At 44.0% G+C, this 72089-nt stretch overlaps 3 protein-coding genes across 9 annotated transcripts in view; all 3 read right to left on the bottom strand.

Annotated features, from left to right (window-relative positions):
* Positions 1 to 21805: 21805 nt before the first annotated feature.
* On the bottom strand, positions 21806 to 28267 carry tmem170a (transmembrane protein 170A). 2 transcript variants are annotated; one of them, XM_034535182.1, is made up of 3 exons: positions 28015 to 28267; positions 26608 to 26778; positions 21806 to 24855 (listed from the first exon to the last, which is right to left on the bottom strand). In XM_034535182.1, exons 1-3 carry the CDS (start codon positions 28127 to 28129, stop codon positions 24725 to 24727), a joined length of 417 nt encoding a protein of 138 aa, XP_034391073.1. In that variant the 5' UTR covers positions 28130 to 28267; the 3' UTR covers positions 21806 to 24724. The 2 variants fall into 2 exon arrangements, with proteins under 2 accessions (XP_034391073.1, XP_034391074.1); XM_034535183.1 differs by lacking the exon at positions 21806 to 24855 and adding an exon at positions 26184 to 26383.
* A 2272-nt stretch (positions 28268 to 30539) lies between these two features.
* plcg2 (phospholipase C, gamma 2) lies at positions 30540 to 56564 on the bottom strand. Its single transcript, XM_034534457.1, has 33 exons — positions 56223 to 56564; positions 49590 to 49781; positions 48135 to 48284; positions 46931 to 47024; positions 46798 to 46845; positions 46541 to 46625; positions 46352 to 46432; positions 46220 to 46263; positions 46032 to 46104; positions 45100 to 45201; positions 44201 to 44319; positions 43140 to 43225; positions 42931 to 43048; positions 42463 to 42631; positions 42261 to 42356; positions 41671 to 41757; positions 41139 to 41296; positions 40801 to 41001; positions 39934 to 40056; positions 39663 to 39843; positions 38776 to 38844; positions 38590 to 38699; positions 38331 to 38427; positions 38173 to 38245; positions 37276 to 37448; positions 36854 to 36956; positions 33674 to 33877; positions 32569 to 32708; positions 32282 to 32390; positions 32003 to 32170; positions 31292 to 31380; positions 31032 to 31195; positions 30540 to 30930 (listed from the first exon to the last, which is right to left on the bottom strand). The coding sequence occupies exons 2-33, from the start codon at positions 49771 to 49773 to the stop codon at positions 30888 to 30890; spliced, it is 3741 nt and encodes a 1246-aa protein (XP_034390348.1). The 5' UTR covers positions 49774 to 49781; positions 56223 to 56564; the 3' UTR covers positions 30540 to 30887.
* A 7805-nt stretch (positions 56565 to 64369) lies between these two features.
* The window catches only part of meak7 (MTOR associated protein, eak-7 homolog), a 9694-nt gene continuing 1974 nt past the window's right edge, over positions 64370 to 72089 (bottom strand). For 4 of the 6 annotated variants that reach the window (XM_034535850.1, XM_034535852.1, XM_034535853.1 and 1 more), the window contains 8 exons: positions 70796 to 70957; positions 70441 to 70695; positions 70070 to 70214; positions 69685 to 69899; positions 68971 to 69157; positions 67866 to 67984; positions 66810 to 66989; positions 64370 to 66378 (listed from right to left, as the gene is read on the bottom strand). In XM_034535850.1, the coding sequence (XP_034391741.1) occupies positions 66250 to 66378; positions 66810 to 66989; positions 67866 to 67984; positions 68971 to 69157; positions 69685 to 69899; positions 70070 to 70214; positions 70441 to 70695; positions 70796 to 70957 (1392 nt within the window). In that variant the 3' untranslated portion in view covers positions 64370 to 66249. The other 2 variants (XM_034535855.1, XM_034535851.1) reach the window with 2 other exon arrangements.

Genomic DNA, 72089 nt, shown 5'->3' with positions numbered 1-72089 from the left:
GAGAACACCAGGACACACATGAGAACATGAGAACACCAGGGTTCACATGAGAACACCAGGACACACATGAGAACATGAAAACACCAGGGTTCACATGAGAACACCAGGACACACATGAGAACATGAAAACACCAGGACACACATGAAAACACCAGGACACACATGAGAACATGAGAACACCAGGGTTCACATGAGAACACCAGGACACACATGAGAACATGAGAACACCAGGGTTCACATGAGAACACCAGGACACACATGAGAACATGAAAACACCAGGACACACATGAGAAAACCAGGACACACATGAGAACATGAGAACACCAGGACACACATGAGAACACCATGACACACATGAGAACATGAGAACACCAGGGTTCACATGAGAACACCAGGACACACATGAGAACATGAGAACACCAGGACACACATGAGAACACCATGACACACATGAGAACATGAGAACACCAGGGTTCACATGAGAACACCAGGACACACATGAGAACATGAGAAAACCAGGGTTCACATGAGAACACCAGGACACACATGAGAACACCAGGACAAACATGAGAACATGAGAACACCAGGGTTCACATGAGAACACCAGGACACACATGAGAACATGAAAACACCAGGACACACATGAGAACACCAGGACACACGTGAGAACATGAGAACACCAGGACACACATGAGAACATGAGAACACCAGGACACACATGAGAACATGAGAACACCAGGACTCAGATGAGAACATGAGAACACCAGGACACACATGAGAACACCAGGACACACATGAGAACATGAGAACACCAGGACACACATGAGAACACCAGGGTTTACATGAGAACACCGGGACACACATGAGAACATGAGAACACCAGGACACACATGAGAACACCAGGGTTCACATGAGAACACCGGGACACACATGAGAACATGAGAACACCAGGACACACATGAGAAAATGAGAGCACCAGGACACACATGAGAACATGAGAGCACCAGGACAAACATGAGAACACCAGGACACACATGAGAACATGAGAACACCAGGACACACATGAGAACACCATGACACACATGAGAACATGAGAACACCAGGGTTCACATGAGAACACCAGGACACACATGAGAACATAAGAACACCAGGACACACATGAGAACACCATGACACACATGAGAACATGAGAACACCAGGACACACATGAGAACATGAGAACACCAGGACACACATGAGAACACCATGACACACATGAGAACATGAGAACACCAGGGTTCACATGAGAACACCAGGACACACATGAGAACATGAGAACACCAGGGTTCACATGAGAACACCAGGACACACATGAGAACATGAGAACACCAGGACACACATGAGAACACCAGGGTTCACATGAGAACACCAGGACACACATGAGAACATGAAAACACCAGGACACACATGAGAACATGAAAACACCAGGGTTCACATGAGAACACCAGGACACACATGAGAACATGAGAACACCAGGACACACATGAGAACACCATGACACACATGAGAACATGAGAACACCAGGGTTCACATGAGAACACCAGGACACACATGAGAACATGAGAACACCAGGGTTCACATGAGAACACCAGGACACACATGAGAACATGAAAACACCAGGACACACATGAGAACACCAGGACACACATGAGAACATGAGAACACCAGGGTTCACATGAGAACACCAGGACACACATGAGAACATGAAAACACCAGGACACACATGAGAACACCAAGACACACGTGAGAACATGAGAACACCAGGACACACATGAGAACACCAGAGTTCACATGAGAACACCAGGACACACATGAGAACATGAGAACACCAGGACACACATGAGAACACCAGAGTTCACATGAGAACACCAGGACACACATGAGAACATGAGAACACCAGGACACACATGAGAACACCAGAGTTCACATGAGAACACCAGGACACACATGAGAACATGAGAACACCACGACACACATGAGAACACCAGGGTTCACATGAGAACACCAGGACACACATGAGAACATGAGAACACCAGGACACACATGAGAACATGAGAATACCAGGACACACATGAGAACACCAGAGTTCACATAAGAACACCAGGACACACATGAGAACATGAAAACACCAGGACACACATGAGAACACCAAGACACACGTGAGAACATGAGAACACCAGGACACACATGAGAACATGAGAACACCAGGACACACATGAGAACATGAGAACACCAGGACACACATGAGAACACCAGAGTTCACATGAGAACACCAGGACACACATGAGAACACCAGGGTTCACATGAGAACACCAGGACACACATGAGAACATGAGAACACCAGGGTTCACATGAGAACACCAGGACACACATGAGAACATGAAAACACCAGGGTTTACATTAGAACACCAGGACACACATGAGAACATGAAAACACCAGGACACACATGAAAACACCAGGACACACATGAGAACATGAGAACACCAGGACACACATGAGAACACCAGGACACACATGAGAACATGAGAACACCAGGGTTCACATGAGAACACCAGGACACACATGAGAACATGAAAACACCAGGACACACATGAGAACACCAGGACACACATGAGATCATGAGAAAACCAGGACACACATGAGAACACCATGACACACATGAGAACATGAGAACACCAGGGTTCACATGAGAACACCAGGACACACATGAGAACATAAGAACACCAGGACACACATGAGAACACCATGACACACATGAGAACATGAGAACACCAGGACACACATGAGAACATGAGAACACCAGGACACACATGAGAAAATGAGAGCACCAGGACACACATGAGAACATGAGAGCACCAGGACAAACATGAGAACACCAGGACACACATGAGAACATGAGAACACCAGGACACACATGAGAACACCATGACACACATGAGAACATGAGAACACCAGGGTTCACATGAGAACACCAGGACACACATGAGAACATAAGAACACCAGGACACACATGAGAACACCATGACACACATGAGAACATGAGAACACCAGGACACACATGAGAACATGAGAACACCAGGACACACATGAGAACACCATGACACACATGAGAACATGAGAACACCAGGGTTCACATGAGAACACCAGGACACACATGAGAACATGAGAACACCAGGGTTCACATGAGAACACCAGGACACACATGAGAACATGAGAACACCAGGACACACATGAGAACACCAGGGTTCACATGAGAACACCAGGACACACATGAGAACATGAAAACACCAGGACACACATGAGAACATGAAAACACCAGGGTTCACATGAGAACACCAGGACACACATGAGAACATGAGAACACCAGGACACACATGAGAACACCATGACACACATGAGAACATGAGAACACCAGGGTTCACATGAGAACACCAGGACACACATGAGAACATGAGAACACCAGGGTTCACATGAGAACACCAGGACACACATGAGAACATGAAAACACCAGGACACACATGAGAACACCAGGACACACATGAGAACATGAGAACACCAGGGTTCACATGAGAACACCAGGACACACATGAGAACATGAAAACACCAGGACACACATGAGAACACCAAGACACACGTGAGAACATGAGAACACCAGGACACACATGAGAACACCAGAGTTCACATGAGAACACCAGGACACACATGAGAACATGAGAACACCAGGACACACATGAGAACACCAGAGTTCACATGAGAACACCAGGACACACATGAGAACATGAGAACACCAGGACACACATGAGAACACCAGAGTTCACATGAGAACACCAGGACACACATGAGAACATGAGAACACCACGACACACATGAGAACACCAGGGTTCACATGAGAACACCAGGACACACATGAGAACATGAGAACACCAGGACACACATGAGAACATGAGAATACCAGGACACACATGAGAACACCAGAGTTCACATGAGAACACCAGGACACACATGAGAACATGAAAACACCAGGACACACATGAGAACACCAAGACACACGTGAGAACATGAGAACACCAGGACACACATGAGAACATGAGAACACCAGGACACACATGAGAACATGAGAACACCAGGACACACATGAGAACACCAGAGTTCACATGAGAACACCAGGACACACATGAGAACACCAGGGTTCACATGAGAACACCAGGACACACATGAGAACATGAGAACACCAGGGTTCACATGAGAACACCAGGACACACATGAGAACATGAAAACACCAGGGTTTACATTAGAACACCAGGACACACATGAGAACATGAAAACACCAGGACACACATGAAAACACCAGGACACACATGAGAACATGAGAACACCAGGACACACATGAGAACACCAGGACACACATGAGAACATGAGAACACCAGGGTTCACATGAGAACACCAGGACACACATGAGAACATGAAAACACCAGGACACACATGAGAACACCAGGACACACATGAGATCATGAGAAAACCAGGACACACATGAGAACACCATGACACACATGAGAACATGAGAACACCAGGGTTCACATGAGAACACCAGGACACACATGAGAACATGAGAAAACCAGGGTTCACATGAGAACACCAGGACAAACATGAGAACATGAGAACACCAGGGTTCACATGAGAACACCAGGACACACATGAGAACATGAAAACACCAGGACACACATGAGAACACCAAGACACACGTGAGAACATGAGAACACCAGGACACACATGAGAACATGAGAACACCAGGACACACATGAGAACATGAGAACACCACGACACACATGAGAACACCAGGGTTCACATGAGAACACCTGGAAACACATGAGAACATGAGATCACCAGGACACACATGAGAACATGAGAGCACCAGGACACACATGAGAACATGAGAACACCAGGACACACATGAGAACATGAGAACACCACGACACACATGAGAACACCAGGGTTCACATGAGAACACCAGGAAACACATGAGAACATGAGAACACCAGGACACACATGAGAACACTAGGACACACATGAGAACATGAGAACACCAGGACACACATGAGAACACCAGGGTTCACATGAGAACACCGGGACACACATGAGAACATGAGAACACCAGGACACACATGAGAAAATGAGAGCACCAGGACACACATGAGAACATGAGAGCACCAGGACACACATGAGAACATGAGAGCACCAGGACTCAGATGAGAACATGAGAACACCAGGACAAACATGAGAACACCGGGACACACATGAGAACATGAGAGCACCAGGACACACATGAGAACATGAGAGCACCAGGACTCAGATGAGAACATGAGAACACCAGGACAAACATGAGAACACCAGGACACACATGAGAACACCATGACACACATGAGAACATGAGAACACCAGGGTTCACATGAGAACACCAGGACACACATGAGAACATAAGAACACCAGGACACACATGAGAACACCATGACACACATGAGAACATGAGAACACCAGGACACACATGAGAACACCATGACACACATGAGAACATGAGAACACCAGGGTTCACATGAGAACACCAGGACACACATGAGAACATGAGAACACCAGGGTTCACATGAGAACACCAGGACACACATGAGAACATGAGAACACCAGGACACACATGAGAACACCAGGGTTCACATGAGAACACCAGGGTTCACATGAGAACACCAGGACACACATGAGAACATGAAAACACCAGGACACACATGAGAACATGAAAACACCAGGACACACATGAGAACATGAGAACACCAGGGTTCACATGAGAACACCAGGACACACATGAGAACATGAGAACACCAGGACACACATGACAACACCAGAGTTCACATGAGAACACCAGGACACACATGAGAACATGAGAACACCAGGACACACAAGATAACATGACAACACCAGGGTTCACATGAGAACACCAGGACACACATGAGAACATGAGAACACCAGGACACACATGACAACACCAGAGTTCACATGAGAACACCAGGACACACATGAGAACATGAAAACACCAGGACACACATGAGAACACCAGGACACACGTGAGAACATGAGAACACCAGGACACACATGAGAACATGAGAACACCAGGACACACATGAGAACATGAGAACACCAGGACTCAGATGAGAACATGAGAACACCAGGACACACATGAGAACACCAGGACACACATGAGAACATGAGAACACCAGGACACACATGAGAACACCAGGGTTTACATGAGAACACCGGGACACACATGAGAACATGAGAACACCAGGACACACATGAGAACACCAGGGTTCACATGAGAACACCGGGACACACATGAGAACATGAGAACACCAGGACACACATGAGAAAATGAGAGCACCAGGACACACATGAGAACATGAGAGCACCAGGACAAACATGAGAACACCAGGACACACATGAGAACATGAGAACACCAGGACACACATGAGAACACCATGACACACATGAGAACATGAGAACACCAGGGTTCACATGAGAACACCAGGACACACATGAGAACATAAGAACACCAGGACACACATGAGAACACCATGACACACATGAGAACATGAGAACACCAGGACACACATGAGAACATGAGAACACCAGGACACACATGAGAACACCATGACACACATGAGAACATGAGAACACCAGGGTTCACATGAGAACACCAGGACACACATGAGAACATGAGAACACCAGGGTTCACATGAGAACACCAGGACACACATGAGAACATGAAAACACCAGGACACACATGAGAACATGAAAACACCAGGGTTCACATGAGAACACCAGGACACACATGAGAACATGAGAACACCAGGACACACATGAGAACACCATGACACACATGAGAACATGAGAACACCAGGGTTCACATGAGAACACCAGGACACACATGAGAACATGAGAACACCAGGGTTCACATGAGAACACCAGGACACACATGAGAACATGAAAACACCAGGACACACATGAGAACACCAGGACACACATGAGAACATGAGAACACCAGGGTTCACATGAGAACACCAGGACACACATGAGAACATGAAAACACCAGGACACACATGAGAACACCAAGACACACGTGAGAACATGAGAACACCAGGACACACATGAGAACACCAGAGTTCACATGAGAACACCAGGACACACATGAGAACATGAGAACACCAGGACACACATGAGAACATGAGAACACCAGGACACACATGAGAACACCAGAGTTCACATGAGAACACCAGGACACACATGAGAACATGAGAACACCAGGACACACATGAGAACACCAGAGTTCACATGAGAACACCAGGACACACATGAGAACATGAGAACACCACGACACACATGAGAACACCAGGGTTCACATGAGAACACCAGGACACACATGAGAACATGAGAACACCAGGACACACATGAGAACATGAGAATACCAGGACACACATGAGAACACCAGAGTTCACATGAGAACACCAGGACACACATGAGAACATGAAAACACCAGGACACACATGAGAACACCAAGACACACGTGAGAACATGAGAACACCAGGACACACATGAGAACATGAGAACACCAGGACACACATGAGAACATGAGAACACCAGGACACACATGAGAACACCAGAGTTCACATGAGAACACCAGGACACACATGAGAACACCAGGGTTCACATGAGAACACCAGGACACACATGAGAACATGAGAACACCAGGGTTAACATGAGAACACCAGGACACACATGAGAACATGAAAACACCAGGGTTTACATTAGAACACCAGGACACACATGAGAACATGAAAACACCAGGACACACATGAAAACACCAGGACACACATGAGAACATGAGAACACCAGGACACACATGAGAACACCAGGACACACATGAGAACATGAGAACACCAGGGTTCACATGAGAACACCAGGACACACATGAGAACATGAAAACACCAGGACACACATGAGAACACCAGGACACACATGAGATCATGAGAAAACCAGGACACACATGAGAACACCATGACACACATGAGAACATGAGAACACCAGGGTTCACATGAGAACACCAGGACACACATGAGAACATGAGAAAACCAGGGTTCACATGAGAACACCAGGACAAACATGAGAACATGAGAACACCAGGGTTCACATGAGAACACCAGGACACACATGAGAACATGAAAACACCAGGACACACATGAGAACACCAAGACACACGTGAGAACATGAGAACACCAGGACACACATGAGAACATGAGAACACCAGGACACACATGAGAACATGAGAACACCACGACACACATGAGAACACCAGGGTTCACATGAGAACACCTGGAAACACATGAGAACATGAGATCACCAGGACACACATGAGAACATGAGAGCACCAGGACACACATGAGAACATGAGAACACCAGGACACACATGAGAACATGAGAACACCACGACACACATGAGAACACCAGGGTTCACATGAGAACACCAGGAAACACATGAGAACATGAGAACACCAGGACACACATGAGAACACTAGGACACACATGAGAACATGAGAACACCAGGACACACATGAAAACACCAGGGTTCACATGAGAACACCGGGACACACATGAGAACATGAGAACACCAGGACACACATGAGAAAATGAGAGCACCAGGACACACATGAGAACATGAGAGCACCAGGACACACATGAGAACATGAGAGCACCAGGACTCAGATGAGAACATGAGAACACCAGGACAAACATGAGAACACCGGGACACACATGAGAACATGAGAGCACCAGGACACACATGAGAACATGAGAGCACCAGGACTCAGATGAGAACATGAGAACACCAGGACAAACATGAGAACACCAGGACACACATGAGAACACCATGACACACATGAGAACATGAGAACACCAGGGTTCACATGAGAACACCAGGACACACATGAGAACATAAGAACACCAGGACACACATGAGAACACCATGACACACATGAGAACATGAGAACACCAGGACACACATGAGAACACCATGACACACATGAGAACATGAGAACACCAGGGTTCACATGAGAACACCAGGACACACATGAGAACATGAGAACACCAGGGTTCACATGAGAACACCAGGACACACATGAGAACATGAGAACACCAGGACACACATGAGAACACCAGGGTTCACATGAGAACACCAGGGTTCACATGAGAACACCAGGACACACATGAGAACATGAAAACACCAGGACACACATGAGAACATGAAAACACCAGGGTTCACATGAGAACACCAGGACACACATGAGAACATAAGAACACCAGGACACACATGAGAACACCATGACACACATGAGAACATGAGAACACCAGGGTTCACATGAGAACACCAGGACACACATGAGAACATGAGAACACCAGGGTTCACATGAGAACACCAGGACACACATGAGAACATGAAAACACCAGGACACACATGAGAACACCAGGACACACATGAGAACATGAGAACACCAGGGTTCACATGAGAACACCAGGACACACATGAGAACATGAGAACACCAGGACACACATGAGAACACCAGGGTTCACATGAGAACACCAGGACACACATGAGAACATGAGAACACCAGGACACACATGAGAACACCATGACACACATGAGAACATGAGAACACCAGTGTTCACATGAGAACACCAGTGTTCACATGAGAACACCAGGGTTCACATGAGAACACCAGGATACACATGAGAACACCATGACACACATGAGAATATGAGAACACCAGGACACACATGAGAACACCATGACACACATGAGAACATGAGAACACCAAGGTTCACATGAGAACACCAGGACACACATGAGAACATGAGAACACCAGGACACACATGAGAACATGAGAACACCAGGGTTCACATGAGAACACCAGGACACACATGAGAACATGAGAACACCAGGACACACATGACAACACCAGAGTTCACATGAGAACACCAGGACACACATGAGAACATGAGAACACCAGGACACACAAGATAACATGACAACACCAGGACACACATGAGAACACCAGGACACACAAGATAACATGAGAACACCAGGACACACAAGATAACATGAGAACACCAGGACACACATGAGAACATAAGAACACCAGGACACACATGAGAACACCATGACACACATGAGAACATGAGAACACCAGGGTTCACATGAGAACACCAGGACACACATGAGAACATGAGAACACCAGGGTTCACATGAGAACAACAGGACACACATGAGAACATGAAAACACCAGGACACACATGAGAACACCAGGACACACATGAGAACATGAGAACACCAGGGTTCACATGAGAACACCAGGACACACATGAGAACATGAGAACACCAGGACACACATGAGAACACCAGGGTTCACATGAGAACACCAGGACACACATGAGAACATGAGAACACCAGGACACACATGAGAACACCATGACACACATGAGAACATGAGAACACCAGTGTTCACATGAGAACACCAGTGTTCACATGAAAAAACCAGGGTTCACATGAGAACACCAGGATACACATGAGAACACCATGACACACATGAGAACATGAGAACACCAGGACACACATGAGAACACCATGACACACATGAGAACATGAGAACACCAAGGTTCACATGAGAACACCAGGACACACATGAGAACATGAGAACACCAGGACACACATGAGAACATGAGAACACCAGGGTTCACATGAGAACACCAGGACACACATGAGAACATGAGAACACCAGGACACACATGACAACACCAGAGTTCACATGAGAACACCAGGACACACATGAGAACATGAGAACACCAGGACACACAAGATAACATGACAACACCAGGACACACATGAGAACACCAGGACACACAAGATAACATGAGAACACCAGGACACACAAGATAACATGAGAACACCAGGACAGACATTATAACATGACAACACCAGGACACACATGAGAACACCAGGACACACAAGATAACATGAGAACACCAGGACACACATGAGAACATGAGAACACCAGGACACACAAGAGAACATGAGAACACCAGGACACACATGAGAACATGAGAACACCAGGACACACATGAGAACATGAGAACACCAGGACACACATGAGAACATGAGAACACCAGGACACACATGAGAACATGAGAACACCAGGACACACATGAGAACATGAGAACACCAGGACACACATGAGAACATGAGAACACCAGGACACACATGAGAACTCCTCAAGCAGCCATATTGGGCAAAGTGAACATCTCTACCAGCTGGACCACAGACTCAGGATGGAGGTGAATAAACACATTGAGGAGGTGGATCAAAACAGGCTCACTTTAACCCTACAAGGTTCATAGGGGCATCTTAATATGTACACATGTTCTATTAGATTATATATATATATATATATATATATATATATATATATATATATATATATGTGATTCATAGTATACATTATTTATATTTTATTAGAATATACAGTGGGGCAAAAAAGTATTTAGTCAGCCACCAATTGTGCAAGTTCTCCCACTTAAAAAGATGAGAGAGGCCTGTCATTTTCATCATAGGTATACCTCAACTATGAGAGACAAAATGAGGAGAAAAAATCCCCAAAATCCCATTGTCTGATTTTTAAAGAATTTATTAGCAAATTATAATTAATAATTATGGTGGAAAATAAGTATTTGGTCAATAACAAAAGTTCCTCTCAATACTTTGTTATATTCCATTTGTTGGCAATGACGGAGGTCAAATGTTTTCTGTAAGTCTTCACAAGCTTTTCTTCACACACTGTTGCTGGTATTTTGGCCCATTCCTCCATGCAGATCTCCTCTAGAGCAGTGATGTTTTGGGGCTGTCGCTGGGCAACACAGACTTTCAACTCCCTCCACAGATTTTCTATGGGGTTGAGATCTGGAGACTGGCTAGGCCACTCCAGGACCTTGAAATGCTTCTTACGAAGCCACTCCCTTCGTTACCCGGGCGGTGTGTTTGGGATCATTGTCATGTTGAAAGACCCAGCCACGTTTCATCTTCAATGCCCTTGCTGATGGAAGGAGGTTTTCACTCAAAATCTCACGATACATGGCCCCATTCATTCTGTCCTTTACACGGATCAGTCGTCCTGGTCCCCTTGCAGAAAAACAGCCCCAAAGCATGATGTTTCCACCCCCATGCTTCACAGTAGGTAACCGGTGTTCTTTGGATGCAACTCTGCATTCTTTCTCCTCCAAACACGACGAGTTGAGTTTTTACCAAAAAGTTATATTTTGGTTTCATCTGACCATATGACATTCTCCCAATCCTCTTCTGGATCATCCAAATGCTCTAGCAAACTTCAGATGGGCCTGGACATGTACTGGCTTAAGCAGGGGGACACGTCTGGCACTGCAGGATTTGAGTCCCTGGCGGCGTAGTGTGTTACTGATGGTAGCCTTTGTTACTTTGGTCCCAGCTCTCTGCAGGTCATCCACTAGGTCCCCCCGTGTAGTTCTGGGATTTTTGTTCACTGTTCTTGTGATCATTTTGACCCCACGGGGTGAGATCTTGCGTGGAGCCCCAGATCGAGGGAGACTATCAGTGGTCTTGTATGTCTTCCATTTTCTAATAATTGCTCCCACAGTTGATTTCTTCACACCAAGCTGCTTACCTATTGCAGATTCAGTCTTCCCAACCTGGTGCAGGTCTACAATCATGTTTCTGGTGTCCTTTGACAGCTCTTTGGTCTTGGCCATAGTGGAGTTTGGAGTGTGACTGTTTGAGGGTGTGGATAGGTGTCCTTTATACTGATAACAAGTTCAAACAGGTGCCATTAATACAGGTAACAAGTGGAGGACAGAGGGGCCTCTTAAAGAAGAAGTTACAGGTCTGTGAGAGACAGAAATCTTGCTTGTTTGTAGTTGACCAAATACTTATTTACCGAGGAATTTACCAATTAATTCATTAAAAATCCTACAATGTGATTTCCTGGATTCTGTCTCTCATAGTTGAAGTGTACCTATGATGAAAATTACAGGCATCTCTCATCTTTTTAAGTGGGAGAACTTGCACAATTGGTGGCTGACTAAATACTTTTTTGCCCGACTGTATGTATGTGATTTATATTGTATATTACATTAGATGGTATTTATATGTCATATTATACTGAATATATATATATATTAATATACTGAATTGTATGAATAAGATGTCCTTATTATGTCAATGTTGAAATGTTAAATATTTAACTACAAAGTAGAAATGCGTGTTTGATACTTTTTTGCATTGAATCATTCTGGGATGTTTGCTGAGATTGATTGGATGGCTACCAGAACAAATTCCACCTGCCGCCACTGAACAGTTGCCTGATGATCCTAATGACTTTGAGTCATTAATGCCGGTTAATGGATAAAACCCAGTTTTGCCACCTGGACTTTTTTGGGATTTGTATATGAAGGAGAGATGGAGACCAACTCCGGATTTGTCTGATCTCTTTTGGAAAAGATGGACACACAAGTACATATCATTGCTGCAATAAAGGCAAAGATGGAATGAGGAACAAATGTTTTTTTACCTGGAGATATAATTGTTGATTCAACAGAGCCTTGTTGATCCTGGATACTTGGACGGATACTACATCCTGATAGGGAAGCACTACAAATTAAGGCCAGCATAATCAAAAGACCAGTGACAAAGACGTGTCTTCTTTGGGAAGGAACTGACTCGTATTTAGAACCAAAATGTACATTTCATCGATAATCTCTATAGAGATTAATGATGAAATGTACATTTTGGTTCTAAATGTAATGGCACCTTATAACAATGTAATTAGGAGGGTTACTGGATGCAGGTGTTGCTGACTGGACAGAAGTAAACAGTTGTTGATAATGAATAAAAATGAATGTTTATGATTTTGGAAATAGACTTATAACACAGATATTTGCTGTGATCTGTTGGTTTTGTAAATGCAGCTATTGTAAGAAATACGTTTTATGTTTGAAACTGCACATTTTGTTATTTATTGCAATCGTCAACCTTGGTGAGCTTAATTGTTTGATAGGCACCGGGTCTCTACGTATATATCAAGTTTTATAGAGATGAACTGCTATTGCAATGGAGGGTTTTTCATGTTGCAAGGTGTCTGTGTGTGCGTGTGTGTGCGTGTGTGTGTGTGTGTGTGTGTGTGTGTGTGTGTGTGTGGCATCTCTATAAAGTGGTACACCGTCTAAACAGACCCATCAATCACATGCTTCAGCAGGTGTGTGTGTGTGTGTGTGTGTGTGTGTGTGTGTGTGTGTGTGTGCTTATGCAGACATCCACTTACACCACTGATTTGATTGAGTATCACATCCCATTGTTCCCGAGTTGTTTTGGGGTGTATCGCCTAATTTATAATAAATGACCTTATTGTTTGGATTAAATCTTCTCCTCCCTCTCTTTTGTCATGGTTTTAGAGCCAGGTCGTGACTGTGTGTGTGGTATTATTAATTTGTAGAAGACATATATAGAATATATGATAACTTGAAACTAGTCCCAAAGCCCGCATGCACATAACAACTATGCGCGTGACACGAGCGCACAGAACACTATCCATGAGTGGAAAAGGATCCTCTTAGGGAGCGTTTATGCTCCGCGTGCACGAAATGCCGTCCCGCGAGCCCGGGGCTGTATCGAGCACGAGCGCGACCCCGAACCACCCTCTGTGGTCCGCTCTCCTCATACACGCATGGCTGGTCCAGGTGACTTTAGAGACTTGAGTAGCCCGGATGGACAGACAGGCGGCGGATGCCCTGTTCCTTTGATGGCACTGGGCAGTAGGTGCACATGTATATATTCACTTCACGCTTCACCAGCATGAGCACGTGCTCGAGCCCTCTATCAATAGTAACATTTAAGATGTAACTAAATGTGCCCGCATTTGATTGAACCGTAAATAGTTTCTATGAACAAACCACCAGGTTGCCCCGATCCACGACAGCGGCCCGTCACGAGCGCTCCGGAGCAGCGCGCGCCCCACGGGTATCAGGGTGACATGAGGACACGTCGCGCGCTCCTCGGTCACGGTGTCAGATAACCGGAGGGGCGACGGCCAATTACATTCCGACGCCGCCCGAGGCTGTCAACGTGACGGCCTGCCTCCCCACACACACGCGCACTCACGCACACACTGCGACTAGGCACTTGGAGGAAAAACAGCAAGTGAGGCCAGCGAGTATCGGCCGTGACGTCCCCGGTAGACCCGCTTGTCCCTTGTGTTGGGCCCGCAGCACCGAACCCCGTCGCCATGTCTCTGCCCGCCGCGTCCCGCCTGTGGAGGAGCGCCCTGAGGACTCCGCTCGTCCCTGCGGCCAACTTGTCGTCCAAGCCGGCCAAACACCACATCTCTGTGGGGGTGAGTTCACGGCCGCGTCTCCACGAACCAACTCGAACTGACTCTGACACCGTTTGAATAGCCGCTGATACGCCGGACACTGACCCCCAGCCTGCGGGGCTTTACGCGTCACGTTTCACTAATAGCTCACTTAAATGGAATGTTCACTATCCTGTTCATTTATCCTGCGTGTTGCACATTTGATCTGATCACATTGAATACTTTAAAAACTCTCTTGACAAGTGCGTCAGCACCTCGCCATTGTTGCGCCTAAATCCAACACGTAGGTCTCTGCCTGCTCAGGCATAAACGGAAAGATAACGACAGTAGAGATATGGTCGTATATCATAAAGCCCGTCATGGAAAACTTTTATTTGTTTTGTACATTTCGTTTCCACAACGCTTTAGTCAGCGTTTACTTTACTTTGAATGTTGAGCAAGTGCCAAGTGGGTGACCTTGATGTTGATCACGTGACCTTATGAACTACAGTATGTGTTGTTCAGCGCCATTAAATGTTCGGTTACATGATGGGAATGGCTTAATAATAACGTTATTATTATTATTATAGAGCATTTTTAAAACGATATATTGATAAGGCTACAGATTGGCATTAGTGTGAGAACTAGGGGAGACTGGAACATGTCTGTTTCCCCCAAGTTACAACTAGGAAACTTAAACAAATGAAGCAGAAACCTCAGCTCACAAAGAGTGTGGAAATGGTTACAGAGGAATTACCAAACCAGTCTATGGTCCCAAAATGGCTTAAACGTCTAATTTAGTTTATCCGTCTAATTATCAGAGTTGAATGGCCAGACATGGTCATAAGTCTGCTCAGAATGATCTGGGGACTTTGAGTCGGGAAAAGAGGTGGTGTTGTTTTTGGATTGAAGCCAAACAGAGTACAGAATGTAAGAGCAACAGCTCTCTACAGTATGTAGCAGGTTATATAGAGACGCACTGCTATTGCAATGGAGGGGTTTTCATGTTTCAAGATGTGTGAGTGTGTGTATGCATTGTGTTTACCACCCTTACCCATTTCTCTAAATCCAATCTCCGTGAGGCAAAAGTCTGGGCGAAGATTGTGTGTGTGTGTGTGTGTGTGTGTGTGTGTGTGTGTGTGTGTCTTTGCCTGTCTGTCCACGGTTAATCTTATACGACTGTACCCATCTGACAAATATTTGTATGCCTCCACACCTGCAACAGCGGTGGCCAGAGGCACAATGATATTACGTTTATGTATGAGGTGGTAATTCTAATGATTTACACATTGCGGTGATTCACACTTTTTGAACACAATATTTAATGAGGTGGGCCGCAAATGCTGCAGTATTCGTATTCCTGATCTATTTTTCTGTCCACACTGATGCACAATCACAGCAGTGGTCGTTGCAGACGCTCCTGGTGGTGATCGGCACGCTACCTTTTCTAGTTTCCTATTATTCTAAGGGGCCATTGGAGAACTCCAAGCATTCTCATGCTGCTAAAATCCATCCTTCTGTCTGTGTGTTCCTCAGGAGCAGGCAGTGGCTATGACAGCCCTGTTCGTGGCCATCCTGGGTCCTTCCGGCTGGATACTGGCTCACCTGGAGGACTACAAGAAGAGATAGTAGAGGAGGAGGAGAGGAGAAGATCATTCCGGTCCAATGAAGATGCAGATCAGCCAGCCGGCCGGTCAGCCACCCCCCCTCCGGCACCTTCTCCTCACTTCAGCTGACGAGACCAAGTCCAAGTAGTTTGGGCTCATCTGACCTGTGATAACGTGCACAAGCTCTTACCAATAAATACCTGTTCAATACATAGAAGAGTGGGCTCAGTGTGTGTGTGTGTGTGCGCGCGCGCTGTCGTGATTGTAGTAATAATTGAAATATCACTGAAGAGACTCACAGGGGCCGCAACTGAAAGAGAATTTTCATGATGGATTCTTCTGTCAATTTTGTCCCTCTCCCCAGATGGACAGAATAATAGATGTCATGTGTACAGAATGAACAGCGTTACAGAGTTACATAAACACATTACATGAATATGACAGAAATGTATGATTAATGAGTAGTAGACATGGACCACGATCCAGATAACCACGATCCATGTAAACAGAAGGAGGTAGAGAGGAGGGGGGCATCAGCAGGGCCATGGCAGGATGCATGAGGCCAGATCAGGGCCAAGGGTTTCAGTGTTTATGATGGACTAACCAGTAAACTGGCATCCAACACCACTGTAAAGTTTATTTTTTAAATTTATTTTCCTCTCCTTTCCCTCAAGAGGTTTTCGCCTCTTGTCAGGCCACAGTTGAAAATAAGAATTTGTTCTTAATCTGTTTCGCTGGCTAAATAAAAGTTAAATAAAAAAATAAAATAAAGAATTTCTAGTTATCTTTGTTTATCAGATCAATCTCAATTTGTATTTGTAAACGATGAAGCCTCAATGACCACCAACGTTAATCACGGAGTTCCACAAGGTTCTGTGCTTGGACCAATTTTATTTACCTTATATATGCTTCCTTTGGGCAATATTATCAGGAAACATTGCATAAACTTTCATTGCTATGCAGACGATACTCAATTATATCTATCGATCAAACCAGAGGAGACCAACCAGCTCGCTAAAATTCAAGAATGTCTTAAAGACATAAAAACATGGATGACCTGCAACTTCCTGATGTTAAACGCAGACAAAACTGAAGTTATTTTACTGGCCCTGAACACCTCAGAGATCAATTATCTGGTGATGTGGTTTCTGTAGATGGCATTGCCCTGGCATCCAACACCACTGTAAAGAATCTCTAGTTATCTTTGATCAGGACTTGTCCTTTAACTCCCACGTTAAGCAAATCTCAAGGATTGCATTTTTTCATCTACGTAACATTTCAAAAATCAGGCACATCTTGTCTCAAAAAGATGCAGAAAAGCTGATTCACGCGTTTGTTACTTCCAGACTAGATTACTGCAACTCCTTATTATCAGGCTGCTCTAATAAGTCTCTTAAATCCCTCCAGTTGATCCAGAATGCTGCAGCTCGTGTACTCGTGTAAAGAGATCACATTACTCCTGTATTAGCTGCTCTGCACTGTCTCCCTGTAAAATCAAGAATCACATTTAAAATTCTTCTCCTCACCTACAAAGCCTTGATTGGTGATGCACCATCATATCTTAAGGAGCTTGTAGTACCATGTTGCCCCACTAGAGAGCTGCGCTCACTAAATGCGGGGCTACTTATGGTTCCTAGAGTCCTAAAAAGTAGGATGGGAGCCAGAGCCTTCAGTTATCAAGCTCCTCTTTTATGGAACCAGCTTCCACTTTCAGTCCGGGAGGCAGACACAGTCACCTCATTCAAGAATAGACTTAAGACTTTCCTGTTTGATAGTGCTTATAGTTAGGGCTGAATCAGGTTTGCCCTGGTCCAGCCCCTAGATATGCTGCTATAGGCTTATAGGCTGCTGGGGGATGTTTTAGGATACACTGAGCACCTATCCTCTCTCTTCCCAATGGCCCTGCCTCCTTCTCTGTGCTTCCTGCCTTAAAGGCCGACCTCATTGGTCCGACTTCTTTCGCAATGCCTCCTGCCATGGCCCTGCTGATGCCCCCCCACCCCCACCCCCCCCTCCTCTCTTCCTCCTTCTGTTTCATGGGTTGTGGAGGTCTGGATCGTGGTCCATGCCTACTACTAATTATTCATACATTTCTGTCATATTCATGTAATGTTTATGTAACTCTGTAATGCTGTTCATCTGGTCACATGACATCTATTGCATCTGTCCATCTGGGGAGAGGGATCCTCCTCTGTTGCTCTCCTGAAGGGTTCTTCACTTTTTTCCCTGTGAAAGGTTTTTTCTTTTTTTGGGGGGAGTTGTTCCTGATCCGATGTGAGGTCAAAGGTCAGGGATGTCGTATGTGTACAGATTGTATAGCCCTCTGAGGCAAATTTGTAATTTGTGATTTTGGGCTATACAAAATAAACTGAATTGAATTTTCAATTCAGTTTATTTTAAAAAGCCCAATATTGCCCCGAAGCGAATTGAATAAACCCTTTCAGCGGTTCATCTGCAGGTCACGTTTCTAATCCAGACAGTTTCGAGCTGCCAGACACAACACGACTTAAAGTTTCATCCACCGCCCTCTCGCCCGTCTCTCCTCCTCCACAACTCCGTATTCTCACTGGAGTTTTCTCTGCGTTTCCTTTTTCTTATCTCCTGGCCTAACATGTGCCACCCTGCAAGAAAACCAGTGTTTCTTGACCAGTTTAGCCAGTGTACGAAGTGTGGGATTGACGTTGGAACATTAAACCCTAAAATTAAGCAAACGCACTTTTCCTGATTTAATTATTCTGCAAATCTTTGCATTATTTTTTATTTTGTGATTGCCGTTAGCTCCTGCTCTCCACTGCTGCGATCTGGTCAACTGGCGTTGGCTGGCTGGCCGACGGTCTCTGGCTGGCCGACGGTCTCTTGCTGGCTGGCCGACGGTCTCTTGCTGGCTGGCCGACGGTCTCTGGCTGGCCGATGGTCTCTTGCTGGCTGGCCGACGGTCTCTTGCTGGCTGGCCGACGGTCTCTGGCTGGCTGGCCGACGGTCTCTTGCTGGCTGGCGTTGGCTGGCTGGCGTTGGCTGGCCGACGGTCTCTTGCTGGCCAGCGGCTAAAACGAGCCAGCCGACTCCCTGCTGGATGCTCTACGCCGCTGGTGTGCCCCACAAAGCACACCCGTTCGGACCGGTCCGCTGTCACCCTGCCGGCTCTCCTGGACGCTCACCTGCGCCCACGGACTGCTGTCGACGCGGAGGACGCCGCCTCTATACCCATACCCACCAGTGTCCAACTGCCTACTGGCTAGCCTGCTGCTAATCTCCGGCGCCATCCAACTGGTTTCCCCGTCTCCAGCGAAGCTACTACCGGCACGCTCCACTCCTCTGCCCCAGCTGCACTGGCTCTGTGGCTTCACCTTTATCACCTGGACCATCTGCCGTTGGATTGCGTCACTCCCCATCTCACATCATGTGGAGTTTTAATCTGCTGCTTTGGATGGCGCTATGTTCGACTCTCACGAGCGCATCTGTATTATTCATGTATCATCCTGTATTATTTTATTGTAAGGTGACCTTGGGTGAAAGGCACCTCCAAATAAAATGTATTATTATTATTATTATTATTATAAAACCCAGGCTACAACACAGCTTTGTTTTGTACAGATCATTTGCTCAGCATTTCCCTTTATAAACTGTTCAAAGTCCATCTCTTGTGTTTATGTGAACTGGAACAAAAAATGTCCCTATTAATATCCCGTATAATTCTCAGCATGTTTGGTTGCATCGGAGGTAAACATCTAAGTCTGAAATGTTTCCTCCAACAATCAGTTCCTGGTTCTCGACTCCTTAAAGTTGACTGTAAACATACAGACTTATGTCCTGATTTATTCCTCCTTGTGGGCAAAATATAAAAACACGGTTTGTTATTTTGTGCAAACAGAACCTTTTCAATGGGAACAGCCGCCCTCACCACTAGAGGGGGATGAAGCACGGAAAGATGAAGCACAACGTGATAGTTGAAACATTTTTATTCCATGAAAATATCAACCATTGGCACTTAATTTACTCTAATAAAATCAACTTTTAAAATCCTTTGCAATCTGGTTAAAAATGGAACAAAACCAGTCCAGGAATGTGGACCAAAGCATGTGGTTCTATTACAGCAGACACCAATCTGACACTGAAAAAGTAATTTGAAGGATATCCCAGAAGTCGTGGAGCTTGACGACACTTTCAAAAACTAATCGTTAGTACGGACCAATCACTGCCCGAAGAATAAAAACATGTTGAAACGCAAACATTTAATTAAATTATGCAATTAATTGATCCAAATCAAGAATATCTAAATTATGATCTCTCAAATTTGACATATCAGTTTAGATAATATATTTGGTGCATCTAGCTAAAACCAATGCCGTCTCCGGACTGTTACCGTGGTAATAAGAATAAGAATGGAGACATGACAGACTACAAGACCAATCAAAGTCTTTCACGACTATGTAGCTATGTTCCACGCACAAATGTGACGTTATCTTACCCGATGTGTTTTATCCAGCGACTCTTTATCAGCCAAAACACACACAGAGAGACGTCACTGAGGCCACTTTTGGGTTGTTAAATTATGCTGTAAAATAAATATATATATATATATATATATATATATATATATATATATATATATATATATATATATATACGTGTATTTTATGGCACAATTCAAACGCAATTGAAAAAAGTTGTTACAACAGTACTTTGTTTTTCCCAAATCGGGTTGATGGAGGCCTGAAGAGGCGGGACTTCGCCTCTCTATTGGTCAATGTCACAGACATGAGGGGAACAAGAACACGATCTGAAAACGCTAGTCTTTCTGCGGGGACGTAAACTGCCACAGATGCGGCGTCGGGGTCGTCCGCTATGACACCCACTGGTTTATGGACCGCCGTTTAAAGCTTTGAATTTGGTGATTACATCTTGGATTACAGATGTTGCCATGTTTTCGTCACAACCAGTGAACGGAAGTGTATTTGGAATGCGCAGTGACGTAGAGACGCTGTATACGGCTCTGGTACAGTAAGCCCACCCTGAAGCGCACTCTGCTTTATGGTCTATTTTATGTTAAATGGACCATCATTTACTAAATGAACATGGTCAGTAGAGAGTTTTAAGAAGCGGAGGTTGCCTCCTGGACACACTACACGGGAAAAAACCAGTTTATAGCCCGTCTGCGTCTGGCAGGCGGGCTATAAACAAACTGACACGTCTGAATCCGACAGGATGTAGTAAAACACAGCAAACGTGCAATGAACCGTCCTTCATGAAGGTTATCATGGTGTTGATTCCACCTTACGCTAACGGGCAGCTACTTTCAATGGTGTTACGGGACTCACTGGTCTTCTAGTGTTGGCTTAACTCGGTTTGTGGAACTGCATTTTCTTGTCTGGTTTATCCTCCTGCGTTAAGTAGCTTCAAGCACATATGAACAGGGACTTTAACCATCTGGGAGTCCAGCACAAAGGACTCGGAGACGGCCGGTCTGTACGCATGCACATTTACTGCAGGCCGCCGACAGTGCACATAAAAGCATCTGCTTTTGACCTCTGATGCCTCGGGCAGATATGGTAAGGGACAAGGCTTCCTTTAAATGCCAATATGTGCTGCTGTAAAAGAACCAGAGTGTACACGTACACACACACATGCTCAAAGAGCTAAATTACACGAACCATAAAAAAATAAACATTCTCCAAAATGTACAGCGTAAAAGAAAGGCCACTTCCAAAAATATGTAAAGAGCAATGCCACACACACACACACACATCGAGCTTCTCACAGTTGAACAAAATAAAATTAAAAAAACTCAAATTTGTCCCATTGTTGGTCCCATGGGTGCTGAACGTTTGTAGTCTTGTCCTTACAATCTTCAGTGTGTTGACAGCATTATTTTATGATCTCCTTAGTTTTATAGATTTGACTTCCCAGATAAAACACACACTTTATTTGTTGAACGGATTGCAGCTCAAGGAAATATTCAAGGGTATTGTATGAACATCGTGTGTTTGCTCTCTCTTCACGTCTGCCTGAGCTAAAGGGGCCACTGGGATCAACACGACTATGAAGGCATGAGAAGCGAGACGTGGGGAAACAATGTATCCAGGTGGAATGTGCAACAGAATAATAAAAAAACGGAAGAAACAGGGGAAAGATGTATCAAACTCTGATCCACAGATTCCACCTGTGGCCAGATGTTTAACGGAAAAAAAAGAAGTGGCTCCTGAATTAAATCCAATTTTAAAGACCCATCTTGTAGAGAGACTCTTTGTCATATTTAGAAATAAAACTAAGTTGGGGAACCTGAGGGGCCCCACAGCTCATTTGTTGCCCGGGGCCCTCTGAACAGACTCAACGATCCCTGTTTTATAGTCAAGAGAATACATATTCATGAAGTCCAATAGGAACAACATATCTGTGTGGCTGATGCCGTTAGTTGATTTGTAAAAATGACCCAACGCAGGCAGGAGCAGCTTTGCAATCAAGACTAAAAATGTAATATCAAACGTAAAATCACTGACTCCCATCATACCTGGCCAACAATAAATACTTCTATTTCTGGTAGTAGCTAGTTTTTATTCATTACTAAGTATTTCCATTGTTTGTTCTTTTACATTAAAAAGTAACACATGGAGAGTTGACCGCCGTCTGGAAGCTCAGGACTGTGGGAATAAAAACTACAAGGGGGTCTTTTGTTCAGTGTAGTGCAAGAAAAATAAAACCAGCACAACACATTTGGTCGTGAAGATTAAAAAGCTATAAAAGACCTTGAAATAATTTAAAATATGTACAAATCAGTTCAGTGTGGCAAAATGACACAGCTGTAAAATCATTCAATGAGAGACGAGAAAAGCTCTCGTTTTGTGGTGGTCCTGGAGGCCCCGTGATGGAACCTCCGGTCTATTCGGAACCAACAAACACAACAACAAGAAGAGCAGACGAACCGGAGACATTCTCTACGCTGCATTGTGGGGCAGAAGAAAAGAAGAAAAAAGTCCTGGAGCATAAAAACAGATCTATTAAACTAACTAACAATAACACACAGGCAGTTAGGTTTCAATTAGTTTGAACAAAAAAAATAATGAAATATGAGGAAGAACAAAAAGGAGCAGCAAGAGTGTTAAAGAACAGACCGTCCTGAAGAGAAAACACCACTTTGGAGGTTAGAAAGTAGAAGTTAAGGCCTCGAGGGAAAAAGCCAGAATCTTTGCATATTACCATTGTGTTCCCGTCTCCCCACACACACACACACACACACACACACACACACACACACACACACACACACACCTGAGAAAGGTTACCCTGCTGCTAACCTGTAACCCCCGGCAACAGGTAAAACAGCATCCTGAGCTGCGTTCACATCATACTGGAATGATTAGAATGTCATGTGACGTGAACGCAGCATTGTGCCGTCCCATGGTGGAGACAAGCAAGTCGGGAGTTTGAATAAAATCCGCTCTGGTCTCTGGTCCGCTGGGAGGGAATTACATCACGTCCCGGGTCAGAGCGGTTTTCCTGCGTCCCCGGGGGAATCTAGTCCTGCGGCGTGTTAAACTCGAGTCCCATCGAGAGAAGGAGCGACTGGTGTCAGACTCACCCGGCGGCATCCGGTGCCGGCCAGGCGGGCCTTGGTGCTGCTAGAGGGTGGCGAGGACCCGGAGGAAGGAGATGATGAGGATACAGAATGACTGTCCCACGCCGAACACGAGAGCCTCCAAAGAGATCATCCTCTTCCCTGCTGCCTTGAACACACCTGCTATGGCTGCACCTTGAAAACATTATCAGAAAAATGTAATTGAGTAATGAATGGATCATTTAAATAACCTTTCCCAATTACAAAATGACCTATTACTTATACAGTATATCATATCGTAGAGACACCTGAGTCTAGGGTCACAAGAACCAATACTTCGGTGCTAAAAACTCTTCAAAACGTCCGTCCACAAAGCAATGGGGGACGTCACCACGACGACGTCCCCCATTGCTTTGTGGACGGACGTTTTGAAGCCTTGAGTTCGGCAATTTGTCCGTCCAGTCCTGCGGAGCTAATGCTAACAGAGGTTTTATTGAGTTTAATTATGTGCGTTTAAGCTCTAATCAGTAAAGTGAGTATTAGGTGAAGGTATATTACTTATATTATTATTAGGGTTGCAAAGGGGCGGAAAGTAGTTTCCGAAAGTTTCCACGGGAATTTTGGCTCGGGAATTTTGGAAAAAAAAATGTGCCTACGTTTTTTTGCAAAAACATATAACAGGTAACTTAAGTGTAGTTGAGAACAAGACTATGCACGCCGAGCTCAGCTGGACCCTGAATGCAGCTGGTTGGGAACATTGTCTGACAGAAACATAAACATAAAACGTTCTGTTGTTGTTGAACGTCTTTGTCATCAGTGTTGTCTGAACGTTTCAGCCCTTTGTCTGGCAAGTGTGAGAGCGCCGAGTGGCGTAGAGGCCAAGAGCGGTATTGCAGACAGATAAAGATTTAAATTATAGCTGCAACATATTGAAAAGATTAACTGAACTAGCTCATTTTTTGGAGCTGTGAACTTAGTTCAAAATGTTGAATTATGAACTGAACTAGTTCATTTTAAAATATGTGAACTATGAACTGAACTAGTTCATGTAAAAAGTGAACTTTCCCAACACTGTTTGTCATTAGCATATTGATTACTTGGTAAACTGAAGCCATGTTCATTTTAATACCAAGTTTATTTATATACAGTAGACTTTACAGCAGTGAGGAGGACGTTGATGAGGTCCAGGAAGAAAACATTTAGACCTGAAAGGATTCAGGGAAAAACACAACAAAAAATGTGTGTTGGGGGGTGGTGATCATAGGGAATACACCTTTTTTATTCAACGTTCATGTTTTTGTTGTTCGATGAAAGAATAAAGTTCTACTCACAAAATGTCATTTTAAAAATATTATAAATGTTTGCATGCACGTCTGCTTATGACAAGGTACATACAGTTAAATTACCCCAACATTTCCAGTTTATTCCCGTTAATTCCCGTATATTTCCATTTATTCCCGTAGAAAGTTTCCAACTTTGAATATTCCCGGAATTTTGCAACCCTGTATATATATATATATATATATATATATATATATATTACATCATAATGTGTTCAAATGTAATCTTATCAAATCGAGTTTCTGGCGAGAAACATGAATAATACAACAAACATTAACGTTAGCTGTCAGCGTGTGTTGAAGTTACGAGGGTCACACAGAGGGGGCGATGTCTGCTCTGCAGTGGGTTTGGGAATTAAGGAATTTCCTCAAACTGACAAGCCCTGAAAAAAAAGGGAGCAGTGAGGACAGTTTATGTGAGCTGTTGAACAGAACACAGTGTTTATTGTTTTGTTGTTTACTGTGGTATCGAATTGGGAATCGATATCAAGGAATTTCACTAGTGTTGGTATGGACTATCTCATTTCTGGTATTGTGACATCCCTAATCGAGCCAAATCAATCTAATCTAATATAGGAGCAAGTCACAGGATCGAGTATCGGCTTACTGGTGAGGACCCCCCCGAAAACTGGTCCCACGATGCCCATGAGGAGGATGGCGATGGGCATGAATCGGGCCATCTTGTGCTGCCGCAGCGTGGCGATGGCCAGCAGAGCCGCGGGTAGGTGGAAGATCAGCGAGGAGACCGCTGCCCACAGGAACACCCCGTACCACATCTCTGCAAACACATGCAGCCACGCATCACTAAGTGCCAATCAAAGTACAAGTTGTGTATAGTTGCACAGTGTGCAGAGGCATTTCAACTAGATCATTGGTTAATGTGAGCTCCACGCCCGTTAACCCCTCCCTGGAGAAGAGACACTAAGGCGAGAGACTCGGATCCCCGGTGACAACAGCTGGCTCCCAAATGTTGGCCTATTAAGTCCTAAAAAAGTTAGACGTTCTTCATCACATTGAATGGACATTTCAAAATGCACACAACAACAACAACAACAACAAAAACAACAACATAGCAGCAGTTAGCGCATACAATCAGTACTGATCATGAAAGCTCTGTGATATCTGTTTCTAACTTTCCGAAAGTGACTCTATGGTATTACATGGTCGGCCTTGACACTTAAGTACACAGCTGAAGTTAAGGACAGGTAGTCCATGCCCGGTTACGATGCCACTGGGTTGGACCTCTACCGGATATGTTATATGATAAACAATGTATTAAGAATGCGTTCTTAAAACAGCAGTCAGCTGGAGAGCTGAGCATGGTGGGAACTGTCACTGCAATGTAGTGCATCCTTTAAGACGGGGCGAGGCCAGAGCTCCTGTACCTCAGCACTGCACCATCCCAGGAGCCCAACATGTAATTACGCGTGAGAGCCACGTAAACACGGTGGCATTACAGGAGCTGAGCGGAGCATGGCTGCTGCAGCCTCCACTAAGACGCCGGGCTGTGCAGGCTCTCCCCCCGCGGCGCTGCGGTGTCCACTGCCCCAGGAACCAAACACCTGGACAGGTGCTCTCTCCCACCGGCTCCGCTGCTGCGCATTTGTAGACTACACAAAAGAGAGGCTCACACAAAGGGCTAGAATAGCAATTCATAAGCAGTTCCCATATTATGTATTACTTTAAATTCCTTTAAGTAAACGGGACACTCGTTAACCTCCACGCCTGCAACAGCGAGGCACAATGCAGATGCACAATAAGGAATACGAGCGTGGGGATGAAGCAGGAAGTTAGAGCTAGCTTCGATGCTACACAGCGCCTTGACAATGCTAACGCGCACAAACAAACCCGGAGGGATACACCTTATATCGGGAAGCTAGCGCCTTCAACCGGGTCCCCTGTTCGTCAACAGGACCACACGAGAGGCGCCTTCGTGCCGTAGCCGTCCTCAGACCGCGTTACGGCGTTACACGGCCGGTGTAACGTCAGCTAGCGCCACCAAACACCAGCCCACCTGAGAAGTCGTCGAGAGATGTGTCGTTTCCTCGGTTCGTGCCATTCTTCCTCGGCACTAGATTGAAACCGAGTATTTGCTGGACGAAGCCTATCTCGCTGTACCTATCCTGCATGTCTCAACCCGATACGCGACGCTGCGGGGACGGAAGACGGCCAGCGGACTTCTAAAACCATGAGAGTCGGCGAGGGACCCGACGCACGACGACGAGCTAGCATCAGGCTAGTTGGGGCTAGCTGTCAACACAACTTGTTTGACGTCACGCAACTGCCGGTGCTCGGCCCCGCCCCCCGGCCCCGCCCCCCGGCCCCGCCCCCGAGCGGTGTCTGTCAGGTGGCTGCGAACCACAGCAGTGGTCATAAAACACTGTTGCTATGGGGAGTAAATATGAATGTTATGAGTTCCCCCTTAATATGGAACATTGGGGGAGCTGCTGGATTTGGATGTCGCTTGAAGTGACTTCAATCAGTCATATTTATTTAGGGTTTTCTCCTGGTGCTCAAGTTTATCCCACTATCCAATAACATTAAGAAAACATTCAATTAAACATCTAATGAAGGTTTTAATTGTCTGCCTCGGAGAAAGAACATATGCAGTATAACTGCTGTGATATTTATGTGGTTATAAAGTATAAAGTACTGATATCTTGTCAATACCAACCTTTTTACATGAGTGCAACTAAAACAAAAAAGGGCAAATAAGTGCAAAAAAGTTGGGTATTTTACCGTTTCAATAATAATTAAATAACATAAGTATGAATAGTATATGAATTAAAATAGTAACAATAAGAACCATGCGGACATACAACATTTTCAGGGTACCCAATTTAGAATGTTTATTATACAAACGCATGACTTACAACATCATAACAGCAGCAATTTACAGACCACCATCATGTATCATGTCTTTGTTTAAAGAACATTTAGGCAAGTTACTTGATCGACTCGATGCAAGAAGCAAAACAACTGCTGTCATGAGAGATTTCAATTATGACTTTGAAACCATCAACACTGTATTACAAACAAAGGGTATGTGCAGGTGGTCACACAACCCACAACAGAGAGATGCACATTAATCCATCATCCATCCATCATCCATCCATCCATTTTCAATACCGCTTATCCTCATTAGGGTCGCGGGGGCGCTGGAGCCTATCCCAGCTGACATAGGGCGAAGGCAGGGGACACCCTGGACAGGCCGCCAGTCCATCGAGGGCACATGTAGGGACATACAACCATTCACTCTCACATTCACACCTATGGGACATTTAGAGATCAATTAACCTGCAGCATGTCTTTGGACTGTGGGAGGAAGCCGGAGAGCCCGGAGAGAACCCACGCTGCCACGGGGAGAACATGCAGACTCCACACAGAAGGACCGCTCCGACCGGGAATTGAACCCGCGGCCCTCTTGCTGTGAGGCGACAGTGCTAGCCACTACACCACCGTGCAGCCCCATGCCCCATTAATCCATCATTTGCATATTAAAACAGCACGTTACCATGTAGAATCAATAGTGGTGCCAACATAGTGATCATGAAGGGATTGTATGTTCTTTTAAATGTACAGCTGATACCTTCAGACTTGTGACAGTTGTAGGTTTAATGTGTTCAACAGAGGTGAAGCGGTTTCATGGCACCGTATTAACGAGGTGTGTGTGGTTGCGGTCAGAATAGAGGCTTAGTTCCAAGGTGGGTGTGGTAATGTGTTTTGTTGTTCATGGATTTTGGTGAGACTCCTACTCCACCCTCTGCAAATAATATAGTTTGAATTTTTTTTACGTGTGGCAAAATGGTACCACAGACAGCATTTGTTGCATAACCCTGTTGCACGGGGACAATTAATGAACCTTGTAACTGCTCTTGCACCTTGAGCCTGTATGTATGCAGAGGACACAGTTGGTCCGAGAGGTGTGACCCTTGTGCTTTGGGTCATGTTGCAATATTGGGTAGGCACTTTCAAGGAGATTTCAGTCCAGAGATTTATGTTTTTTTTGTGTTTTTCTTACTCCCTTAAGTAAACGGGACATATCTACAGCCAAAGTCAAATTTATCATGAGAATATATCATCCAAAGTTAAGAACTTCCTGAGACGACCATGATACAACTACAATGTTGTCAATTTAAGATATTGGTAAACATACCGAGGAAGAACCAGTGCACCTTCCGTCGTGTATTATACAGCCAGCTTACGTGGGAAATGAACAAGTTGTTAATCACATTGCAACGTAACCTTAGACCCGCCGGCCATCTTGACTTCACACTATGATTACAAAATTAAGAGTTGAAGCTGGGCCTCTCAGTTTTTCATATTTTTTTAGAGCTGATACATGAGGGAATTGTTAATCCACCTGCTGAGTAGTGCATGTGTCCCAGTATCCTATTTTTAAAAGTGGTGTTTTGTATGTGGCAGGGGCCCAAAGTGGCTTCAAGTTACATTACACCGACATGAGTATTAATGCCTCATGTTAACAGCATAAATACATTGCTTAATATTACAGGGAATACAATGCAAGAGAGAAAAGGGTAAAGTTCCCCAAGCATACTTTATTGACTCGATTCATAAGAAGGTCTCAGAGGAGTTACAGGAAAGCTATAAACATCATCTGGCTTCAAATTAAATACACAAAATGTTCTCATTGCATCGCCCGTTTTCACTAATCTGACTTCTCGCCTCCGAACACACAGCGAAAATAATTTTTTAAAATCTTAAATAAATAGAAAACTGTTTTATGTATGAAAATTAAAAATGATAACATCTCACAATTGGAAAACTCGTAACTGCACAGATCACATGTATCCCGTGTGCAGGTCGAGGTGATGTTGGGTTTGTAGTCGGCTTCTTCTCCGCCGCTCAGGCAGGAAGGGCGAGTGTTCACGAGTAGAACTTGCTGTTGTTTATCTTCTTTTCTTTTGTCCTAGGGCACAAAGAAAACACAGCGGAAAGGTTAGATCCTCCCATCTCCCCCCGCCCGAACCCCCCTCCGTCCCCCCACGCTTCTGGGGGTTAGAGGCTGACCTGTTCTCCCCGGTGCTGCCCTCCCTGGTGAGCGGGTTGTGTTGGCGCGGGATGGCGGAGCGCTGGATGTTGGTGTGCGTGTCGTACAGGAGGGGCTCGGGGCCAACCTCCGCCAGCTTCTTCTTCAGCTGGCCGGTGGACGAGTACAGCTCCTCTTCTGCCTTCTGAAAGGACAAGTCGCGCCATCAAATATCTCCCCGCCGCCGCAGAACTGCAGGTGTAAATCCACACTGATGTTCTGTGTGTGTGTGTTTGCTCACCCCTGCTTGTTGAACATTGATGTAGACCAGCAGAGAGGCCAACTCTAAGTCTTCACTGTAGCCGTTCTTCAGCGGTACAGAGCGGAAACCTGAGGAAACAAAGCACTGAATCAATAGCGGTACAATATCAACCGATCATATCCAAAGGAGCTGAGGGCCCTCGCTGACAGACTGTCTCCACTGTTCTTCCTCCCACAGTCACTTGATGACTCTAAACTGCCTGTAGGTTTGAATGTGAGCGTGAACGGTTGTCCATCTCCCTGAGACAGTCTTGCTGAGGCCAAATGTACTCTGGGATAGGCTCCAGGGCCCATTATAAAAAAATAATAGAATGATTTGGCAGGGACAATACACATTAATAAAACATACAACAACATATATATATTTATTCCAACAATATTGGAAAAAATGAAGCTCCACTCCTTTTCATTTTTACAGTTTTGTCTTGTGACTGTTGGTCTCAGATGAGTCCATCATTGATTCTCAGTTGCGCTAAGAAGAATTTAATGTTTTTTAAAATTTAAAGCTAATTTGATGACATGTCACAACGTTAAGCTTCGATTTGGTTGCTTTTCCTGACGGGAGCTTTTGTCAAAAATGATGTGTTCAAGGACCATGACGATCTTGTTGTTTTTTTTACAGCTTCTGACTATGATGAATGGTGTAATTGTGGCGTTTTTTGTTTGTGCTGTGTGACGTGCGTGCTCCCACCTGAGCGGATGCCTTTCACAGGAAACGTGGCCTGGGCCAGGAAGTTGGGGTCCGAGAACATGTCCTCCTCGTTGACCACAAAGCGCAGGAAGGTGAGCTCGGGCTCGTGCACGGTGAAGACCGCCGAGTCCGCCGGGGACTTCCACACCGGGTTCAGACCGTTGTCACCTGCAGCCGACGGGACGACAGCACAGTTCACACCAGCACAAACAGCTTCTCACTTCGGTCTCATTCCTCCCCTCTCCCCCCCACCCCCCGACCCTCCCGCCCTCTGCTCACGGTAGACGATGGTCTTGAACTTCTCTTCCGTGTGCCCGCACAGCTCGATCTCCACAAATGGACTGGCGATGCTGCGGCCGGGCTTGGGGAGGTGTCTGGCAGCGATCACCTGCAGACACACACATTTACTTACTTTATTACAAAGTAAAGATCAGCCAAGTCAGCATCATGCACCTCCACCTTGAATATATCCTAATGCAACCTCATGATGATGATGAGGATGATGAGGATGAGGATGAGGAGGAGGATGATGTTATTACTGTGTGTGTGTTTGTGGACGGACGTACCCTAACCGCGATGTCGTACTTGACCTTCCTCCTCTCCTGCTGGGGCTCGTAGCTATCGTCACGCATGAGCTCGGGCTGCAGCACGTAGCCCGTACGTCCATTCAGACTGAAGAGGGCGCTGTTCAACTGGGTGAATTTGTCTGTGTGAAACACATACACAAGATATGAACTCACCTGGAACATATCACCACAGGCACCCAGATCATAATACTGCTGCAATGGATCCAGACACAAAAAGGACGTTTTATAGACAAAATGTACACATGACGGCTGCATTGCATTCAGGTGTACCAGGTCCAGGGCCCTGGTCTTTTGCATGTTGACTCACTGACATTGCTTCACTGTTAATAAGGTTGGTTGGCAACACTTTGCATTGTCGGGCGTTATGTAAAATATGAAGGCTTTCATATTTGTGTCTCTCCGTCCTTCTGGATTCCATTTAAGGTCAACGTAGTCGCAGTAGGTCAACGGATCAGATGTGCCTGTCAGCCTTTACCAGAGGAAACCATGAAGGCTGCATGCCAATCCACTTCAGTGGTTGCACTAAGCGCTGTTGTCGTTTGTCATTTTGACGGACAGGGTTGTAAAAACTACGTCATAATCTATTAATACCCGTCACTGTAATATTCTTATTATAATAAAACGGAGGCTGTGATTCTAATCCAATATGCTTTTTGTCATCAGTGAACATCTCCTCACGGTTCGCTAGTGTGAGTCATGATAAAAGATCTGGGGTTCAAATACAGTTTTATTTTGGAATTTTGGAAATGATTTCAATATAATTGGAGTTATAGACTGACACACAGGCTCTGTGAACGCAGCACGTGCCCCTTCCTTCGGTCAACAGGACGGGCGGCCTTTAGATGTTTCCGTCATCGTTGACAGAAAATGTCAGTTAACACAACCTCTGTTCCTCTTGTGTCCTGGATAACAGATTACCTGATAACAGATTACCTGACCGGCAGGCCACAGTCAGTAAGACTGTGATGAGCAACACAGGGGCCCTCAGGGGACTGTATCCTTTGCTGGCTGAGAAGAAGAGCTGGCCAAAGAATCAAAGCCCCAAGGTGTTCCACCGAGCAGCCCAGGAGATAAACCGCTGTACCTGCAGTCTGGAAGTTGAGAGCCACCATGTGACTCCCAATGGCCCACAGCGGGTAAGGGTCGTAGTTGGAGGACTCCATGCGCTGGCCTTTGGGGTAGATGCGACTCAGGGACTTGCGGTTGTACTGCAGGAAGTCCTTGGTGCGGCTCTTCCCTGGCATCTTGTTCTCCACGAAGGAGCGGATCTCCTTGTAGCTGTAGCTGTCTGCGGGGACAAAGAAAGGAGCATCAGGTTGAGCTGATAATGGTTTCAGTTGATAACAACCGACCAGTAAACTGGACTGAGACTGTGCAAACCCGGGATTACATTGAGTATATTTAGACCTGACATGTTGCTATCCGGCTGTTGGTTATCGATAGTTAGCTTGACATATTAGCTGCTGATGTGAGGGACAGGCTTGTTGGTAGCTGAGGAAGAGCGTTTGGTTTGTTGATTGGCTAGTTGTGAACTAGCATGTTGTTATCGACGGCTGTGTTGAGTGGGTGAGCGGGTGCGGTTAGAGAGTTATTAGAGGACTTGGCAGCACTCTTGCGGCCGATCCCCACTGAGAACCTCACAGAACCGTCACTCACGGAACGGATGCTCCCTCATTTCATCAAACGCATCAATCCATACCGACTCCGACGCACATTGGACGGAGACGGGTGTTTTGAGCTGAAGTGCATAAAAGAAGCTTTCAAATAGCGTTTATTTATCAGGTCAAATCCTAGAAACACCCCTGGGCACAGCCATTGCACGGCAAAATAGACGGCTTGTATTTGGAATGCTTCCTTTTTTCTTTGGCAGCCTCTAAACTATCTAGACCAGGGGTCACTAGCCGGGTCCGGACCCAAACCGAATTATTACTTTCATGGATCACTTCACTTTCTAGCCTTTACGGCTCTCGTTCAGCGGTCCAGGAAACACACTGACCAATTACACGCGTTGTAAATCATCTCACATGATGCTACTCAGCCAATTTCATTAAGCACCGCCCTCGACTCGAGTGCCATATTCACACACAAGGGAGCGACAGGAGAGACTCGATAGATGGAAAAAGTACGTGAGTCAGAGAAGTTATTTCACTTGGCGCTCCAAAAAGAGAAACGTGGACAGCGTGACCAGAGCCTTTAACTCGTATATGTTTATCATTCCCACAACCAGTTCAACAGCAGTATGTCTCATGTTCAGAGATATTAAAAGCAGCGATGTGAAGCCACTACGAGACAAAGCAAACATCGTATGATCAAACATACCGACTCACATCCGAAATGAAAAATAAAGCTAAGAGCCCAATATGATCAGAATTCTGACACATGAATTACAAATAAAGCTAAGAGCCCAATATGATCAGAATTCCTTCCTGCATTAACTGCCCAACAATGATGTTAACAGAGAGGAGAAATGAACTGAAACCAGTGATTTAATAACTACAGATAAAGTCCCTGCACACACATTTCTCTTTTCAGATGACAAGAATATAATATATTGGCTCTTTTGATGAACTAAATTTAAAGCTGCAGGACAATTAGTCATATCTTTCAAAAGCTTTGTGTTTTAAATCCAGCCTTCATTTTCCTTGAAATAAAAGAAGATAATGTATTTATTATTACAGTATGTATTATTTATAATTAATCCAGTTAAATTGTAAATCTGTAATAATAAATATTGTTTAGATGTTATTTAATTGAACTTTCTTTCTTTAACTTGACAGTCTGTTGTTGACGACATACAGACATTAATACAACTGTTGGCTACTTCAATGCAATGGCTCAAAATCATATAGCACAGATTTGACATTATTGTGATGTGAGGAAACTGACTGGACCTCGCTGAATTTGAGTTGAATACCCCTGATCAAGACTAAACTAATCACATGGGAGAAGGAACTACACTGTGAAAATAACCACACGATACCTCCCAACCAAACTAGAACAGAGTCACTCGAGGAGGACCGTTGCGCTGCGGATGCAGGTTCTGTGCAACTCAGTGTATTTCTAAATTTAGACAGGTGACACACAGGAAGCTGTTTGGTCCTCAGGTCTTTCTCTTTGGTCACATCCTGTTTGCTGAAGCCCTTCTGAGTTGTGGTAGAAGAACAGTAGATCCTCACTGAACAGGCCGAGGTGACTCAGCATTTCTTTCTTCACATATCTGAATGGACGGAGACGTTGCAGCTTCACTGCAAAGTTAAAGCACTATTTTCTTATCGTCTCCTGGAGGCTCATGTATTACAACGACGGAAACGGTGTTAGCATGCTATAGCAATAGCATTAGATTATTGTGGTATATAACTGTGGTATATAACTTCCTTGCAGGCGATGAGAAGATGAATGCCACTCTAATATCTGGACAGTGAATATGAAGCAGCTGCCAGCAGAGGGTTAGCTTAGCTTAGCATAAAGATTGGTGACAAGGGGGAAACAGCTAGCCTGGCAAGATTGCCTCTGTCAATAAGGAAACTACAAACCTTTTTACAGTCTCTATACAAACTCTGAGTTTTATGGAGGAAGTTACCAAGATTATCGATCAGTGTTTATTGTGGCTGCTGGCCAGCTATGGGTCAGATGAATGGAACTGGGGGAACTGCACTACTGAGGTTGTCTGCCTCACGCACCAAACGCACGTCTCTTTCTTTAATTGGAAATGAAAGATGGGGAGCAGTATTTACTTTCTTCCGACGTTTGTACTTGTAATTACACGTTTTATATTGTGATATTTCAACAGAATGAATCACATTTTGAGCTAGTTAGGAAAAGGCCTCATGGAAACAATAACTTTTTATGAATATTCAAACGTCTATAAAACATTTGGGCAATTTGGACAGCCCTGGCAGGAAGTAGGGAAGGGTCAATTAGGACCTGATAATAACCTTTTTTTGGTCTCGATCTAACATGTGGAAACAAATCTCAAGTGTCATAAAGATTTCCACTTTTTGAGGGGCAGTTTCTTGCTCATTTACTCGATTTTCAGACGTAATTCTGATGTATATATATATGAACAGTATTTATACAATTTCTTATGACGTGCCATAGAGGCAACAGCGAAAAGAACACGTTTGGTGTTGCTTTATAATCTAAAACGTAATAATAATGACTGAACATGTTCCACTTTGAGACTGTGGTAAAGTTTCCCGTCACATCATCGTGTTCACAGTGTGTGTGTGTTTGTGTGTGTGTGTGTGTGTGTGTGTGTGTTTACCAAAGCGGTCCTTCTCCTTGCTGCGTGGCTGACAGTAGACCACCAGGTCCGACATCTCCATAGCAACCTCTGCCTTCTTCTCCACTTCCTCCTGCTGTCTGATCTGAGATCGGATAGAGAAAAAACAGCCACTTCCTGTTTGTGACGCCGACAGACTATCGGTGTCGCACCCCATTGTGGTTGTACAGTATGTTTCATGTACTGTCCTGACATTCAGGCTGAACTAGTGTCACACAGACTGACAATATGGAAACCCACAATATGAGCGGATGGTATGGTCATAACAACAGCATTGTAACACAAAAAAATGTCCTTAAAGACGTGGGAATGGAATCTAAAATAGATCGCAGACTTTATGAATTCCTGTGTGACAGCATGGTCGAGAGGGCCCCTCTAGATACATTATGGTATGCGATGCTAACCTCTTGTTCCCGGTTGTACTGCTTGCTCATCGCTCTCTGGGTAATGTCCCAGCCCACTTGGTACCATTTGAACAGCTCCTCCAGAGAGCCCGCCGCCAGGTCGAACTGCAGACTTTCCTGCTCCATGTCCTGCAGGGTCAACACGTTGGGCCTCCTGTTCTTACCGTTCTTCACTGGAAACAAGAAGCACAGTCAGGGGAGGGACGCACTACTTTTAGACATATTCGCATCCCATTGTACATTTGGGATTCAGTTGAATAATCCACGGGGATTCACATTTGTAATTATAGCATATGTATCACTCAAAATGCAAAGACCTAATCCCATAACGTGGGAGGAGCCTAAATGGCCTGCAAAGAGACAATTCACACTCACTGGCTCACCCCTTCTCTCTAATTTGTTAGTGTCAAGGAACAACAGACCGACGCTCCACGTCTAGTTGACATATAACATCTGTTTACACTATGCACAGCATCTAATAGAAGGCAAAATGATGAATGAAAACAAGAAAGAAAAGGTATCCTTTGGGGGTTTGTGGTCACTTATGGATGAATTTAGATCTCTCCATTGCGCATTACTAACTCTACTTCTTCTCCAGAGTCTTTGTGCCTTCTCGCCTCATAGGGTCCATTGGACCTGGCTGTGTCTGAAGCTGGTCCTGGGTCCTGCCTCCTTGCCCCTGCTTCCTGCATCCAGCCCCTGGAGTTTTGATGACTACGTCCACGTCTTATATACAGTCCATGTGTTTTCCTTATTGTACCAAAAACGTGTCCCATAAAAACCGAGATACGTAGCGTACTGTCTCACCCCTGGCAAGGCAATGAGGCAAAGTGGCAGCAAAAAGCAGGGAGGTTGTTTGATGGAAACTAGCATGCATCAGAAACTTAAGGAACTCACAGTTTTGGATGTTGCACTTGGAGATGTCCACCACACCCTTACACAGTTCACCTAGTGGGTTGTCTTCCATGTCCTGTTTTAATAGACATCACAAACACATTTGATTATTCATCCGTCAATCGCCGAGAGCCGATTGACTCTAAAGCTCTCATGTTCACCTGTCCTTTGATGTCGGGCTTGGTGTTGTTGGACACTTCCTCCACATAGTTCGCTGGGAAGAACAGCTGCAACTTCCCACCGTAGTCGCCCTTCCACCTGTAGGAGAGCGGAGGAGGACAACATGAACAGTCCTGTTTTGTTCTGTTTGCATGTGGCCATGCCAGCCATGTGCATGCAGATGGCCATGCATTTTCCAGGGGAAGGAAGCGACTCGTTCCTCAGATATGACTCATCATTGAAATATGTGCGTGGACTCACCATCCATTGCTCTCCTTGGATACGTTGTGTATCAACGCTCCTTTGCTGAAGCTGTGCTCGTCCGGATTTTTGGACTGGTACCTGTAGACGGCCCTCACTGTACTTTGAGGCTGAGGGAGGAAACGCACACTAACCGTGACTGTCGTCATTAAAGGACACTGCACAGGTGTGTGTGTGAATACACACCAGTGAGGGCTCGATCTCGTTGGGTTCCACGTACGTCTTCACCTCATACAGGGAGGCGCAGTCTTTCTCCTGTGTGAGCACAACACACCTTTAGGAACCAGTCGGTGCTGATGACATGTTACTGGGTTCAGGAATATTCAACTGATATTCGGCTTAAATGTCCAGTACATTACCAGCAGGGGCGTCATAGGTATGACAAAGTGAGATTCAAATATCTCTGGATGGGTTGCGTAACAATTTTGTACAGACGATCATGGTAGTAGTACAACTTTTTACTAAGTAAACAATCTGAATCCTTCTTCCACCACTGCTCCACGACTATGGGATGGATTGCCATGAAGTTTGGTTCAAACATTAAAATGTCACCCGGATGAATTGTAATCATTTCAATGATCCCTGACCTTTTCAATTAGTGCATCAACAGGCATTAATATCAGTTTCTCCAGTGCACTACTTTATGACTAAAAGCCTGCACAACGTATGACATTCCCACCAGCCTCAGCAGTACCTTATGTTTAACAATATTAGGACATTTCGGCATGCCAACAAAAACATCAGCGTGCCAACAATTTCCTCGTACAGAACCACAGAGACACCAGCACCATGCAGTCCCTGAGAAAAGACAGAGCGGACTTTACAGACATCCCACCTCTAAAGACGAGGGCCCATTACCCAAAAGCAAAGTTAAGATGAAGATGTATGAAGAAGAGGATGAAGGTAACATGCCCTGATAGGTCATCACCTGCAGAGAGTGACGTCTCAGCTTAGATTCGGTTGGATTGAATTAGCTCTGACTTGTGTGTTAAACGCTCCTAAAATACGTTGATTCAAACTATGTTTCCGTCACATCTCGATTGTCTCGTGTCCCGACTCCTCCAGTGACTCACTGTGCTGAAGCGGTCCACCAGCTCAGGGGTTACTGGGTAACGGAGCTTGATCTTGCGATACAGGGGCTTCTTCCTGAAGTAGTTGACCAGGTCCACGAGGCTCTCGAACTCTGTTGTGGTGCCCAGCAGGTACATGGGGCCCTCCTTCTGGATGCGACAGTGTTTGACCTTACCGTCGCCTCTGAATGAGAGAGGCGATTAATACACACACACACACACAAACACACACACATCTCTGCAAAGAGAAATAAAGTGTGAAGTGTCGTCGCACCTGAACGTGATGGCGTAGGAGTCTGGCTCTCCTTCTCTCTCTCGGATGAGGAAAGCTCCGTCTCTAGGAATCCTGAGCAGGTAGTCCTCGGCCTGACCTCTGCTCAGGTTACTGTAGAACCACCTGCACGACACACACGCACAAGCAGAGTTAAGTTTTGTCTGTCTGTCTGTGTGTGTGTGTGTGTATATGAAGATGACAAGAAAACTAGAAGAAGCATTTTCAAATGGATTCCAAAGAAAGAGAAGGAGGGGAAAGAGTGACTGTGCTGAGTGAAATGAATATGAGAGTGAAAGTGAAAAATAGATGGCATGCATGTGTGGTTGATAGATAGATATATATAGAAGGATTATTGTTGGTGCTCATCAGTTGGTTGAGAAGATGGTAAAGCGGGCACTAGGTGTTGACAAGGAAGAGGATCTATCTGGTTCTGCTACATCGGTTCCGCAAACAGTTTGACAATCTGCAGAAACCAAACGTTGTTTTAACAATGATCCAAAATATATCCGAAGGCCGGATTAGACCTCACTAATAATAGATTATGTCGATAATAACAGTACGACAAAGAGGACTGAACGGTAAAGCAAAACACCAAAACAAAAGAGTTGGAACAACATTAGCCAAGACAGCCGTATGGGTCATGATGCTCTAGTTATTGTTATTGTGCAAACAAATGAATGAAATCACTTACGTTTCATGTAGATGCTAATTGCACATGGATAGTGTAAGTGTTTTAAAAAAAAATTAAATCAAATGACACCACAGTATGACAATTAGTCGTTAGCTGACATAGATTATTATATTTCAGCATGTGCGCCCAGCCCCCTGGTGATGTATCAGACTCATATCTGTTCATATATGACCAACCCTTTCTGCAGGTGTGGGTCGGGCTGCGGTACAGCGTCAGTGAGGCGCAGTTCAAAGTCTTGGCAGCGCAGTGGGTTCTCTCTGTAGTGCTGGATCAGGGAGTACACGCTGGGAAAGTGCAGGTTGGGCGTCAGGTAGAAGTACGTGAGCGCCCCCTCTGGAACCGAGCGGATGCGACAGTGCTGGACCCTCCCGTTGCGCCTGAAATACACACAGAGGACGAGCGCTTCAGAGATACACACAATGAATGTAAATATATTACACAGTTACAAAAACAAACATAAACACAGTCCATAAGTTTTTAGTTGGCCATGAGATCAAGAGACTGGATGTCGTACCAGAAGGAGAGGGTGAAGTCTTCACTCGGTCGGACCAGGAAGGTACCATCTCTTCCCCCGTTCTCCACACAGTAGTCGTGGATCAGTCGCTCGGCCATCAGCCTGCCTTCCTTCAGACTGCCGTGAAACCACGGCTCTGAACAGTGCAGGTCCTGGTACTGAGAAAGATGAGAACAACACTGCTTTGACACCTTCTTATTGTTTCTTGTAAAAAAACAAAAAACATTTTATGAATGTTTTGCATGGTTTAATCAGTAAATGCTGCATTTCTTGGTGCAATACCAGCGACACACAAACATTATGGGAACCCACTTATCAGTGAGCCTTTTATTTTCCTGGAATATCCTAATTCTTGACATACTTATCTAATAAAAAGCGAGGCAGATATGGAACCAATCTTAGCATAACAATGTCATTATTCTACAGCCATTGCATTATGAAAGTAAAATGTGCTCCACAATGAGAAGTAAAAGCAGAAAAAACAATGCCTAGAATGTTACAGGTAAACTCTTGTCTTTTGGGTTTTTTTTACCTTCCCGAGATCTTCCTCATCTTCCTCATACTCCTCTGCATAATACAGCTTGTCATCAGAGATCACACAGTAGTGCTTGTTCCACCGCTGAGAAAGATAAATGTAAATTCCCACGTTAAACTCCACATGCAAACAAGCAGAACTTTTTAAGCGCAACATGCAATCATTTCAATTCTGAGATTACTCACTGAAGTTTAAATATAAACCGTTTCCCCACAAGGAAACAAGGAAATAACAAACAATTATACAAAATATTGGAAGCGTTAGCTCATAATTTCACTTGAATAATGAGTTTGTGTCAGTGATGATCTAGTTCTGCATGGGACTACTTCTGCCACTGCAGCTGCAATATTGTATGTACACGTGTGATTGTAGCACTAAAACATACAGTAAGTGGCTCTATAACATCAGAGAGAATACATTTTAGTGAGGACAAACCTAAAATCTGAACAGAATAAAAGTGATAAAGGTTTGACAAAACAGGCCCCATGTGCGATGTAAAACAGCTCAACACCCATCATCCTTGTGTCAGGAACACAAAAGTGGGTTTCAGCTATCTCGCCAAACCCACTTGACCCTTCTGACAGTACCTGGTCCACAGGGTCCCAGATCTCCAGATCTCCCTGTTTCTGCCCCTTCCTGAAGTTTCTCGTCATTCCTCCTCCCTCCACACTGAGCTTCTTGTGCTGCACAAGGACGAAACGAGAAGAGCGCAGTCAGTAGTGATGACAGCAAAAGCTTTCGTCATCCACATACAAACTCCACCGACTCGTCGGCGTGTGGAGTCGGCACCTTGAGTATGATCTTGCCCTTCAGCTGCGTGGGGGACGGTAGCTGCTCAGCCATCTGATCCACGGGTTCAATCAGCAGTTTGTCTCCAAACACGTCTCTAAAGATGCGAGCCATCTGACGCTGCTGCTCCAGAGGGCAATGCTCCTCTATGGACAGGATCACAGGGAAGCTGAGAGAGAGAGACATTGTGTTTGAGACAATGCTGTGAGATGACAACGTTAAGGAAGATTTGAGATGCTACATTCAAAGTTAATATTAATACATCAGGAAACAACTGTTAACTTTATGTAAAGCTAAAGTGGAGTAATGGCGTCTGACCCACTGGCTAGCTGACTCGTTGTGTGAGAGATCCACTGGCTGTGTGTGTGTGTGTGTGTGTGTGTTTGTGTGTGTGTGTAAGTGTGTGCATATGTGTGTGTAAGAGTCATAAAGTCACGGATCCAGCGATACAGTTTTTGTGATTCTTACTCTGACGTGACAAAAGCATGCTCGTTGATGGCTTTGACCACATCCTCAAACTTGATCTTGGTGGTCCTGGTCCAGCCGTGGTAAATGATTGGCTCCCCGGGCCCTTCCCAGCAGTCCACTGGACAGTACCACACAAATCACAAAAGGTGTTGATGATATGAAATAAAGCATTAGTTATTATAATTTTACTCCCACTGGATTATACTGACGTTCAACACAGCGACACCCCAGACGCAGGCAGCGTGCATACGCCTCTGTGGACGACTCACTGCGGAGCTGGTCACCGGTCAGGTACCTGTTGAAGGGCACAGGAGGAAGGAGACGGGCTTCATTAAATGTATATTTTTCACAAAACGAAAAGGTCATGTGTTGTATGTTTTGGTCCGGTTTTGTTGCGGGTGAATTAGCAATGTATCTGCTACCACTTTTCAAAATAAAATGTTCAGAATGTGTAACTTATTCATGTTAATAAACAATGTCTGAACGATTTATCAATCGGCTGTAAACCATTAATGAGAACAATGTTTGGGTTGCCAGGTTACGGAAAAAAACAACCCACTACTGGATCAATGGATGAAGCCCCAGCATTTTAAACCCTGCATTTCCCATAATGCAACTAATATGATATTTGTATTAGACCCTAGACCTTCACTGTTTGACACATTTTGAAACTCAACTGCATGCAGATTTTTTGTTATATGTTTGTCTCCAAACCGACATCCAGCTAACATGACAAAGCTCCTCCAAACAAATGTTCAACTCTTTTCACAGTTGGGTGCCCTTCAAATAAAGGCACGTTTCACTCTCCAGTGAGTCATCGGCAACATTTAGTAAATCTTCTGTGAGGTTAATAAGTCATTTATGAACGGTCTGTTATGTTTCATGAATGTAGGAAGCTGGATAGGAAGGTGAACCCCACATTGCTCCAGAAGGCGTTGCTATCGGTCCATGATTGTACGTTCACCTTGTTGTTCCTGGTGGGCGGCATGGCGCCTCTGCCATCAAGGTTATGAATGTGTGTGCGAACGGGTAAGCATAAGCGTGCGTTTGAGAATACCGGTCCATTTCCCACTTCGATTGACTCCGTTCCCACTTGTGTGGTGCACGTGTGCGGATCATGGGGTCGGCTGTATTTCTTTTGGGGTCGGCTGTAGCTCACGGGGAGAGTGGTCGTCCCGTAACCACAAGGTACCCGGTTCGATGGGTACCATAGAGAGAAGAACTTACCCACTGGGAACAATAAAGTGTACATTATTATTATTATACTGACGTGTTGTGGGACGAGCTGATCCAGTAATGGGACAGAGGGTTGTTCATGTCCAGGGTGCTGATCTCTGAGAACTTCTCATCCCACACAGAGTTCTCCTTGGAAAAGAGGAAACTGAGGAACTAGAGCAGGAGACTGGCTTCAGACTTTAGAGTTAGCGCATCATTATTTGTGTGATTCCTTTTAGTAATGACAAAAACAACAACAACAACAACAACATGGTTTTCAGCATTATCTTTCGAGGCCAAACTGTCAATATGCCTATCGGTCAGTGAAAAACAACGGATGCCAAACCGCTTGATTACAGTTAGGCCTGCCACGATAAATACATTATCGACTTATTGTACCATATATGGACATGACCTCAATAATATAAAATGATTAACTCATTGTACCATATATGGACATGACCTCAATAATATAAAATGATTAACTCATTGTACCATATATGGACATGACCTCAATAATATAAAATGATTAACTCATTGTACCATATATGGACATGACCCCGATAATGTAAATTATTAGACGAGATTAGAAGAACGGGATTGAACTGCCAACCTTGAGATGGGTTTTAATTTAGTTAATATATATATTCTAATATTTCAGTCATACTTTACCGTGCTAATATAAAGTAGTTAAGGTGACAGGCCTGATCAGTTACATCTTTGCATATCCTGTCTCTGTGACACACAATACACAATACACAATACACAATACACAATACACAATACACGATACACAATACACGATACACGATACACAATACACGATACACAGTACACAATACACAATACACGATACACAGTACACAATACACGATACACAGTACACAATACACAATACACAATACACGATACACAGTACACAATACACGATACACAGTACACAATACACAATACCTCGCTGACGGTGAACTCGGGATCGTTGGTTTTTCTCATGGTGTCATCGATGAAGGTGGTCATCAGTTCTCTGACCTGGTTCAGGTCACTGGCCCAGGATTCCTGAGGGATGAAGGGACGGAATAAAAGAGAGATATACTCACTGAGTTCGGCCTGAAAAAGATGTTATTGATGTTTAATTCATGCTTTTTATTTATAAACATAATTTCCCCTGCTTGTGTACATTATAGTCTGTTCTATTCTCTGCCTTGAGTTGCCCAGATTGGTCAGATCCCTTGTCTGTGTACACCTACTACTAAATAGTTTCTCAATCATGTCTAGTCTTTGGACAACATTTATCTGGAGTACCTCAGGGGTCAATTCTGAGTCATATTGTATTATTCTTATAAACCTGGCACTATTATTTACCCCCATGGCATCTAATTTCCTATGTATGCTTCCTATAAAGCCCACTGATGTTGGTATGCTTCTCCTAAAGGACTATTGTGCTGATGTCAAACACTGAACGTCAAATAACTTTCTTCAATTCAACAGAACTTCTTATTGGTCGCAGTATATTTAACACTCCCAAATCAAGCCTTTTATCTGGACCCTAGTTTTAAAGATGTTTCACTTGGGGTTTTCAGAAATCGGATATTTGCTAATTACATTTTTTAGATTGAAGCTGGGCCAGGCGATACATGTTTGGCATCATTGGGCAATAATTTTCATAACAACCTTTCAGTATATTGTAATTGAAGCGCTTTTTCTAGACAAATCTAGAATTCTGCACCCCCTCTTGGCTGTTTTCAGGCTTTAGAAAATCTAGACCTTGGCCAATCACAGGTGATTTCAGAAGGAGGATGTTCCTATTAGCTGTTCTACAAAAAGGTTTCACAGGCCTACAAGTTTGCAAAGAAAACAGGACGTTACAAACTATTCGCTTCTTCTACCTTTTGCTGATAGATGAGGAATCGTTGGAAGTCATGGAGCAGAACTGCTGAGGCATCTGGTTTATCTGTGTTACTGTTTGATGAAGAAGCGCAAACACACGTCATGCTGACAACATACACACCATCTTTACAAGCGTTTCATTTACTTCAGTGTTTAGCTAAACAAAAGGAAACAAAAAGGAGCTCACCCCAAAATAAAAGCACATGATTCCTTTTTGAACTCATCCAGGATCTGAGTTTAAAATATAATATGAATGAAAATGCTGTGCGATAATATATCCGGTATATATTTACTCCAACGTGATTAAATTCAGACTCACCTCGTTCTGTTCAAACATTATAAGGTTGTACAATTTATGAAACTGAGCAAAGTCCAGGCGGTCTTTCTTTCCTCCCACTTCCTGTGAAAGCAGAACAAAAGACCAAGCAATATTTATAATTATGGAATAGACTGTAAACAGTCCCCTGGTTGACAAGGACATGGCATGAAGAGAAGAAGACAAAGGTACCAGGAATTTGTCTTTGAGAGACCGAGAGCTGGTTGGCTTGTAGTTGATCGAAGCTAGTAGAGCCTTCAGCTCCTTCACAGAGATACTGGGAAGGACACAGAAATCAAGCCCCAAGATTATTAACATGCATTCAATATGTGTTTTTGGTGTAAAATATTAAGACAAAGAATGTGATCAGCGGCCATGCAATGCAACATGGTCCTATGGGTTTGATTAGTTTAGAACATGCACAGAGCCAGTGTGTGGCTGAGTAGTACCTGTGTGTTTTGGTCTGATTCACAGAATACATCTGCTTCCTCAGCCAACTGGAAGAAAAGGAACACGAAGGGATCAACTATTGGATGAGTGCTCATGACTGATGGCTGTGTGAGTGTGTGTGTTATAGTCTACCTCTCGATAAGAACCGGAGTTGGAGCTTCCAGTGTCTCCTGCCTCAGCAACTCTAGTCCTATCAGCCATTTCTGTGCCTCCTCAACAGAATCAGCTGGAAAATGAGCAAAACAGAAAGTATTACTGTCCTACAGAGACATTTTCCACCGTGATGAGCAGTGGTTCTGCTTTTAAAACATAATCTTAACCGCTGTTTAGGAAATACTTGGGCCTTTGAGCGCTCGTTGTTCACAGGAGAAGAGTTAGTTGCCATTCCAACGCACTTCCTGGAGCAAAAGGTGGGCTGAACACCACCACAATAAAATGTGAAACACAGCATTCAGAATTAGCCTCTCCAGCTCAAGTGAGCGGGGGTGGGAGGGGGAGAAGACTGCAGCTGTGGTGGAGTAAGCTAGGAAGTACAAATGTTCTTCATTTTTAAGGCTAGTTAAGTGGTTTTGGAGCTAGTCGTGGTTAAACATTTACAACAATGATACTTGTATATCCAGAGAGGTTGGAAGGAGATAGACGTGATGATTGCACCAGTGAATAAAGACCTAGTCTTTCATTTGATGTGGAGCTTCACTTTTACACTGTGATCTGTAAGCTTTATCTTTTCACTGCTGAATCAGTTTGACACCCTGATATATCCTTCAGACGCATTGTGTCGACCCTCTTCTCTGCTTGAAATCCCCTTTTCCAAAAATGAGTTATTATTTCTCCATTGTAGCTATAACAGCTTGACGGAGTAGCAGTAGGGGTTGGGGCTTAGCAAAGGGTCAACAATTTTAACATAATTTGTCAAAGATTATTTTGAAAACGGAAATGTTTTAAGCATATTTCTAGATCAATATTACAAAAATAAAAGATCATGGGTTGGGTTCAAATAAATATGTTTGTCATAGTATGCAAGTTAACCTAGTTAACCAGCCAGGAGGACAGAGGACAGGAGGAACGACTTCTTTATCAACTTAACATATATCATAAATGTTATTTATTTTATTGACATTTGGGTATTTAGTTGGTTGCAAACTGCCACAAACCTCTCGATGCCACTAAAACGTACACACTGTCCCTTTAAGTATGTCAAGTAGGTTAACTTATCGTGTGTGTATGTATAAGTTCAAATAACTCCACATTGACTTTTGGTTTGACACAGAACACGAACAGCGGTCCAACAGCAGACCACAGAAATCTTTTTTGAACCAATAAATAGAGATCTCACCTCCCAGACTGAGGGTGCTGAGAACAAACAGTGAGCCGTACAAGATTGTGAAGCAGGTGTTTTCACCATGTTTGTCCTTCCCATCTTTAAAGCGCTCAAAGTCCTTGGAGTTCCTCCCTGGACGAACCTCTCTGATCTCAAACAGGTCCACTGAAACACAGCACAGATACTTTTCATCTCTGCTGGGGACGAACGTCACATCCTGTCAAGTCTGAGAGCACCAAAAACGATTTGACCTGCTTTTAAAAATGGTTTTATGGCCTTTTTAGAATGCAATAATTTCCCCTTGCTTCCGAGGTTCACAGTCTGCATTAGAAATGTGCTTCATTCAACATCATTCTACATGTAACTAGGTTACCTGGTTTATATATACAGGTAATCAGAATCACCGCAACCTTTATTTGCATGTATTAAAAATGTCTGTAATGATTTTATATTCTACTGAAAACTCTTAATTAACTCAAAATGTAGTTCAAAACTTGACACTTCACATTCATAACACAGAGAAAATACCAACACAAGATATCAGAGCGCAAGTACAAGCCTGAACTAAAAGGCCGGCTGGCTAACACGGTTGCAGGCACTGCAAGCTAGGCTACAAACTAGCGTGCTAACAAGTCCGTAATTAGAATGAAAAATAACAGCTTTTACTATATTTCTCATTAAAACCGCCAAATAAACATTTGTATTTTTAAACATTTGTATTTTTAAACATTTACTGACCGAGTTTTAACAGTGAGAACAACGGGTCACACACGTTAGCATATAGAATGTGCTAACAAAGCTGGAACCGTGTAATAGCATGCAAACTACACTTTCAGTAGATAGGATTAATTCAGTGTACATGAATATAAAATATAAATAATAAAACAATTTAAAAAGTGTCTGTTTTTACCTAGCTTCGGAAATTGTCTTACTGCACACTGCTTATCTAGCAGAAGCCTTCCACCTTCTACGTCAGTGAGAGCACTGAGGCCGACCAATCGGACGCTCCGGGATGTTCCCAGAACTTAGACGGTTCAACAGACAAACACAGTGGCGACATGGCCTCTGCGGGGGTCGCCCTTAATATCTAGAACAGCTTACCTATTCATATAAAAGCATGACTGAGCAAGAGAAAGAAAACGGGGGCCCACTCATAAACAAATATTGCTTTATAGCATTATTAGAGGCCAAATACTACTATTGGTGAATGTAGGAGAAATCGAGAGACACAAATAGACAAAGTAGTAAAATAAACCCCTAAATGTGTATTTTGGATCTTTCCTTTCAACTAGTCTGAAAGAAGACGTGTTATGGAAGCAAAATATCCAAAATCTCAAAATTGACCAGTGCATGAAAAAAAACAATATTCTATAATCTCAATGGTGAAGAGATATTGTTACTGCATTTTGGAAAACTGTTTGATAAGCCAAAAAGATGATGATGACCATTTGTTATCATTAATATACTCACAGACACCATCGGTTTTGTCTGCGGTGCGTGTCCACGCCACCTGCCTGGTCTCCATGATGACCTGCACGGTGAGCCGCTCCGCCTTCTGCCGGAACACCGTCATGACCACGCCCGTCTCCAAGTCCCGTTTGATCAGCATCTTCTTGTACTCCGTCATCTCGCCCTGCTGCCCCGAACGAGCCATCTCTGCAGCTGAGACGGCACAGGAGAGAGACACGGAGCTGCTGGTTCAGGGCGTAAACGGCTTCAATGATGGCCGAACTCATTCATGTGAATTCTGTGAGGGACTTTGTTGTTGTTGTGCACTTGACTGATTGTTGACTGTATTTGTGTAGTCCCAACAACTCTAGCAGAGGAGTACTTGTTTCTCTTACTGATTGCTTCATTCAGATGGGGCATTCTCCCAGTTTAACTTGTATTCATTCACTTAACTTGTATTCATTCACTTAACTTGTATTCATTCTCAGAAGTAATGTTTCCAAAAAGGGCTTAGGATCATTTCCTTCTGAAGAAACCTTTTTTTTTTTTTTTTTTAAGGACTGTTGAAACATGGGTTATATAGGCTCGAACACACATTTACCCATAATGCACCTCAAAAAGAGTCTTCCATTAAGACGCTTTCTGCCTCCCAAATGCCCACTTCTTTCAGATCCCACACCTTCAGTTTGAAGAGCATGTTTTCTGTTTAACATGTTTAGCCTCAAGTCCAATCAGAGACAACCCTGATGACACCATCAGGGTTTTTCTTTTTTCAAACTTTGGAAATTTCCTTCCAAAGCTACAGAATATACAGAAATATAAATCAAATGTTTTGTAGCGGCTGATTAGCACTCCTCTTAACGAGTAAACTGAACTGGTTTGTAAAATGGGCCTGGGTCCCCTTTAAAAATAACAATTAAAGACATATCTAACACCACACCAGGGCCCCTGCTCTTCTGTCCACCGGTCGTTTTTGTGCGTCCTCTCCAGCCGTGTTTCCTCAGGTCACTCCCTTCCCCTCACGTACGACAGCAGTATTAATATATCACATGCAAATGTTGGAGCTCAGATATGAATCTTATTGCTCTCGTTCTGCCTCAGTTCACTTCATTGTTGTCATTGTCTCTCATCTTCGTGTGTGTCAATCATTTGTTTTATGACACGCTGGGTCAGTGGGTCGCTTCATGGTTTTGAGAGGCGGTCAGATAGGTGGTTGGTGATTGTTGGTCATGAGGATGGGGTGGCTTTGATTGGGGTGAAACTCACATGGGTTTGATCAAAATAAAGCACATTTGTCGATGGATGACAATTTTCCAAGACGCGGTGCATTTTTATGGCACAAATGAACCAGGAAAAGGCGCAGTGATGAATGCAAGATGAATTAGGAATAGTGTGGGCGCATACTTTGATAGTGTTGAAGGTCGACCTGCTATTGTCACAATACCTGATGTTTAACTTGCAAATGAGCCAAACAATATCAAAACAAAACTGTGCCACAGGGAGTTCTGCTGGATTAAATCTGACCTGAATTATCAACAGAAATGGACTGCGGAGAGTTATCTAGTATCTTTCTACACTGGGGGAGAAATTATGTGTTATTAAAGACAGGACAGAACCAATAAAGTCCATGAACTCATGCACATGATAGTTAGGGTTAGGGTTAGCTAACCCTATCCCTTTATATAAAAGTGATATGTTTATTATCAATAAATGTGAAAGCACATATGTGTAAATATCCATTGCCTGCATTCATCGCCACTATTATACATCATAAATTGAATATATTATTTAAAAAATACATTCAACAAAACCTGAATTGTAAAATCTGAAAAGTGATCTTTAGTGTTTTTGAAGGCACGTTAATGATTAACCGCCGTTCTCTGCTGAAGCCGTAACCCCTGTGAAGGCACCGTTGGAGCCTAACACAATGCCCTCATGCTGAAGCTGCAGCAATGCACAACACAAATACATATCCATACAGCCTGACGTGTTCGTGTCATATCCATACAGCCTGACGTGTTTGTGTCATATCCATACAGCCTGACGTGTTAGTGTCATATCCATACAGCCTGACGTGTTAGTGTCATATCCATACAGCCTGACGTGTTTGTGTCATATCCATACAGCCTGACGTGTTCGTGTCATATCCATACAGCCTGACGTGTTAGTGTCATATCCATACAGCCTGACGTGTTAGTGTCATATCGATACAGCCTGACGTGTTAGTGTCATATCGAAACAGCCTGACGTGTTAGTGTCATATCCATACAGCCTGACGTGTTAGTGTCATATCCATACAGCCTGACGTGTTTGTGTCATATCGATACAGCCTGACGTGTTAGTGTCATATCCATACAGCCTGACGTGTTAGTGTCATATCCATACAGCCTGACGTGTTTGTGTCATATCCATACAGCCTGACGTGTTAGTGTCATATCCATACAGCCTGACGTGTTCGTGTCACACACTCACAAGCACGCCCGCTTCAGGAAAGCCTGTGTTTATATGAAATGAGGATGTTGCTCTGTCGCCGTGTTATTGCTTATACACACTGGAACACACACCCATATATACTGAGGGAGTGCATATGTACACACACACATACCTACACACTCTCTAAAGCTAAATAAGAGCTAATTTAAAGACTTTTTAATCACTTTTTTATTAATTTAATTAGCTTTTATTTATTTTCTTTGCAATGGCACAATCCCCAGGTCAGAACTGCATGAATTGGATAAGACAAATAACACATCCGACAAGAAGCAGAACGATTCTCACTGGTTAAAAAAAACAAACCCAGTGTGAGAGGCCAGAGGAATGGATGTTACGGTGGTTTATATTTAGTAAGCTAAACCTAATGTTAGTTTCACCACAGTTTATTTTTTTGAGCTTTAAGATTAAAGTTGAAAGTAAGCTTTGTGAGTTCAATCCAGGTTGAATATATTCAATCAATATTTACAATTCAAAACAAATGTAACCAGTTTATGACAAACTAGTTAGTAATGTTACTCATTAAACAAATTACATTTATAATTGAATATGAAGGTAGACAAAAGAAAAATAGAGAGATCACACACACAACTTACAGCACTAAGCTTTTAACTATACTTCTCTACTGAGCTTTTCTAGCCTATTTAAAAAGGTACTAAATGCACACAATTCTGAACATATCTATTGCTTCCACACGGCTCTCAACTTGGTGATGGCTTGCAGCGAACAGTGCAGACAGATCTGACGGTGCAAACAAAGGTAACAGTGAACACAAAGGTAACAGTGCAGACAGAGCTAACAGTGAAAACAAAGGTAACAGTGCAGACAGAGCTAACAGTGCAAACAGAGCTAACAGTGCAGACAGAGCTAACAGTGCAAACAGAGCTAACAGTGCAGACAGAGCTAACAGTGAAAACAAAGGTAACAGTGCAGACAGAGCTAACAGTGCAAACAGAGCTAACAGTGCAGACAGAGCTAACAGTGCAAACAAAGGTAACAGTGCAGACAGAGCTAACAGTGCAAACAAAGGTAACAGTGCAGACAGAGCTAACAGTGAACACAAAGGTAACAGTGCAGACAGAGCTAACAGTGAACACAAAGGTAACAGTGCAGACAGAGCTAACAGTGAACACAAAGGTAACAGTGCAGACAGAGCTAACAGTGCAAACAGAGCTAACAGTGCAGACAGAGCTAACAGTGCAAACAAAGGTAACAGTGCAGACAGAGCTAACAGTGCAAACAAAGGTAACAGTGCAGACAGAGCTAACAGTGAACACAAAGGTAACAGTGCAGACAGAGCTAACAGTGAACACAAAGGTAACAGTGCAGACAGAGCTAACAGTGAACACAAAGGTAACAGTGCAGACAGAGCTAACAGTGCAAACAAAGGTAACAGTGCAGACAGAGCTAACAGTGCAAACAAAGGTAACAGTGCAGACAGAGCTAACAGTGAACACAAAGGTAACAGTGCAGACAGAGCTAACAGTGAACACAAAGGTAACAGTGCAGACAGAGCTAACAGTGAACACAAAGGTAACAGTGCAGACAGAGCTAACAGTGCAAACAAAGGTAACAGTGCAGACAGAGCTAACAGTGAAAACAAAGGTAACAGTGCAGACAGAGCTAACGTTGTGGACCTGTGGTGAGGTCTACTTCACACTTCTCAGTGGAGCCCATGGAGTGCTTTGTCGAATTTAGAGCAATTTAGACACACAACACATTCAATATAAATAAACTAGACTGAGCATGTCATCAGCAGTATGGCTTTACAGGCCACGTCTCATTGACTGCAGATCAGTTTTGCTGCTGGATGCTCGATACGCTAACAACCAAACCCACTCCCCTGTAGCACGTACCGGACTCGCAGCCACATAAAGGCCACGAGCAGTGAACGGCACCCCTACACAACAACGTGGAAGCAGCTGGGCAATAGGCCCGCACTCATCCACAGACTACAATTCACTTGGCAACCGAAATCTTCTTCACTTCCCTGGAGTCAACTCGAGCGTAAAGCCAACTTGAAGCAGAATCGAACCAGAGTGAGTTTCACCAGTGTGACCATGATTAAGACCGTATTTTCTGGCTGTAAGGCTTGATGCTAACTTGATCATTGATGATAACACTAACATTACCGTCAGCAAAATACCTCCGAGCCACGCTCTACTTTTTAACCACGGTGCTTATGTCAAAGAAAGCGATTAATACACCGAATGACCTCCGCTAAGTGTACAAACCATTGTTTCTGATCGTGATTTGCCTCAACCTAGTTGTGTTTCTCATAGCGGGGTGTAGAGGTTTGAGGGCCCTGGACAAATGGCGCCTTGCTTTACTTTGTACTATTTCTCTTCCTGGGCATGTTGGTATTGACAGTTGTCGAAGAAGTAAACTAAAAAAGAACATTGAAGTAAAACTATAAATAGTTAAACTACTAATAAGGCACAGTAAGGTCCTGCTTTACTTACTTTAAATGTTTACTTCAACTGCCGAGTGAAACAGAGGCACAATGTACTAACATTTACAGAGCTTTTAATTCTAAAATGATGCAGGATAGTTTTGTGTTATAATACATATAGCAAAAGAATTCAATATTTTTCGTATCTTATCATCATAATACATCGATAGCTGTTTGGGGGCCCGTGTGGCCCACCTTTACCTAACGCCAACGGTTTACTTTCACTGTCGCTTTTGACTACTGCTGAAGACCCAAGGAAGCACAGTGCTGAGTGTGAAGTTGTTTGCATGAACAATTCTCCAGAAAGGTGCAAGCAGTTTGCACGGCTCTAGCAGACTGTGACTCCAATGTAGTCCTTCAGCCTATCTTTGATTGTCAACTACTTGAACACATTAAGGGAGGCCTACTATTATTTATTTGTAGCTAAAAAAGCAGTTCTTGACAGCACAACGCTCAAATAGATCAAACGAACTTCCAGACACACGTCAAAACGCCCTCATAGTTTGTCCACCAACACATCAACACGTATGGACACACATCTTGGTATAATTCAACAACAAAACTGCGTAAAGATACGGTGAAGATAGGAATTTAAATGAATGAACAATATATAACAAAGACGTTTTTATCAAAAATTAATCGAAAAGGGTTCTGCACGGTCCCAGTAGGTGGTCCCCATGGCCTACCAAGCCCCCTTTTGTTCAGAGGGGAACACCATAAAACCATCCATCCATCCATCCATTTTCAATACCGCTTATCCTCATTAGGGTCGCGGGGCGCTGGAGCCTATCCCAGCTGACATAGGGCGAAGGCAGGGGACACCCTGGACAGGCCGCCAGTCCATCGAGGGCACATGTAGGGACATACAACCATTCACTCTCACATTCACACCTATGGGACATTTAGAGATCAATTAACCTGCAACATTTCAATAATTAAATAATTTGTAATCAACTGCAATCAAAGTTTTGGCTTTGTCCTTATCTTGGGCTCTCATGGGTAGACATTATTCAGGTATTTTCATTACACATTGCTGTGTGATCGTGCAACTGTAAATGTACATTTAGAATAAAAATGCCATTGTAGTGAATACATATAAAAGGTTCTATGCAATAATGTCAACACATGATTGTTCAAGTCCAAAAAATAAGGAACCCAATTCAAATTTAGTCACAACCAAGACAAATAAAATAAAATAATCACAATAATGTGTTCCCCTCCAGAGAGGCCGTGTCATAGGAATCCAGGAATCCCCCTGTTTGCCATCAAGACCATCAAGACCATCAAGACTTATTAGAAATAGACACAAGAGTGACGGTGAAGGCAGCAAACTGCCAGACAGACAGACAGGCAGACACACAGACAGACAGACAGAGACAGAGACAGAGACAGGCAGACAGACAGACACACAGACAGACAGACAGACAGACAGACAGACAGACAGACAGACAGACAGACAGACAGACAGACAGGCAGACACACAGACAGACAGACAGACAGACAGACAGACAGACAGACAGGCAGACACACAGACAGACAGACAGACAGACAGACAGACAGACAGACACACAGACAGACAGGCAGACGGTGCACAGGACCGACACCGTGTCGGTAAAAAGCGGATTTCCCCCTCCTCTTAACGGAACCCGGTCCCACTCACAGCCGCAGCCAGTTGAACGCGTAGCGCACACAAACACGAATACAAAGCCTACCTCACAAGTGGATTCGGTTCTGTTCTGCTTCGACAAACGTGGGAGCTCGTTTGCTATCTGATCATGATTTTGAAAGTCCTGAAATGAGGCGTGGAGAGGATGTAGAGTGTTGACAACAATGACAGAAAAAAGAAAACAGGCCACCCTCAGAACGGCCAGTTCCTCTATCTGTGTGTACAAGGAAGTAAAAGTGAACTGCATTACAGGCATAGCCTACAAGTTGTAAAAAAAGGACCGGAAGTTAGGACGTATCTATGCAAACTAGAGTGCGCGAGGGCATTCGAGCCGCGTCGGAGCCGTCGGAGCCGCGGCCTCAGCCGGCTGGAGGAGCTCCATCTTAAACACACGTGTCTTGACAGGTGGTTGTCAAACTGCGGTGCGAGGACTCCTGCTCATCCGCTAAAGGTGGTCCAGAAGGGCCAATGTTGGCATGGACTTGAAGCAATGCACGCTGTAAATGAACCAAAACACGAAGTGAGAAAGAAACCCAAAGATGGAGCAACATGTGTCTTCACTCTCATCTGTTGTCAGGGCTGGAAGAAGTACTCAGATCCTACACTTCAGTAAGAGTACCACAGTTCAAAAATGATGGACTCCAAAAGTGCAAAAGTTGTCTCAGCATAAACGTATCAAAAGTAAAAGTAGTATTATCATGGATGGATTATTGAATGGGCCTATTGGGCACATGCCACGTGTCAGAGGGTCCCCCTTCCTGTCACATGCAACATGTCACTAAAGAATCATGTATGAACTGTAAAGATTAGTTTACGATTATTATAATGCGTTCACGTTCATTATGATGAGATTACAATAACTACAAAGAGACACAAAACAACTACAAAGAGACACAAAACAACTACAAAGAGACACAACAACTACAAAGAGACACACAAAACAACTACAAGGAGACACAGACCAACTAGAACAACTACAAAGAGACAGAACTACAAAGAGACTCAAAATGACCACAAAGTGACACAAAACAACTACAAAAAGACACCGAACAACTACAAAGATACACAACAACTACAAAGAGACAGAACTACAAAGAGACTCAAAATGACCACAAAGTGACACAAAACAAAAAGACACGAAACAACTACAAAGAGACGCAAAACAACTACAAACAGGCAAAACTACAAGAAGATGCCAAATGACCACAAAGAGAAACAAAACAACTATGAAGACACAAAAAACAACAACAAAGTGTCTAAACAACTATAAAGTCTTTATGTCTTGCTCCTGGTTGGTCGCACCTTGTGCATGTCTGAGCCCATTGTCTCATAATCCGCGCATGCCTGTTATGCTTGAGAATCATCATTTTGAGTTAAATCGTTATATTATTGGAATATTAGGACTGAGGGATTAAATGGATTAATGTTCTCCTTTTACCTACTGGGTAGTTTCATCAATAAAAGTAGTAAGTATATTAATTAAGTACAATAAATCACTCTGAAATACAGTTAACATTGAAATATTTAATCACAGTTACCTCAAAACTGTACTTCTGTACATTACTTGATAAATATACGTTGTTACATTCCACTCATGAAATACAAAAATATATCCTTTAAAGAAATAACCGTAGATGAGGATTGGCAGAGAAAGAAATGTAGACCCAATTTCCTCCAATCCATGCTTCTCTTGCTACCTATGGATCATTTTCCGGGCATAACGATTGGGAATATCTGATCTAGAATCTGATGAGGAAACTAACTGGAGGTCTCTGACATCTAAAAACGGTTTTGTATGTAAGCGTTGAACAAAATTCACATTTTGACATACAGGGAAATACATCTTTGTCACTAGAACGATGTAAATGTGTGCATGAAAGGCAGCACGAGGGCAGAGCATGGAGAGATGAAGAAAATGGTTGAGAAAAGTTTAAAATATATAATTATGAGAAAAATGTGAAAACTAAATCAAATAAATAAATATACACAATGCAATGCACAATATGCATTGGTACTGCTTACAGTACATTTATGCTGTGATATTGTTAGCCAATAATAACTCTGATATTAACACCCTACTAAAGTTAAGTTTTGATTATGGGATAGAGGTTGACCATCCATAAAATATATGCAGTTGTTATACAACAGCGTTTCATCCAGCCGGGGAGGAATAAGAGCAATGAAGAGCAAATAATGAGGTGATTGCGAGCTCCAAATATATTCACATTTCTTGGAATAAAATGATAAAATCATTTCCATACACAAATATAAAAAGGAGCAAACGCATTCTTTATGGAGTCACATCCACCAGGAAGCTACGGGAAGATAATATAAGAGATTTGCATGTGTAACTCGCCTCAGTAATTTGCATGATAGAGCAGAAAGGAGGAGGGGTGGGGGGTGAATACAGAGTTGCCTGTCTCGTCTCTGAGAAGGTGTTTGTAATGATTCGAGGTGTCAAAGTGGAGATCCGATCGTTTACCGCGATGCCAACATTTTACAGTCAGCCGAGATCAAATTCACAGGAGTTCATTCAACTGAGAAACACAAGTGAAAGCAGTTGCACCCTCCGGGCTCCTCCCTTGCTTTAATACGAACAACACTGCAACAATGTATTTGTGTGTGTGTGTGTGCGTGTGTGTGTGTGTGTGTGTGTGTGTGTGTGTGTGTGTGTGTGTGTAGGTGTGTGTGTGTGCGTGTGTGTGTGCGTGTGTGTACTGAAATTCTAGTAGAAGACTCTTCTTCTGGTTGGTTTGAGGACATAAACACACGTGATGTTTCACAGTGTTTTCAATTGACCAGCAACTTTGTTCATATAGTATAAACACATCGCAATGAATGTAAACATGCATGTTTACATTCATTACGATGTGTTTATACTTTAATAATGACATGTTTATGTTCACAATGATGCATTTACATTAATAATGACGTGTTTATAGATGTCATGTGTACAGAATGAACAGCATTACAAAGTTACATAAACACATTACATGAATATGACAATGTATGAATGGAACTCCAATCCATGAAACAGAAGGAGGTAGAGAGGAGGGGGCGGGGCATCAGCAGGGCCAATGCGGGAGGCCGGTTCACCAAACATCAGACACCTCCAGGTCCAATGGACCCTATGAGACGTGAAGTCACAACGACTCCGGGGAGGAAGCAGAGTTAATAAGGTGCAATGGAGAGATGTGAATTCATCCATAAGGAGAGAGAGAAGAGGAGAGAGGTGCTCAGTGTATCCTAAAACATCCCCCAGCAGCCTATAAGCTTATAGCAGCATATCAAGGGGCTGGACCAGGGCAAACCTGATTCAGCCCTAACTATAAGCACTATTAAAGAGGAAAGTCTTAAGTCTATTCTTGAATGAGGTGACTGTGTCTGCCTCCCGGACTGAAAGTGGAAGCTGGTTCCATAAAAGAGGAGCTTGATAACTGAAGGCTCTGGCTCCCATCCTACTTTTTAGGACTCTAGGAACCACAAGTAGCCCCGCATTTAGTGAGCGCAGCTCTCTAGTGGGGCAATATGGTACTACAAGCTCCTTAAGATATGATGGTGCATCACCAATCAAGGCTTTGTAGGTGAGGAGAAGAATTTTAAATTCTTGATTTTACAGGGAGCCAGTGCAGCGCAGCTAATACAGGAGTAATGTGATCTCTTTTCTTAGTTTTTGTGAGTACACGAGCTGCAGCATTCTGGATCAACTGGAGGGATTTAAGAGACTTATTAGAGCAGCCTGATAATAAGGAGTTGCAGTAATCTAGTCTGGAAGTAACAAACGCGTGAACCAGCTTTTCTGCATCTTTTTGAGACAAGATGTGTCTGATTTTTGAAATGTTACGTAGATGATAAAATGCAGTCCTTGAGATTTGCTTAACGTGGGAGTTAAAGGACAAGTCTCGGTCAAAGATAACGCAGAGATTCTTTACAGTGGTGTTGGATGCCAGGGCAATGCCATCTACAGAAACCACATCACCAGATAATTGATCTCTGAGGTGTTCAGGGCCAGTAAAATAACTTCAGTTTTGTCTGCGTTTAACATCAGGAAGTTGCAGGTCATCCATGTTTTTATGTCTTTAAGACATTCTTGAATTTTAGCGAGCTGGTTGGTCTCCTCTGGTTTGATCGATAGATATAATTGAGTATCGTCTGCATAGCAATGAAAGTTTATGCAGTGTTTCCTGATAATATTGCCCAAAGGAAGCATATATAAGGTAAATAAAATTGGTCCAAGCACAGAACCTTGTGGAACTCCGTGATTAACGTTGGTGGTCATTGAGGCTTCATCGTTTACAAATACAAATTGAGATCGATCTGATAAATAGGATTTAAACCAACTTAGTGCGGTACCTGAAATGCCAATCGACTGATCCAGTCTCTGTAATCGGATGTCATGATCAATGGTGTCGAAGTCAGCACTAAGGTCTAATAATACCAGTACGGAGATGAGTCCTTTATCAGCACTAAGGTCTAACAAGACCAGGACAGAGATGAGTCCTTTATCAGCACTAAGGTCTAATAATACCAGTACGGAGATGAGTCCTTTATCAGCACTAAGGTCTAACAAGACCAGGACAGAGATGAGTCCTTTATCAGCACTAAGGTCTAACAAGACCAGTACAGAGATGAGTCCTTTATCAGCACTAAGGTCTAACAATACCAGTACAGAGATGAGTCCTTTATCAGCACTAAGGTCTAACAAGACCAGTACAGAGATGAGTCCTTTATCAGCACTAAGGTCTAATAATACCAGTACGGAGATGAGTCCTTTATCAGCACTAAGGTCTAACAATACCAGTACAGAGATGAGTCCTTTATCAGCACTAAGGTCTAACAAGACCAGTACGGAGATGAGTCCTTTATCAGCACTAAGGTCTAACAAGACCAGTACAGAGATGAGTCCTTTATCAGCACTAAGGTCTAATAATACCAGTACAGAGATGAGTCCTTTATCAGCACTAAGGTCTAACAAGACCAGTACAGAGATGAGTCCTTTATCAGCACTAAGGTCTAATAATACCAGTACAGAGATGAGTCCTTTATCAGCACTAAGGTCTAACAAGACCAGTACAGAGATGAGTCCTTTATCAGCACTAAGGTCTAATAATACCAGTACAGAGATGAGTCCTTTATCTGATGCAATTAAGATAAGATAAGATAAGATAAGATAATCCTTTATTAGTCCCTCAGTGGGGAAATTACAGGATTACAGCAGCATTGCTCACAGTAATAAGTAAAACAAGTAGTATAATAACAGAATTAAGATAAAAGAGTAAAAAACAAGAAGAATATTATATATACAGACGGAGTAGAAATAGAATAAAGTGGATAAAGTGTATAAAATAAATTAAAAAAAATTTAAAAAGTACTTAAACGTATTAGTATTGCACAACTGGGCAACTGGGCTAAAGTGCTGTTCAGTGCGAAGTCCAAAGTGTTCAAGTGTTTGTGGCCTACTGGGAGCTCAGCTTGTTGTGCAGCCTGACAGCAGCGGGGAGAAAGGACCTGCGGTACCTCTCCCCCAGACACCGGGGATGAATCAGCCGGTGGCTGAAGGAGCTGTGCAGCGCTGCCAGAGTACCCTGCATGGGGTGGGAGGTGTTGTCCATCAGAGACGATAGCTTGGCCATCATCCTCCTGTCTCCCACCACCTCCACAGTATCCAGAGGACACCCCAGCACGCTGCTGGCCTTCCCCACCAGTTTGTCCAGTCTCCTCCTGTCAGCTGCTGTGATGCCGCTGCACCAGAAGACCACTCCATAAAAGATGGCTGATGCCACCACCGAGTCGAAGAAGGTCTTCAGGAGTGCTCCCTGCACCCCAAAGGACCTCAGTCTCCTCAGCAGAAAGAGAGGTCATTAGTAATTTTCACCAGTGCTGTCTCTGTGCTGTGGTGTTTTCTAAATCCTGACTGAAACTCCTCAAATAAACTATTCTGATGTAGAAAGTCACACAACTGATTTGCGACTACTTTCTCAAGGATCTTAGAGAGGAAGGGAAGGTTAGAGATCGGTCTGTAGTTAGCCAACACCTCTGGATTAAGAATGGGCTTTTTCAGGAGAGGTTTAATTACAGCTACTTTGAAGGAATGTGGTACATGGCCTGTTAGCAAAGACACATTAACAATATCCAGCAGAGAGGTGCCAATTAAAGGCAACACGTCTTTAAGCAGCCTCGTTGGGATGGGGTCTAAGAGACAGGTAGACGGTTTAGAAGTAGAAACCATTGAGGACAATTGGTCTAGGTTAATGGGAGAAAAGCTATCCAAATATACACCAGGGCATACAGCCGTTTCCAAGGCCACTCCTCTTGATGACAGATCGGCAGTAGTTGAGGGCAAGAGATCATCAATCTTGCCTCTAATAGTTCAAATCTTTTCCTTGAACAAGTTAGTTAATTTGATAAGCACTGTTTTAAGTTCGCTGCACCTGCTGCTTGGAATGCACTGCAAACACCTCCAAAGTTAAAGGAGCTCATCAACCTTGAAACTTTAAAGACTCGTGTGAGAGAAATTGGAGCGGCTTCATACCGCACTTGTTCTTGTTTCGGTGTGAATCCGGAGCTTTAGTCCTGTTGCCTTTTATCTTTTTTAATGTATTTTATCTGTTAAGTGATTTCTGTCTTGTGACTGTTGCAATTTTTCTATGCTGCTGTCTTGGCTTCCCTTGAACAAGAGGTCATTGTATCTCAACGGGACCGACCTGGTTAAATAAAGGCTAATAAAAAAAAATGTAAAAAAATGTTCATCATGAAACATTAATGTTTATTATGATAACCTGATGAGATTTCTTTGATTATGACACATTTACATTCAGCATAGAGACACAAAATCACCAAAAAAAGGCGCAAAACAAGTAGGAAGAGACGCTAATCAATGACCAACTCTTTGGTCTTTCCAACATTGAGTTTTAAAATGTTTTTAATCACACCGCTGACATAAGATTGAACCTCCCGTTGACAGGCCAGGTCGTTGCCTCGGGTCAGTGGACCAACCGGGGAAGTGTCATCTGAGAACCGTTGGATGTTACAGGACACACGGCTCTGCCTAGTCAGCTGTATGTAGTGAGAATAAAAAGGGGGAACTGCTCCCTGTGGTTCTCCAGTTTGAGTTAAGATCGTGTCAGAAAGAGTTTTTATCAAGCCTGAAAAACTGTGGTCGAGACGAAAGGTAATCCAAGACCCACGTAATATTTGTATTGTGCAGTTTAAAAGTCATAAGCTTTTTAGCTAAAAGGTGTGGTTGTATTAAAACCACCGGAACAGTTAACAAAAACATGATCCAACAGAGCTGGCAGTGGTTTCAAGATGACTATAAATACGGTGGAGCATAACCATTAGTGCATCATCTACACCTACATCCTTCCTGTATGCAACCTGCAAGGGATCTTGGACGACTGAGACCTGTCCACTCAGGTGACCGCTCAGGTTAGTCAGACTAGACAAGGAAAAGATAGAATGAAGCACATCACGACATGCTGCCTTCAGGAGCTTTGACTGCTGTCGAACCTCCTCAACATGTATGGGAATAGCTGGGCTACAGTCCTCAGGAGAAGAGAGGATGCTCTCGTGAGATGCAGAGAAATCAAATTCATCAAACCTTGCACCAGAGATGCTGGGATTACTGGTCCCATAACCAGTAATATAAGTAACTCTGTTCATCTGGTCACATGACATATATTCTTCTGTCCTTCCGGGGAGAGGGATCCTCCTCTGTTGCTCTCCTGAAGGGTTCTTCCCTTTTTTGGGAGTTGTTCCTGATCCGATGTGAGGTCAAAGGTCAGGGACGTCGTATGTGTACAGATTGTAAAGCCCTCTGAGGATAATTAGGATTTTGTGATTTTGGGCTATAGAAAATAAACTGAATTGAATGTCTCTTGTGGAACCTGAAGCTTGAAATTAATTAATAGATGTCATGCTGTTCTAAAGGCCCTTTGAGTTACTATTCATCATGTCCTTTAACCCTTTCCTTATATTTACGCTTCCCGTTTGATTATTGCTTGTTCACGTTCCCAGTCTATGTGAATTAGATACACCTGCCAACATGCTTGATGTGATTAAAAGCTGAGGGGCGAATGGCGAACAGAGATGTGACATCCAGCAATGATGGTTGATATTGTGGGTTTTATTGAACGTCAAGTAAAGATTGCAATATAACCTGTACTTGGAAACATACAAGTATAGTTTTGTGACTGGAAAGAGATTGCGTTCAATATGATGCGTCTAAGTCCTTATGGTGCACTTTGGGGCCTTATGATGCGATTAAGTCATTATGATGCGTTTACATTGATTATGATATGTGGCTTTAGAGGGAGGCCTGAATGGGTCAGTGTTGTCGACTTGGCCACTTTCTCCATACGTTCAGCTACGAGCTAATGCTGCTAGTGACTGTTAATGGAAGAGAGCAATACTGGGCTGCATTTTTGCATCCAATAATCTTTGAACTCTACCGTTGGTTTCATAGCATTACTGAGCCTCGCTTTAAAAGATTGACTTTGATTTAAACACACGCCTGATGATTTGGATGCAGTTCCTCAGTCTCTGTTGTACCGGATACAATAAGACAATAAAATCCAGTTTTGCACCCACTTGACCAATATAAGTCTATTCATCATGCTACATTTGACAGGAATGTGTATTCAAACTGTCGTACCCTTTGTTTCATGTGGTAGATTTGCCACACACACACAACAAGACACGACGCTTTATCAGACCAACCTTCCATTTAATGTCTGGGTCATGATGTCGGTGGACAAGCAATAGACCTTGAACACAAACAGATGCTAAAGAAATTAAAATTCAACACAAAACAATCCAGAGGTACTTTTGTCTTGTATTCAAGAAGCGTATCCACAGCAGTCAGTTTGAGAAGTAGGGAGGAAGTCCTTAGAATCCCTGGTATCCCCTGAATAACTCTCAGCTGGTTACAGATGAAAGATCTGGTCACATATACGTATCATGGCTCCGGTAAACCAGCTGGATAGAAACTGACTAACAGGCCTGTGTCTCTTAAACCTAAAAGGTCATTTAATACTGTACAGCAATAAAATAATCGGTCACATAGCAATTCACAATAAAAACAAATGGAGATCCTTCAATCCTTTAAACCAAGACCTTCAGGATAATTCCATTCTACTGCTATAAACAACTTTTAAAGGGTGTTATTTATTTTGTGCTCACTTACTTAACTTACTTAATACTTCAGTCAGCTGTTTGAACAAAGATGATGTTGATGCATTGGGGGAAAACACGTGTTCTACTGCCTCTGACCTGATAGATTGTTCTGCAGTATCTCGTGAATATTCTGGTAGCTTTCGGTTGTGTGTGAAGGGGGTGGATTGGACTTTAAAGACCACTTAAGACCTTGTTTGTTGTGAACGTGAGAATGACATTAATATCGTGTGTAATTATATATGCATAGCTTCTCCAGTTTTTTCTTTGCTCCTTGTCTTTCTATTTAGTTTTGTTCCGTTGGTCTATGCCCTATGTAAAGCGTCTTGGAGTGTCTAGAGAAGCGCTATATAAAGCAAAGATAATTGAGGTAACCATTTTCTGATCTAAATTGTTTTCTCTCCTGTGTTTGTCTTTAGAACGGAAACATGTGTTGTCAGGATAAGTTAAAAGGTGGGGAGATAGATAGATATATATATATATATATATATATATACACACATGTGCAAATCTAAACACAGGTATATTGTGTGATATGTAAATTAAAACTGCTTTTACTGCTCTTTAGAACATGGGGTAGTGGTGCATCTCAGCCTCTGGTGGCCAAAAGGAGTAATACAACAATTAAATCCACCTGCACAAACTATTATTGCAGATAGAAAAGTTGTAAACACAGGTCTAAAACCATTTAGATCAGTCACCAGATGTTTTCCCCGTACTTCTTCTCAGGGCTTCCGTATCAAAGGAAGCAGAAGCTTGTGGGTTGAAGGGTCCAAGCTGAATGAAAGGCAGGGAAATCTGAAATCAACTATATCGTTGGCAGAAGACATGTCTTAAAAGACAGACGGTGAACTCCCAACAGAACCAATCAGATTGTTTTTGGTCCATCTCCCCGTTGTCCCTCACTGCTCCTGGTCTTCCTGTGGCTCCCTGAGGCCCTGACTGTGTAGAGTCTTCCCCGCCATCTCCAGCATGGCCTGGACCTCTGGATCCGCATCCAGGATGCTCTTCTTGCCCGCCCCCTCCTCGCCCTGAAACACACGGCGTACAGAAATAGCACAATTCTTCATATTCTAGAAGGAAACAGCTGGAATGTAAATGAGGTTCTGTATTTGTGACGCAGATCAAACACACGCCTCAATATACGTATATTTAAAAAAAGGGTAGCCAGTTTTGTAATAATTAGGTGTCAGTGTGTGACAAGACCTGAAAAACAAACGCGTCTCTCTCTCGTTCAGTCTCTCTCCACCAGCTCCTGTGAGCTCCTCATAGCCAGCAGATGGCCCAGCTGATTTCTGACTGGGTGTACTGGGTTGGTCCCAGTGGAAATGTGTGCTAACGACATGGATCCTCCAAGACATTCGCAGGATGACTTAAGAATTCTGCTTGACAAATGGTTTGCAGACAGCGGCCATGTGACCCCCCCGTTATTAAATAAAGGCAGAAAAGAAAGTACTCCGACCTCCTCTGGTTCGGGGGGTTTTCCGACCGCCCACACCTCCACTGAGTCCAGGGTGAAGTCCTCTTCTCCAGAGAGATGAGGGCTGCCGTAGGTGGTGCACTTGGGCCGTGCACGGCTATGACCGCGACCAAAGTCACTGTCCAGCCACAGGCCGAAGTAGCCGTGCTGACCGCCCATGCCCTGATGAAGACCACAAAGAACAAAAGAATCAAGTCAATTATTTTGTATCTTAATAGGAGTCGTTTTTTTTTTGTTCTATCCAAAAGTGGGATCAATATTTCTGGAATTCAACTCCCAATATTTTGTGAAATCATTTCGACACCAAAAAATGGATGACAATGAAAAAAACACCAACAGTAATACTGCTTTGGAACACATAATGTTACCAACCCACTCAAAGCTGCATTAATAAATAGAAATGTTTGGCCACTTTTGGGCATAAGCTGAAAACACTAATATTGACATCATATTGAGGGTATTCACTCTTCTTTTAGCTCCGTTTTGGTCTCTACAAACTCCTGAGAAAAAGCTTGGTTCTAACGGTGTCTACTGTTGAGTGCAGGGCAGGTAGTGTACAACTGGTTTCCCTGAAAGCATGCAACATGTCATACTGTGAAAACCACGCCCCCCAGAGGGGAAAACATGCAGCGTCACACGGATGCAGCGGCTGAAACGCTAACAACATGCTTTGAGTTCAGCCTGTCAAAGGATGATTTTAGCACCATATGTCTACCAGGGGACGCAGCTGATAACTAAAATGATGGGACAAGTTATCGATGTGCTAGGAAATACATTTTGACCAATGGATTTCCAGGACTTTAAACCAAATTTACATGACCAAACATTTTGTGAAATCTCGGTGTATACATGAAAAAGTGAGAAAATGTAGTATTTAAACTAACAATGAGAATTCCAAACACAGTAATACATAGCTTTGTGATGTATCCACCTTCCACAGCTACATTAAAGGTTTTTGTCCCTTGAATCAGAAACCTTGTATATTGATGCAACCGTATGAGCACGATCTCCCAGTCTGCCCCATTAAACGAGTCTCACCAGTCCGTTGGGCATCGTCTGCTGGTGCTGGTTGAGGTACATGAAGTGCTGGTTGTATCCTGTTGCTGTATAAACTCTCAGTCTGGGGAACACGGAGAACAGGAAGCATCTGGAGTCACCTGCACACGCACACACGCACACACACACACACACACATCAGTCCTGATCTGAGGTCCGGTCCACAACGACGTGATAGTACCGTTTCTACACTTTAGAAGCTGAAATTCACTGTTATGTATCAGACATGGTAAATGACAAATGGGCCTGTACTTGTTTATCTCTTTTCTCGTCTTCCGACCACTCAAAGCTCTTTAACACCTCATGACATCATTCACACATTCATACACTGATGGGAGGAGCCAACTAACATTCACACACTGATGGGAGGAGCTAAGGTTCCACCTGCACATCAGGAGTAACTAACATTCATAAACCATAGTTACAGCTACGGGAGGTATTTGGGGTTCAGTGCCTTGCCCAAGTACACATCGACATGGACTAGTGGAGCCGGGGATCGAACCGCCGATCCTCTGATTGAAGGACGACCCTGCTCACCACTGAGTCACACCTCTTTTCTTTATTCAGCAGCACAAGAGGAACAGTGTCCTAAACAAAGGTCTGGACATGTACAGCAGCATCCTGGGGCCCCTGGAAGACGAGCCTAGCCAGTGCACTGAGAATGTGCACGCTGGCATACTGATGCACCTGAAATGGAACTCGTCAATTATTTACAAAAGAAAATATCTGCTGTGAAAAAGGTCTACAGAGAGGTCACGTCCCTGTTTGTCAAGGTAAACCCTCATTTTGCACGTCACATTTCGTCTTTTGCAAACAGATTACAAGAGTGTTAAAATACATCATTAGAAAGACACCCAAAAGCCTCTAAGTGACTCTCAGGATGCACACCCACACTCGCTGGATAAAAGGCACCGGGAGAGAGACGTTACATTTGTGTGTGGAACATGGGGTAGTTAGCACGCTAGCTACAAGCCATGGTAAATACATTGTACGAGACGAGACACAGTTGTCGTCGGCTAATGTTCTCTATAAAGTGGCGGGCGGCAGCTGATGAAGTAGAGAGGGTATTCATAACCTCTTCTCTCACCCTGGAACTGAGGTTTGAGCTCCCAGGCGTGGGAGGCGAAGCCCCCAAAAACGTGGCCCGTTGTGTCCTTGATGAGCAGCAGCGTGGGGCCACACTTCGTCAGGCCGCCCAGCATCCGGGTGAAGCTCTCCCCGTGTAGCTGCGTGGAAAACACAAGTCTCCAGGGGGCGCTGTAGCTGTCCGGCAACTGGAGGGGTTAACATAGAGTTGTGTGAGTATGGTTCTGCAACACGAATGAACGGGTCTACTTTCATGTGATCATTTACAGGACCTATCCCTTCTCATTCCTCTTATGACAAAATGTTCTCCACATGCAACAACCCAAAATCATTTCAAAAATGAAATAATTCCTTTTGTACTCTTACAAGTGTTAGATGGCTACTTTACTTCTACCCGAGCACTTTCCTAACAGTACTTTTACTTGAGTACAGTTTTTGGCAACTCTTGAATTATATTGTAACATAAAGGGTCAGAGGTCAAACTCATGATAGCAAATTAGCAGCGCTGAGGTTAGCAGCAATCGTCATTACCATGGGTCAAAAGAGGCAAAGTGATTTTAATCTGGCTAGGTGCTACAAAACAGCTGGTTCTCATCAAGTCACCTTGGTCATAACAAGTGGACGGCCGTGCTGGTTGGCGTTGTGTTTATCGCTCCAACCAAAGACATTTGGTCTGAATGGATCAATAAGATGTTCAACAAGTTTGTATCCTGACCTGTGGTGCCAGAAACATGAGCGTGGGAATGTCCAGCAGCAGACACCTCAGACCCTTCCAGGGCGTCTCCCTGCAGGGGGGCAGCAGGGTGGGGGCCGGCCGGCCGCTCAGGGACACATTGAGGCCCTCAGCTACCAGCATCTCCAGGTACAACGATACCTGGGAGACCCTGAAGATCCAGTCCTCCAGACAGGAAACATCGTAACTTCCTTGATCTGAGGAGAGGAGAGGAGATGAAACAGGAGGAGACAGAAGGGAAGGAAGTGGAGAGGTGATGAGGTGAGGAGAGGAGAGGAAAGGAGACATTAGGAGACAACAGGAGCAGGGAGGAGAGGAGTCACATTTCCTCAACATGTTCAAAACCATTCAAACCCCGTCTGTTCACCTGAGGGTTGGAGTTCAGAACACATCTGCTCTGCCAGGAGTTTGACACCCAGGGAGCTGTCACCCATTTTCTCTGGCTGCCAGGCCTGCAGGCGCTCTCTGTGGACCAGAATCTGAACTACAGCAGAAATCAGGTCCTGGAGGAACTAAAGGAGAAAGAGCGTGAGTGAGGGCTGAGACCACAAACAAGTACAGAAATAATGCCTCTGCTTTATTATTCAGTTTGTACTATTTTAGCTGTTTGTTGCACGTCATGTTTTGCTCTATTTGTATGCATTACATGTTGTACTTTATGTGGACCTCAGGAAGATTAGCGGGCGCTAAGTCGTCAGCTAATGGGGATCCAGTTAATAAACTAAACCCTGTGCTCACCTCTGCCAGCTGCTCCCTCGTGACAGCCACCGCGGCCTCGTCTCCCCCCCGGGACATGGCCATGACGAGAGGGGCCCGCTCCTCTGCGGTGCCCCGCAGGGAGTCTGCTAGGAAGATGACCAATTGCTCTCGACCGACTCCGGAGGCCGCAGAGGTGCTGGTTTTCCCAGGAGCTGCCGGTTCAGGGTCGATGCCACACATGCACCGGTGGATCCTCCTCACCATGGAGTCCGGTGCCAGGCTGCCCATTGAGGCCTTGGGACAGACGAAAGGAGGGCTTGATTATACGAGGGCAACACACCGGCTACTTTTCCCCCGACAGACATAGTGGTAGTGAGGTTCGTAACAGTCTCACCTGCAGCATCTCAAGAGTTAGGGTTCTCCCGGGGGGTCCTGAAGGGGCCCCGGCGCCGCCCAGTAGCCTGTCGAAGACCCCCTCGACCACAGGCCGCTCCTCGGGGCGGAAGCGGGCCAGCCGCTTCTGCACCACCGCGCTCTCCGTGTTACCCATGGCGCCCTGCAAACCGACGCAGTGTTGGCAGATGGAATACAGCGGGGTACAATTTTTAGGATCAACCCGAAGAGTGATTTTGTGCAATATCGATTGCAGTGTAGTCACGGATCATATTTTGAACAAATCAAAATAACATCTTGCTGCTACGTGCAAAGGAAATCACATTGTCAGGAGTTAAAGTGATGTCATGAATTAGTTTAGCCCAGAGTCACACATTTGCCTCCGAGCGTTTACAATCTGTACACACCACAATATGACTGTGTGATGTAACAGTAATAATGATTTATCTACTCTATTCTCGGGCTGACTCATAACCAAATCACTGCAGTAATCATTTTAAAATAAAATAAAGCAACACAACTGGATCATCAAACTTCATGCCTGAGGTTTCTTTGTCGTAAGCAGAACATAGAACAGCGTGTTGGTTCTCAGCGTTGCTCTGACGTACGTCACGTCACGTCAGACATTAACGTTACGTACACACGTCTAATTAAAGGCTCGTTCATCAGCAGTAACACGTTGGGTGTCATGGCGAGGTGCTCTCAAACTGAACGTGTCGCTAACCTGTTAATGCACAGCGGCTCAAGCGGTCCATCAACATGTAAACTTCCTGGTGCTGCGCGAGGCGAATGACTCACACATGCGCAGTGTAGCTGAAGCTGCGATGCTGGAGCGTTGCAGCAGAGGGCGCTATTTGTAAAGGGATGCCTCGGTGACACGAATCTACCCATCTTCTGTGAGAGAGCGGACCACCTTTTACTGCGCATGCGTTGTACCAACAAATATGACGCTATATGAATCCGTGACGTCTCTTGATTATTCCAGACGATTTACTGAAGCCAATCAAACGAGCCACATGTTCACCTGCTTCACTGTGACTGGCCCATGATGTCGGAAGGCGGAACAATGGGCCATTGTTTATTTGGGCTATGTTCATTAACACAATTGTGCGTTTTATTTTTGGGCTAAAATACTCAACAGTTTGTCAAATGAAGTTATGTATTATATATAATGACTAACATACTCAGTGACAGTGACTCATAGAGATGAAATGCAGAGGTAGCCTACAAGCTTATGACTGTAGGGTTAGAGGTCAGATAAATTGCAACTCTTGTGTTACCAATATCTCACTAAA

Source organism: Cyclopterus lumpus, chromosome 6 (genome assembly GCF_009769545.1).
Source record: "Cyclopterus lumpus isolate fCycLum1 chromosome 6, fCycLum1.pri, whole genome shotgun sequence".
Classification (NCBI taxonomy): Eukaryota; Metazoa; Chordata; class Actinopteri; order Perciformes; family Cyclopteridae; genus Cyclopterus; species Cyclopterus lumpus.
The sequence above is the reverse complement of the archived record's forward strand: the minus strand, read 5'-3'. Positions and strand labels throughout refer to the sequence as shown.

Bases quoted from the DNA above. Each gene is read 5' to 3' on its own strand.
- tmem170a (XM_034535182.1), bottom strand. From the start codon at position 28,129: ATGCAGGATAGGTACAGCGAGATAGGCTTCGTCCAGCAAATACTCGGT. The intron at 26,779-28,014 runs GTGGGCTGGTGT...ATGTGTTTGCAG, and splicing joins ATCTCTCGACGACTTCTCAG to AGATGTGGTACGGGGTGTTC. The intron at 24,856-26,607 runs GTAAGCCGATAC...AATGTTTTCAAG, and splicing joins TTTCGGGGGGGTCCTCACCA to GTGCAGCCATAGCAGGTGTG.
- plcg2 (XM_034534457.1), bottom strand. From the start codon at position 49,773: ATGGCTCGTTCGGGGCAGCAGGGCGAGATGACGGAGTACAAGAAGATG. The intron at 41,002-41,138 runs GTACGACATCCA...TGTGTATTTCAG, and splicing joins GACTTCACCCTCTCCTTCTG to GCGCAACGGGAGGGTCCAGC. The intron at 31,196-31,291 runs GTGAGCAAACAC...TTGTCCTTTCAG, and splicing joins TCAATGTTCAACAAGCAGGG to AAGGCAGAAGAGGAGCTGTA.